The 72089-nt window shown below is 46.6% G+C and overlaps 2 non-coding genes across 2 annotated transcripts; both read right to left on the minus strand.

Moving 5' to 3' along the window:
• Nucleotides 1-11675: 11675 nt before the first annotated feature.
• Nucleotides 11676-11748, minus strand: trnak-uuu (transfer RNA lysine (anticodon UUU)). Its single transcript has one exon. It is a non-coding gene; the product is annotated as a tRNA-Lys (tRNA).
• Nucleotides 11749-23284: 11536 nt separating this feature from the next.
• Nucleotides 23285-23356, minus strand: trnaw-cca (transfer RNA tryptophan (anticodon CCA)). The gene has a single exon. It is a non-coding gene; the product is annotated as a tRNA-Trp (tRNA).
• Between the last annotated feature and the right edge of the window lie 48733 nt (nucleotides 23357-72089).

Genomic DNA, 72089 nt, shown 5'->3' on the forward strand with positions numbered 1-72089 from the left:
ATCAGGAATCGACACCTGCCCGTTCCTATAATGACCAAGGAATCACTCAGGCACAATCTTCGGTTCAACCGGTTTATTCAATCACATGCAAGGGAAGAGTTCAAACGTGAACCTTCCCAGAACAAGGGTTCTCACCCACAATTATACAACAAACCCAAGTGTGTGCCTCTCCAACAAAAGCACCGGTTGGTTTACTGCTTATCAGCGAAGTTACATTGATTTGTCATCTCTTATCTGACTGGTTCTGAATGGTGTTTCCCAACTGTCCATCTCCCGTCATATGTCAATAGTGTTGTTCAGTGATGTGAACATTGCCTTAGTCCCCATGAGGTGTGAAGTAACTCTGTTCCAAAACACCGGTTTTCTTATCTCTTCCCCGAGAGAACTCGACACAAAATGTTATGCATTTTAACAGCTGACCTCAACCGACTTTGTAATGTGTTACTGATGGGGAGAATCACCCTTCTCCTCTTTTAACAAGCCCGGATTCAACAGATGGACACCTTGGATAAGGTTCAATGACTTTAATTCCAACACGTGAAGGGGGAGCATCTCAATTCTGAGCCCCTGAGAAAGGATCTCCAAAAAGCTGCTCAAATTGCACAGCAATCATATAGGGTTTAGCACATGGACAGACCTTAACAGTGACGTGATTGGTTGTTCCAACGCATGATCAAATACCAATTTATTCCCTCCTTCCAAGTGTCACTCGCCTTATATTATATTCCTTCCTTGAGCCCGAGGTCAACGAGTGGTCATCTTGTGGCTCTATGCGTATGTGTAGTTTTAATCATACCTTCTGTTCAGCCAGCTCAGGGCCTAAATAAAAGCTTGGATAATTAATCTTGATCTTGCAAGCATCAACGACAAAGGCAACAAAACTGCTCTCCAGCACCAGGTGTCTTTCACTTGTTTGTCCAAATTTTCAGCAACTGGGACAACAAGAATTCAGTTTCCACCAAGATTTGAACTCAGATCACTGAACGCAGAGCTCAAAGTGCTGACCATTACACCATGGAACCAACAATGCTAAAATCTTCAAAACATTTCACAAAAACAACAAAATCATCTCCAACATTACACTTTGGCTCGGTTTTTTCTCATCTATCGTGTCAGGTTCCCCTCTTTACGCTCTGCTAATTTTTGATACAGAGCAATTCACACAGATGCCAAAGTCAAGGCTATGTTTTCTCAAGTCGCTGTTTCTGTTTCACACTGTTCACCACAGCTTGTACTTCAGTCTTGCCAGGTAAAAAGTGTGTTGGCATTGCAATGCATTAATGCAAAATGCTTGGCATGAAAATAAAATGCAAAGTTTTATCGGGTTTGTGAGTAGGTGACGAGATTTGGGGTTGATTTCCGTTGCTTTCAATCTTTGAAATTTCGCCAAGCAAAGAAATGATTAATTGAACTGTCCCTGTCAGCATTTTGTTCACGTTTAATCACAGGACTATCCGCAGTCAGGAGCTGAAAAGAAATTAAAACCGAATACCGGCTTCGGGACAATCAGAATACTTCGTCACAGACAAGGCACTGGAAGGCTGGAAGTTAGATCACACCGGTTGTGGGAGACATGGAAGTGTCTGCAATGTGCGGGACCAGACTGCTTCCACACATCCACAATGGATGTCCCACCCTTTATTTGGGAAAAGTGCAACTGAGAGTGGACAAGTTCCATCCCGGTTGGAGCAATCTGAAGCTTTAACTGACTGAGAGCCTGGTTTGGGATGTCTTGAAGTACGTGTTTTTGTTAGTGTCTGTGGCACAATGGGTTAGTGCGTTCTGCTGTTAACCCAAAGGTTGGTGGTTCAAGCCCATCCAGAAACGAAGCCTTTAACTATTTTCCCCCGAGGATTCCGTGCCGCACGGTTCCAGGTTGTTATTGTGCGTTTTGGCTGCACAAATATATTCCGCAAACATTGCCAGCTGTGCTGTTATGCAGTGAGTTCACACTCAATACTTTTATGAGCATTCAGTTCATGTAAAGCGATAACAATTTTTTACATGGATCATGGTTCCTCCATTCAGCCCACTCAAAATAAATTATGTTACTGGGTTTAAAGAAACTGGTGGAAATTGCCTGGCTATGGCTTTGATCAGATTCTGAGTTTCAACAGTCAACAGTTTGCAAAGGATTACCTCATGGCCAATGCCAAGCACAAAAAAAGTCTCTCAGCATTTGTTCTAGGAATCCCTCACATTCGCAATGTCCTGCGCGGCTCCATAGTTCGGCAACATAGCTCCCCACTTCCTGGCCTTCCGACCGTTGGCACGTGTAGAACCGATACCTCCCCATTAGAACGTTTTCTTTAGGATTTAGGTGCTCCCGGACCAGCCTACACAATTCTTCATAGAATTTAGTTGTTGGTTTTACCGGAGCTCGAAGATTCTTCATGAAGCCATATGTTGTTGCCCCACAGAAGGTAAGGAGGATTGCCCTTCATTTGGCAGCATTCTCGTCCCCTTCCAGCTCATTGGTCACGAAGTATTGGCCGGGTCTCTCCACGAAGGCCTCCCAATCATCCCCTTCTGAGAACTTCTCCACAATACCAACTGTTCCTTGCATTTTTGCGTGGTTATTCGTTGCCTCGTCGCCAATTGAAAGGCTCATGATAAAGGATGAAACTGAGTCCTGTGAACAATGAGTAAGTGTGACTTTAGCTCCTTGAATAAGATGCTGGGATTCCTTGGGACTCCAACAGGTATGCCCTCTGGTGGTGGTGTGATACCGGTGGCCAAGGGTTAAATACATAACACAAGGTGTGTACAGAAATCAACCATCAAAAGCCCTGTCATTAACCACAGGGGTTTCTGGCAATTTTCTGATCGCAAAGCCCTTTCAGTCGTTGTCCTTAAAATTGCAGATGTGGAAATTGGGGAGTTTAATGATTTGAAAGGAGAACATTGTTGTTTGGTGCAGTTCCGGTCAGAGAAATGTTTGTGAAAGGAATTTTTTGCCGAGAGAGGGAATGAGCATTTCAGCTTGTTGCTGAACACTTCTCTCTGGGCACTGAGCTAAGCCACAGTTCCTGTATTGTAGCGGTTATCACATTCGCCTCACGTGTGAAAGGATCCTGGGTGGAAACATTATTTTTGAAGCAAAAACTTGTTTGCAATAAAATTGAACAAAAGCAGTCCGGGGGACATTGTTGCATAAGCAATGAACATTGAAAACCAGTCTCCTCAAATACAGAGTGTGTAAAATCAGATAGGCAATAAAACTTCATCAAGAATTAAAGTTTCACAAATTATAATGTTCAGTTATTGAAGTTTCGACTGTCCCTGTTAGCATTTTTTTTATTCTGCTAAACAACGCTATCAGTTTGTATTGTGTCCCTAACATAGATGAGACTGCACACGGGGAGGTTAACGTAACAGTGACCTCAGTCTTTATTAAGACACTCCAGAGTGAGGAACAGGCCTAAGGGTCCGGCTTATATACACTGCTCCCAAGGGATGCTGGGATCCCTTGGGACTTCAGGGGATGAGTTCCCTGGTGGCGGAACATGGGAGTCCATGCTTTACAGATACACAATATCACTCCCCCTCAAAGTCAAAGTGAAAACTATTTACAAGGTGAGGCGGTCGGGAGCCTTTCTTTCCCTGGTGGACCGCCTCGGTACAAATGTCTGTTCTGGTGTGTTGGCTGTGCACTCGCTGGGCTGGCGTGTTGTTGTCCCTGCAAGGCTGCTAGGTGAGCCTGGCCTTGCTGGGCTGTTGGGTGTGATGAGTTTGATTTCCTGGTCCGGCGTCGTGTCGTTGATCCTTAGGGTGGGTGTTGTGGACTCAAAAAAGGTGCTGTGGGTTGTTCAGGGCAGTCTGTGAACCGCAGCCGCGTTTGGCCCAGGTGCTTTCTGCAAATTTGTCCATTGTCTAGTTTGACTACAAACACCCTATTCCCTTCTTTAGCTATCACCATGCCTGCGATCCACTTCGGACTATGTCCATAGTTTAACACATACACAGGGTCATTCAGATCAATTTCCCGTGACACAGTGGCGTGACCATCGTTTACATTTTGTTGCTGCCGCCTGCTCTCTACCTGATCATGCAGGTTGGGGTGAACCAGCGAGAGTCTGGTTTTAAGTGTCCTTTTCATGAGTAGCTCAGCCGGGGGCACCCCTGTGAGCGAGTAGGGTCTCGTGCGGTAGCTGAGCAGTACTCGGGACAGGCGGGTTTGGAGTGAGCCTTCTGTGACTCGTTTAAGGCTCTGTTTGATGGTTTGTACTGCCCGCTCTGCCTGCCCATTGGAGGCTGGTTTAAACGGGGCCGAGGTGACATGTTTGATCCCGTTGCGGGTCATGAATTCTTTAAATTGGGCACTGGTGAAACATGGCCCGTTGTCAATGACCAGTAAGTCAGGCAGGCCGTGGGTGGCAAACATGGCCCTCAGGCTTTCAATGGTGGCGGTGGCGGTGCTTCCCGACATTATTTCACATTCAATCCATTTTGAAAAAGCATCCACCACCAGCAGGAACATTTTACGGAGAAACGGGCCCGCATAGTCGACATGGATCCTCGACCATGGTCTGGTGGGCCAGGACCACAAACTTAGTGGTGCCTCTCTGGGCGCGTTGTTCAACTGAGCACACACGCTGCATTGCCATACACAGGACCACCTGTCTCCCGGGCCACCACACGTGGGATCTGGCTATCACTTTCATCATTAATATACCCGGGTGTATGCTATGGAGATCTGACTTCAATGTCTCCCTGCCCTTTTTGGTTAGCACTACGGCAGTTACCTCACAACAGGCAGTCTGCCTGAATGAACAGCTTGTCCTTTCGCCGCTGGAACGGCTTGATTGGCTCTTGCATTTCAACAGGGATAATTACCCAGCTCGCATGCAGAACACAGTTATTTACTCGGGACAGCAGAGGATCTTGGCTGGTCGTGACAGGTGATTTATCATTTTCAATCTCTTCCATGACCATCAACAAGTCCGCGGGTTGTGCCACCATCAACAAGTTTGCAGGCTGCGCCATTTCCACCCCCGTGGTGGCCAATAGCAGCCGACTGAGAGCATCCGCACAGTTCTCGGTGCTTGGTCTGTGGCGGATGGTATAGTTATACGCTAATAGCGTGAGTGCCCACCTTTGTATGCGGGCTGAGGCATTAGTATGTATCCCCTTGTTTTCAGCGAACAGGGATATGAGGGGCTTGTGATCGGTTTCCAGCTCAGATTTGAGGCCAAACAGGTACTGATGCATTTTCTTTACCCCGAACACACACGCTAATGCTTCTTTCTCAATCATGCTGGAGGCCCTCTATGCCTTTGACAAGTTCCTAGAGGCATAGGCGACAGTTTGCAACTTCCCCGCAATGTTAGCTTGTTATAATACATACCCAACTCCCTACGATGACGCATCACATGCTAGCACAAGTCTTTTACACGGGTTATACAATACAAGCAGCTTGTTGGAGCATAAAATGTTTCTGGCTTTCTCAAAAGCAATTACTTGTTTTTTTCCCCATACCCAGTTCTCACATTTACGCAATTAACACATGTAGGGGCTCTAAGAGGGTGCAAAACCACGGTTGGAAGTTACCAAAATAGTTGAGGAGTCCCAGGAACGACCGCAGCTCTGTGATGTTCTGTGGCCTGGGCACTTTCCTGATAGCTTCTGTCTTGGCGTCTGTCGGCCGAATGCCGTCCGCTGCCACCTTTCTCCCCAAAAACTCCACTTCTGTTGCCATGAAGACGTAATTCGACCTCTTCAGCCGCAGCCCTACGCGATTCAGTTGCTGGAGGACCTCCTCCAGGTTTTGTAGGTGCTTGCCAGTGTCCCGATCCGTGACCAATATGTCGTCCTGAAAAACCACCGTGCGTGGTACCGACTTGAGTCGGCTCTCCATGTTTTTCTGGAAGATCGCTGCAGCCGACCGAATTCCAAACGGGCATCTGTTATAATGAACAGTCCCTTGTGTGTGTTGATGCAGGTGAGGCCCTTCGAAGACTCCTCCAGCTCCTGCATCATGTAGGCTGAAGTTAGGTCGAGCTTGGTGAATGTCTTGCCTCCTGCCAGCGTCGCAAATAGGTCATCTGCCTTAGGTAGTGGGTATTGGTCCTGTAGCGAAAAATGATCAATAGTTACTTTATAATCGCTGCAAATCCTGACCATGCCATCACTTTTGAGTACTGGAACAATCGGCCCACTCGCTGAATTCCTTTGGGGAGATGATGCCGTTGCGTTGCAGCCTGTCCAGCTCAATTTCCACTCTCTCCCTCATCATGTGAGGTACCACTCGCGCCTTGTGGTGAATGGGTCGTGCCTCTGGGACTAAGTGGATTCGCACCTTCACCCCGGAAAAGTTTCTAATGCCTGGCTCAAAAAGGGAAGGGAATTTGTGAAGAATCTGGGTCCATGAGACCTCATCGACATGTGATAGTGCTCGGATGTCATCCCAGTTCCAACAGATTTTGCCCAACCAGCTCCTTCCAAGCAGGCTGGGGACATCGCCCGGGACAATCCAAAGTGGCAGTTCGGGCACCGTGCCCTCATAGGTGACCTTGATCATGGCGCTGCCCAGGACAGTGATAAGCTCTTTGGTGTACGTTCTCAGTTTCGGGTGGATGGGGCTCAGGGCTGGTCTGAATGCCTTGTTGCACCACAATCTCTCAAACATCTTTTTACTCATGATGGATTGGCTAGCGCTAGTGTCCAGTTTCATGGCTACGGGTAAGCCATTCAATTTTACATTTAGCATTGTAGGTGGACATTTCGTCGAAAACGTGTGCACCCCATGTACCTCAGAATCTGCCTCCTCTCTCTGAGGCTTGAGATTGCTTTAATCCACCCTGGACTGATCTTCCTCTGCCACGTAGTGGTTAGCAGGTTTTGCAGAGCTTGCAGCACGTTTGCAAGCTCGTTGGAGGTGCCCCATGCTGGGATACCTTGGGACTTCAGGGAATGCACTCCCTGGTGGCGGAACATGGGAGTGCATGCTTTACAGATACACAACATCTTCCAAATCCTCACAGTGGGCCACAGAGACTCCTGCCGTCTCCCCGCGATCAGCGAACTCACCCAGTTTGTAAAGTTACACCCGGAACAAGTGTCCCGCAAAGGGCAGGAGAAGCCAGAGAGTCTGTAAACTCAGTGTGTAATAGAAAGTAACGGGGATATTAACGGTGATTACAGCAATTCTTCATCATCATCGGCAGTCCCTCGAAATCGAGGAAGACTTGCTTCCATTCTAAAAGTTAGTTATCAGGTGACTGAACCGTTCAATATGGGAATTACAGTCTCTGTCACAGGTGGGACAGACAGTGGTTGGAGGAAATGGTGGGTGGGACTGATTTGCTGCACAATCCTTCCGCTGCCTGCGCTTGTTTTCTGCAAGCTCTCGGTGATGAGACTCGAGGTGCTCAGCACCCTCCAGATGCTCTTCCTCCATTTTGGGCGGTCTTTATCCAGGGACTCCCAGGTGTTGGTGGGGATGTTGCATTTTATCAGGGAGGCTTTGAGGGTGTCCTTGAAACCTTTCCTCTGCCCACCTGGGGCTCGCTTGCCGTGTAGGAGTTCAGAGTAGAGCACTTGCATTGGGAGTCTTTTGTCAGGCATGTGAACAATGTGGCCAGCCCAACGGAGCTGGTCGAGTGTGGTTAGTGCTTCGATGCTGGGGATGTTGGCCTGATTGAGGACGCTAACGTTGGTGCGTCTGTCCTCCGAGTGGATTTGCAGGATTTTGTATAAACATCATTGATGGTATTTCTCCAGCGACTTGAGGTGCCCACTGTATAAGGTCCATGTCTCTGAGCCATACAGGAGGACGGGTATCACTACAGCCCTGAAGACCATGAGCTTAGTGGCAGATTTGAGGGCCTGGTCTTCGAACACTCTCTTCCTCAGGCGGCCGAAGGCTGCACTGGCGCACTGGAGGCAGTGTTGAACCTCGTCGTCGATGCCTGCCCTCGCTGATAATAGGCTCCCGAGGTATGCAATTATTCATCCTCTCACAGACCTCAATTATTTTCATGTGATAAACTGATTGAGAATAGAAAGAGGGTTAGTGCTCGGGATCTTAACCACTCGACCACCAAGGAAAAATTACGATAATTGTATATATTATATATATATATCTATATTAATAGAATCATATAATCAGAAAGTTTCAGCACAGAGTGAGGCCATTTCGGCCCATCGTGTCCACACCGGCCGACCAAGAGCTATCCAGCCTAATCCCACTTTCCAGCTCTCGGTCCAGAGCTCTGTAGGTTGTGGCACTTTAAGTGCACATCCATGTATCTTTTAACTGTGGTGGGTCCCTCCCTCTACCACCCTTTCAGGCATTGAGTTCCAGACCCCCACCACCCTCTGGGTGATGAAATGTCCCCTCATATCTCCTCAAACCTCATATCTCCTCAAACCTCCCCCAATTACTTTAATTCTATGCCCCCTGGCTGTTGACCCCTCTGCCAAAGGAAACAGGACCTTCCTATCCACTCTATCCAGGCCCCTCAATTTTATACACCTCAATCAGGTCTCCGCTCAGACTCCTCTGTTCCAAAGAAAACAGACTCAGCATCTCCAAACTATCCTCATAGCCAAAATTCTCCAGACCATGCAAAATTCCAGTAAATCTCCTCTGCACCCTTTCCAGTGAAATCACATCTTTCCTGTAATGTGGTGACCAGAACTGCACGCAGTACTCCAGCTGTGGTGTAGCCAGTGTTTTGTACAGTTCAAGCATAACCTCCTTGCTCTTGTATTCCTTGCCTTGACTAATAAAGGCAAGTATTCCATATGCCTTCTTAACCACATTATCGACCTGGCCTGCTACCTTCAGGGATCTGTGGACCTGCACTCCAAGGTCCCTTTGTTCCTCTACACTTTTCAGTGTCGTACCATTTAATGTGTATTCCCTTGCCTTGTTAAACCTCCCCAAATGCATTACCTCACAATTATCCGAATTGAATTCCATTTGCCACAGTTCTGTCCACCTGACCAGTACATTGATATCTTTCTGTAGTTCGCCACTTTCTTCTTCATTATCAACCACACAGCGTATTTTAGTGTCATCTGCAAACTTCTTACTCATAGCCACAACATTTAAGTCCAAGTCATTGATGTATACCACAAAAAGCAAGGGACCCAGCACTGAGCCCTGCGGAACCCCACTGGATCACAAAATCACCCATGAACCATTACGCTTTGATTCCTACCTCTGAACAAATTTTGGACCCAACTTGTCACTTTGCCCTTGAATGCCATGGGCTTTTACATTCGTAACCAGTCTGCCAAGTGCGACCTTATCAAGAGCTTTGCTAAAGTGCATATATATTACATCATACCACAGCCCTCATCAACCCTCCTGGTTACCTCCTTGAAAAATGCAATGAACTGAGTCAGACAAATTCCCTTGACAAATTCAGGTTGACTATCCTTGATTAATACATGTCTTTTCAAATGAAGATTTATCCTGTCCCTCAGGATTTTTACAAATAATTGTAAAAGGTTCGGCTGGCAAGCCTGTATTTACTCAATACCATTCTCCCTTTTTAAACAAAGGTACAACATCAGCAGTGCTCCAATCCTCTGGCCTCACACCTGTAGCCAGTGAGGATTGGACAATGGTGGTCAGAGCCTCTGCTATTTCCTCTTTTGCTGCTCTTATAAGCCTGGGATACATTTCATCCGGGCCTGGGGATTTATCCACTTTCAAAGCTGCTAAACCACCAATACTTCCTCTCTCACTATGTTTATTTCATCTAATATTTCACATTTCTCCATCCTCATTGCAAAGTCCACATCGCCCCTCTCTTTTGTGAAAACAGATGCAAAGTATCCATAAAGAATCCTACCCAAGTCTTCCACCTCCGCGTACAGATTCCCTTTATGGACTCTGATAGGCCCCACTCTTTATCTTGTTATCATCGTGCTCTTAATGTATTTATAAAACATCTTTGGGTTTTCCCAGATTTTAATTGCCAACATTCTCTCATGCTCTCTCTTTGTTTTCATGATATATTTTTTAATTGCACCTCTGCACCTCGAGAGTTTCTGCAGTATTGAGTTATCGGTATCTGTGATAAGCTTCCCTTTTTTTCCCATAACTTTCCCTGTATGTCCCCTGACATCCTGGGAGCTCTAGATTTGTTCGTCCCACCTTTGTTTTAAGGGAACATACTTGCTATGTCCCCTCAGGATCTCCTCCTTGAATGCCTGCCACTGCTCTGACACTGATTTACCAGCAAGTAGCCGTTCTCAGTCCACTTTGGCGAAATTCCATCTCAGCTCAGCAAAATTGGCTTTACCCCAATTGAGAACTTTTATTCCTGCTCCCCTTTGTCCTTTTCCTTAACAACACTGAACCTTACAGGGTATGATCACTGGCACCAAAATGCTCTCTCACTGATACCCCTTCTACCTGCCCCTCTTCGATCACAAGACCTGGTCCAGAACCGCCCCTCCCTTGATGGGCTTGTTATATACTGGATAAAGAAGTTCTCCTGAATGCATTTTAGGAATTCTCCACCATCTATCCCATTCACACTATCATTTTCCCAGTTAATATTCAGGTTGAAATCCTCCACTTTTACAGCTCTATAGGTTTTGCACTTCTCAGCAATCTGCCCACATATTTGATCTTCTATCTCCCTCTAACTGCCCCGGGGTCGATAGTGCACTCCCAGTAGTATGATCGCCCCTTTTTTGTTCTTTAATTCAACCCACATGGCCTCGTTTGATGACCCCTCTAACACATCATTCCTTTTCACAGCTGCAGGATCCGTCAATAATCTCTCACAACTCAATTGAAAGCAGCCGGAATGTGCAGCTTTGAGAGGGGCTTTCTGCACCGTCAGGGCTGGAAACTGTAGAGTTTGAATGTGTACCGAACTGTCCAGAGTATTCAGCAAATATAGCAGGACTGGGAGACATTGTGCTTTGTTAATACTGAACCAGAAATGCACATTATGCAATGTTTTCATCTTTAATTAAACACATTTTCAGCTGGTTTTGAACCAGGAACTTTTCGTGTGTTAAGCAAATGTGATGACCACGACACTACGGAACCCACGCTTTCAAAGCAGACTGCAACCTGAATGCAGCAACTTAGACCGCTCGGCCATCCTGACTGCTCAATATTATGTGTGGCCACCTGCAGTTTGATTTTGAACTTTTGTGGCCTGTTACATAAAATAAATGAGGACAGCAGGCGTATCTCTGCCTGACACCGGGGAAACAGTGAGACAGACCTTGGAGCAAGGGTCTGGTTATTGTGAAACAGCAAAGAAAATATTAACTCTGGAATTACCCAAAAGGACAGGGACCTCAAATGATTTGAACACACAATCTTCTGATCAGAAAGCAGACTCACTACCACTGCACCACGATACCTACGCAGTGAGCCTCAGATGTTCGTCTATATGAAGGTTCTGCAATACAAGGGGCTTTAAAATCCCCGCCCATTCCCACCGGGTGTCAGAAGCAGCGCTCACCTGCCAGTCACCGTATGTTTATTTCTTAAACTTTTGTGTTGCTTTCACAGAAAAGCATCATTAATTAACCCATCACTTTCTTTTGCACAATGAAAGAAATGCTAACTGAGGGAGAATCGATACTTTAATCAATAAAAACAGCAAATGCTGGAAATCTCAGCAGGTCAGGCAGCATTTGCCAGGAGACTAAACTCAGCTCCGATTGTTCATCCCCAGCAAGTTTAAACATAATGTTCCCACCCGGGATTAAACCGGGGATCTTTCACGTAAAAAGCGAACGTGATAACCGCTACACTACGGAAACCTCTGTCACAGCAGCCCCAACAGAGGGGAGCAGAACAGTGAGCTCCCTCTGTGCTGATCACCACTGATTTTTAATGTGGAAGCAAGTCAGTCTCGACTTCGGGGATTATTTAAGAAGAGAGGAGGATCAGGAATGTGTTGGCTCACCTAAAACAACTTCTGTCCCACACTGAAAGTTCTCAATCCTTCTCCTCCGCTGCCCTTTACAGAAATGTCACGGATCACCCAGCCACCGTGTTCACTTCCACATCCTCACAGTGGGGCCACAGAGGCTCCTACCGTCTCCCAGCGATCAGCGAACTCACCAAGTTTGTAAAATTAAACCCCGAACACGTGTCCGGCAAAGGGCAGGAGAAGCGGGAGAGTGTGTAAGCTCGTTCTGCAACAGATAGTAGTGGGGTTATTAACCGCGATTACAGCAATCATTAATCCTCTCACAGACCTCAATTATGTTTCTGTGATGAACTGATTGAGAATGGAAAGGGTTAATACTCGGGATCTTAACCACTCGACCAGGGAACAGCTTCGATAATTTGTATAAATATAAAAATATATATTTATTTATGGACCTGAATATCAACGGCTAGCTGCCGAGACCTCATGGCGTAACGGTGGTGCATCTAACTTTGAGCGAGAGAAATTGTTCCACAGTGACACCCATTTCATCTTTTGTTCCCTTTTAAACACGAGAAACTGAGTCAGGGGGAATAAATAGAGAAATAAAAGCACAGGGATATCGACAAGAGGAAGAGAGAAGGGGAAATACTGTCCCCACCCAGAACTAATGCAGAAACCCCTCTGCTGCGGTCGGGGTGGCCACCCGCAGCCTGGATACACTAACGTCTCAACAGCTCATTGACTGTCGGAGTGGGACCGTGCGGCGCTTCAGAAGACAGGTCGAAAAAGCAAAGTCACTGATTCGGTCTCATGTGCTTCTCTAATCAAGAGTAGCGACATACAAAAACTTGCTTTTATCATGGTGACACATTATCTTATGATTGTCAAACATTTGGTTTGTTGATCGAACAGCATGATTGTTGCTGATTCGAGATTAAATAAAATTTGCGAGAAATTCTGTGTTCAAATCCCGGCCGGGCCCATTATTCTGCCCCGAATTTTGAAATTGCGTAAAAATTCTCAGACCCAGGGAATACTCCGAATACCACCCGGCTTTATCAATTGCTGTCTCCGCTGGGCAACCGAATACCACCATCTGCTGCAGCTTAGATATTCCTTTCTCTAGATCTTGATTACGCTTCTGTTCATCAGCAAGATGCTGATCCAGTGTCAGAACAGTCCTGGCTGCCCCGAGTGCCTGAAATCACCAATTCTCTACTTCTTTACTCACTGCTGTTAGCTGCTCTCTGAGTTCTGAGACTTCCCTATCTCGAGCCTCAGCCTCTTCTCCTAATGTTTGAATACCCAGCATGAGACACTGCAACACCAACGCTTTTCTCTTTTTATCACTTTTTAACCCAAACCCTTTAATCTTTTTTAACTGGACACCCTCCACTAAGGACTGCCGTGTCTCTCTCCATCCTCCTGTCATTGTTTCCTGTCTTATCCCATAAGTTCCCCCTTTCGACTCAATCCACTCATTAAGAAATGACTGGAGCTCAACTGGAATAGCCCCTGAGCCTCCCATTACTAACTGAAGATCCCTTTAATCACGGCAACCAAGAGAATGCTCACCCCTCGAACTGATGTGTGGGAAACACTTCTTCCAACAACTCAGCCAACTTTCTGCTTCATGTCGGGGGCTTCGAATAAGCCAACAAACTTTCGAAAATCACGTCGGGATCATCAAAATGTGGTAAACGGCTGTCTTGCTCTTTTCGCTTCGTTGCTTTCAATGTCGAATTACCCGCACACACTCCGTTGTAGTAAAGGCAGGATCGGGTCTTTTATTTAAACATTCATACTAAACAAACCAAGTATGAAAGTTACTGAGAACACTTCACAAAGGCAGCTTGCTTCGATTTCCGTGGCTGCTTGAGACACACACCTTCCGAATGTCCAGTGTCTCTGCTGTCTGTGTCTCTGCAGTCCATAAATGTCTCATCTTTATACTGAAAAAGCCTTTGAACTCTTATTCTTTGCATTTAGACAATCCTGACAAACTGCTTTCTGAATCTTTTAACAGACAGACTTAATGTTGCTTGTTTAACTTACAGATGTCATTAAATAGGAACAAGGTTACACTCAAATACTTAACATACAGACATCATCAAATCGTTTATCCTGAGTTTCCATTATTCCCACCGTAACAAGGTACTCACATATTTAACATCCAGACAATGACCAGTTACTCATCTCACTGGCTGAAGGCACCACATTGTCTCATAGTCTCTTTACCATCCAAACTTCAATCTTCCTGTGATTTAATCCAAACTTCAGACTGCATGCTGAAGCAAAGAGTTCAGCAATGCGGGACTGTGCTAACACAGAGCACAGGATTTGACAACTAGACTTGTAGATCAAGCATCAATGACAAAGGCAACAAAACTGCCCACCAGCACCAGGTGTCTCTCACTTGTTTGTCCCAAATTTTTAGCAGCTGCGACAGCAAGCATTCAGTTTCCACCGAGATTTAAACTCAGATCGCTGTATTCATGTCCAGAGTGCTCACCATTACACCATGGAACCAACGATGCCAAATTCTTTGAAACATTTCTCAAAAACAAGATCATCTCCAACATTACACTTTGGCTCGGCCTTTTCTCATCCACACCGCTAGTTTCCCCACTTTATGCTCTGCTAATTATCGGCACAGAGCAATTCACACAGATACCGTCGAGGCTATGGGTTCTCAAGTAGCTGTTTCTGTTTCACACTGTTCATCACAGCTTGTACTTCAGTCTTGCCAGGTAAAAAGTGTGTTGGCATTGCAATGCATTAATGTTAAATATTTGGCATGATAAGAAAATGCAACGTTTTGTTGAGTGCAAAACATGCAGTGGCTGCATTTCAAAAAGTGTTGCTTTTATTCATCCAGCTGAATGCATATTGCACAGATAATCTCAGCACACATTGTGCAGGTAAATGCAGCAACAAACTGATTTCTCCTCCGCTGATTTGTAACAGTTAACTGACGGTTGAGCACACGATTTGACAACTAGACTTGTAGATCAAGCATCAATGATAAAGGCAACAAAACTGCCCACCAGCACCAGGTGTCTTTCACTTGTTTGTCCATAATTATTAAATTATTGACTTTCATTAAGTTAGCATTTCTTTAGTTATGCAAATGAAGATCATCGATTAATTAATGATGTTTTCCAGTGAATGCAGGATAACCTTGAACAAAAAGCCCCAACGCGGGGCACGAACCAGTGACCCTAAGATTAAGAGTTTCATGCTCTCCCAATTGATCGAGCGGGGCTTCTGCCAAATGCTGGTTTTTGTCGCTGATTGCAGCCAGGCGCCTGTTGGCTCCGCCCCAGATGTTTAAACTTGCTGTCGAGGAACTGCCAGGATCTTCTTGAATGGTGGACCAGGCTCGAGGGGACGAATGGCCTAATCTGGCTCCGAATCCTTACATGTTTATCATCTCATGACTTTTCACAGGAGAACAAACTTGCCCCTGAGCATGCATGAGGAGAAAGCTCCAGAAAATATTCCCACCCGGTGAGCTTTCGCGTGTGAGGCGAACGTGTTAACCGCTACACTGCGGAAACATCTCCACTTTCAGCACCAGGTCAGACGGAAATGTTAAGTGAGCAGGTGAACTGCAGAAAGCCACTTTTGAAGAGTTGGTCGAGGTGTCAAACAATGAGTTTCACTTTATGATTGAAAGCAGAAAGTATCAGACATTGGATTTGAACCCACTCCTCCACATGCAATTGCAATCCAAACACAGCACCTTCGACTGCTCAGCCATCCTGACTAGGTGCTGCTGTGTTTGGCCCCTTGCAGGTTGATTTTGAACTTTTGTGTCCTGTCACATGAAATAAATGAGGGTAGCAGGCGTATCTCTGCCTGACACCGGGGAAACAGTGAGACAGATCTTGGAGCAAGGGTCTGGTTATTAAGACACAGTAAAGAAAATATTGATTCCGGAATTATCCCAAAGGTCAGGAACCCTGACATGATTTCGATAGCAATGTCCTCATCTCGAGTGAGATGTGTTACCGTTGCACCATTAGCTGTACACGACGAATATGAGATGTTTATCTATATGAACGCTCCTTAAAATAAGGGCTTTAAAATCCCTGCCCATTCCCACTCGGAGTCAGAAGCAGCGCTCACTTGCCAGTCACCGTCCGTTTTTTTGTTGAACTTTTGTTTTTATTTCACGGGAAAGCATCATTACTTAACCCAATGTCATCTTTTGCACAATGAAAGAAATGCTGACTGAGGGACAGTCGATACTTCAATCATTTCTTCTGTGTTTTGCATGTTAACTGTTAAACCAGATCCCATTTTACACAATTTTTGTCGGGGATTGTTTCAAAATCTTCATTGCTGATGACACCGGGAATCTGGTGCAACTTTTGTCAAATTTAACAGCACCGGTTAATCCGACCATGCACAGAAAATAGAATCATTAGTGAAGATAAAATCCCACGGTACTCATTTTCAGATTCAACATCGTAGGATTTCAAATAAAGTGAAAGAACTTTACAGTGAAAAGATTTGGAAGTTTTACTTGTATTTGTGTCTTTAATGAAACTTTGTGGCGTCTGACTCCCGTTCATGCCACTGCTGAATAAGAAAGGAGGGTCTGACGTTGACCAGACTGCACTGCCCCTGATATTTGTGAGCTCATCCTTTATATTCAGTGGTTTCTCGCCCTTTGATGGGCTGCAGTGTAGCGGATATCACGTTGGCCTCACACGCGAAAGGTCCCCGGTGGATCCGTTTTCTCTCACTGAAAGTTATCTATTTATTGAAGTGATATAAAGAGCAATTCAGGAATAAGGGAGCCCTTTTGCCGGGAGAATAAATAGCAAATAAAAACAGCAATTGCTGGAAATCTCAGCAGGTCAGGCAGCATTTGTCAGGAAACTAAACTCGCTTCGGAGTGTTGCACTATAGCAACTTTAAACATAATGTTTCCACCCGGGAGTGAACCAGGGATCTTTCACGCGTAAAGCAAACATGATAACCACTACACTACGGAAACCTCTGGCACAGCGGCCCCAACAGAGGGGAGCTGACCAGTGAGCTCCCTCTGTGCTGATCGGGAATGTGTTGGCTCACCTGAAACAACTTCTGTCCCACACTGAAAGCTCTCAATCCTTCTCCTCCGCTGCCCTTTACAGAAATGTCACGGATCACCCAGCCACCGTGTTCACTTCCACATCCTCACAGTGGGGCCACAGAGGCTCCTACCGTCTCCCCGCGATCAGCGATCTCAAAATTAAACCCGGAACACGTGTCCAGCAACGGGCAGGAGAAACAAGAGAATCTGTAAGTTCGGTCCGTAACAGAAAGTAATGGGGTTATTCATGGTGATTACAGCAATTACTAATCGTCTCACAGACCTCAATTATATTTATTTGACGAATTGATCGAGTATCGTTCCCAGGTTAGTGCGCCGGATCTTAACCCCTCGACCACCAGGGAACAGCTACGATACATGTAGATATATTTATATATATTTATATATGACCGTGAATATCAACGGCTAGCTGCCTAGACCTCAGGGCGCAACGGTAGCACGTCTAAATTTAAGTGAGAGAAATTCTTTTCGAGAGTGAAACCCATTTCATCGTTTGTTCCCTTTTAAACACTAGAAACTGATACGAGGAATAAACAGAGAAATCAAAGTACAACGTTATAGACAAGAGGAAGAGAGAAGGGGAAAGATACTGTCCCCACCCAGAACTAATGCATAAACCCCTCTGCTGCGCTCGGGGTGGCCACCCACAGCCTGGATACACTAACGTCCCAACAGCTCATTGACTGTCGGAGTGGGACTGTGCGGCACTTCAGAAGACAGGTCGAAAAAGCAAAGTCACTGATTCGGTCTCATGTGCTCCGGCTACAAAGAATAGATACACACAATAACATGCTTTTATAATGGTTACACATTATCGCCATTCTTGTCAAGCAGTCGTATCGTTGGTCCAGGTGTATGATTCTCACTTCAGGGTTGTTAATGGCAATTTGCGAGAGATTCCACGTTTAAATACCGAATGAGCCCTTTCAATTTGCATGGAACTTATGCAAACAAGTGTTATTTATGTAAACCTGAAAATACCTTGTTTAACCACCAGAGGGCTCATCCCCTGGAGTCCCAAGAGATCCCACAATCCCTTGGGAGCACTTGTACTTAAGGAGGTCTCACAGGCTGGAGAAGCACTCTGGAGACCTGCAAGAAAAGACTACGGTCACAAATTACTTTGAGCTCACAGTATCTGCTCAGACTCTTTATTCATGCACTACAACTGGCGATGAGATACAGATGACGAACCCCACCGCAACGATGCAGAGACCAATGGGCACCCTGGAGAAATTTTCGGAGGGAGATGATTGGGAAACCTATGTGGAGCGACTCGACCAATACTTCGTGGCCAGCGAGCTGGAAGGAGAAGCGAATGCTGCCAAAGGAAGGGCGATTCACCTCACTGTTTGCGGGGCACCATCTTATGGCCTCATACAAAAGCTGCTTGCTCCAGCGAAATGCACAGAGAAATCGTATGTTGATTTGTGCACACTGGTCCGGGAGCATCTTAACCTGAAGGAAAGCGTTCTGATGGCGAGGTTCCGGTTCTAAATGTGCAAAAGGTCTGAAGGCCAGGAAGTGGTGAGCTATGTCGTCGAGCAAAGACACCTTGCAGGCATTTGGAAATTGAAGGACATTTGGAGCACATGCTCAGAGACTTCTTTGTACTTGGCATTGGCCATGAAGTAATAATTCGTAAACTAATTTTGACAGTCGAGACCCCAACCTTGAGTAAAGCCATAGCGATAGCCCAAGCGTTCATCGCCATCAGTGACAATACCAAACAAATCTCTCAGCACACGAGTGCTGTACAGGTACTGTGAACAAAGTAATGTTGTTTTCAAATCGTTACGTACAGGGCAGGCCTCACATGCTTGTAGCTGTACGTCTGCAGATGTCTCAGAGCCCACCATCAAGGGTGATGAATGCTATGCCATTAACACTTTGTTGGCGCTTTGTTGGTGATCATCGTTTCCATTCATGCCGCTTCAAAGGATACGTTTGCAAGGACTGTGGAACAATGGGACACCTGCAACGAATGTGCAGGCAAGCTGCAAACCCTGCTAATCCTGCAAACCACTATGTTGCAGAGGAGGGCAGATCCACGGCCGATCACAACGAACCAGAGCATCAGACCGAGGAGGTAGAGATATATGGGGTGCATACATTTACCACAAAGTGCCCCCGATAATGTTGAAGGTTGAATTAAATGGACTCCCGGTGTCAATGGAGCGAAACATGGGCGCGAGCCAGTCCATTATGAGCAGAAAGACTTGATAAATTGTGGTGCAGCAAGGCCTCAAGGCCAGTCCTGACTCCCATTCGCACTAAACTGAGAACTTACACAAATGAACTGATTCCCGTAATCGGCAGTGCTACTGTAAAGGTCTCCTACGATGGAGCGATACACAAGTTACCACTCTGGGTGGTACCGGGCGATGGCCCCACGCTGCTCGGCAGGAGCTGGCTGGGGAATATACGCTGGAACTGGAACAACATCCGTGTGCTCTCGCCCGTCGACAACATTTCGTCTGCCCAGGTCTTAAACAAATTTTCCTCCTTGTTCGAACCAGGCATCGTGAAGTTCCAAGCAGCAAAAGTGCAGATCCACCTAATTCCCGGGGCGCGACCTATCCATCACAAAGCGAGAGCAGTACGGTACATGATGAGAGAGAGGGTGGAGATCGAGCTGGACAGGCTGCAACGAGAGGGCATCATTTTGCTGATCATATTCAACGAGCGGACCAGTCCGATTGTTCCAGTCCTCAAGGGAGAGGGCACCGTCAGATTCTGTGGCGATTACAAAGTAACTATCAAATGTTTCTCCCTTCAGGATCAATGCCCACGACCAAAGGCAGACAACCTTTTTGCGACGGTGGTGGAGGAAAGATGTTCACGAAGCTGGTCTTGACCTCGGCCTACATGACGCAGGAGCTGGAGGAATCATCGAAGGGCCTCACCTGCATGAACACGCACAAAGGTCTCTTCATTCACAACAGATGCCCATTTGGGATTCGATCAGCTGCGGCAATATTCCAGAGAAACATGGAAAGCTTACTGAATTCGGTCCCGCACACTGTGGTCTTCCAGGACAACATCTTGGTTACAGGTCGGAACACAGATGAGCATCTGCAGAACCTGGAGGAGGTTCTTAGTCGGCTTAATCGCGTGGGGCAAAGGTTAACATGCTCAAAGTGCGTTGTCCTGGCGCCCGAAGTGGAGTTCCTGTGGAGAAGAATTGCGGCGGACGGCATCAGGCCCACCGATTCGTAGATGGAGGCAATCGACAACGCACCAAGGCCACAGAACGTGACGGAGCTGCGGTCGTTTCTAGGACACCTGAACTACTTTCGTATCTTCTTACCGGGCCTCAGAACACTGTTCGAACCACTGCACGCTTTATTGCATAAAGAAAACGAATGGGTATGGGGTAAAAGCCAAGAAAATGCCGTTTTAAAAGCTAGAAAACTGTTATACTCAACCAAATTGCTTGTGCTGTATGATGCATGTAAGTCTTACGTGCTAACATGTGATGCGTCGTCATACGATGTTGAGTGTGTATTGCATCAAGCTCATGAATCTGCGAAATTGCAACTGGTTATTTATACATCCAGGAGTCTGTCTAAGGCTGAGAGGGCCTACAGCATGATCGAAAAAGAAGTGTTAGCATGTGTTTATGGAGTAAAAAAAATGCATCAATATCTGTTTGGGCTCAAATTTGAATTGGAAACTGGCCATAAGCCACTTATATCCCTCTTTTCTGAAAGTAAGGGGATAAATACAGATGCATCGGCGCGCATCCAGAGATGGGCGCCCACATTGTCCGCATACAACTACGCCATCCGCCACAGACCAGGCACAGAAAACTGTGCCGATGCTCTCAGTAGGCTGCCATTGCTTACCACAGGGGTGGAGATGGCACAGCCCCAAGATTTAGTTATGGTAATGGAAGCATTCGAGAGTGAGCAATCACCTGTTACCGCCCAACAGGTTAGAACCGAGATGAGCCAGGATCCCTCATTGTCCTTAGTAAAAAACTGTGTGCTCCACGGGAGTTGGTCTAGTGTTCCGTTAGAGATGCAGGAAGAAATAAAGCCACACCAGCGGCGCAGAGATAAAATGTCCATACAGGCAGACTGTATCAAGTAGTGGTGCCAAAAAAGGGCAGGGACACTTTCATTAGTGATCTCCACAGTACCCACCCAGGCATTGTAATGATGAAAGCGATAGCCAGATCCCACATGTGGTGGCCCGGTATCGATGCGGACTTAGAGTCCTGCGTTCACAGATGTAATACATGCTCGCAGTTAAGCAATGTACCGAGGGAGGCGCTGCTAAGTTTTTGGTCTTGGCCCTCCAAACCGTGGTCTAGGGCACACGTTGACTATGCAGGCCCGTTCTTGGGTAAAATGTTCCTTGTGGTTGTAGATGTGTATTCCAAGTGGATTGAATGTGAGATGATGTCCGCTATCACCACTGAAAGCTTGCGGATCATGTTTGCCACGCACGGCCGTTCTTGTCAGTGACAATGGGTTGTGCTTCACCAGTGCTGAGTTCAAAGAGTTCATGACACGCAATGGGATCAAACATGTCACATCTGCCCCGTTTAAACCAACGTCCAATGGTCAGACAGAGAGAGCAGTGCAGCAATCAAGCAGAGCTTGAAGAGGGTAACTGAGGGCTCACTGCAGAGTCACCTATCCCGAGTCCTGCTTAGTTACCGCACAAGACCCCACTCGCTCACTGGGGTTCCCTCCGCGGAACTGCTCATGAAAAGGGCACTTAAGACAAGGCTCTCATTAGTCCACCCTGATCGATACAAACAGGTAGAGAGTAGGCGGCTTCAAGAGAATACATATCATGATCAAGCAAATGTGTCACACGAAATCGAGATGAATGATCCTGTATTTATGTTGAACTATGGACAAGGTCCCAAGTGGCTTCCCAGCACTGTCGTGGCCAAAGAGGGGAGTAGGGTGTTCCTGGTCAAACTTTCATATGGACTCACCTGCAGGAAACACTTGGACCAAACCAAACTCAGATTCATGGACTATCCAGAACTATCCACAATAGACTCTACCTTTTTCACTCCTCCAACACACACACAAGTGGCAATCAACCCAGCGGTTGACCACGAAGCAGAACCCATCACCCGCATCAGCCCAGCAGGACTCACCACGCCCAGCAGGCCAGCGAGGGCCCAACCAATGACTCACCAAAACCAACATTTGCACCGAGAAGTTCAACCAGGGAAAGGAAGGCCACAGATTGACTCAAATTGTAAATAGTTACACTACTGACTTTGGGGAGGCTGGGGGGAGCGGTGCCGGGGGAGTGTTGTTACATATATAAACCTGTAAATACCTTGTTTAACCATCAGAGGGCTCATCCACTGGAGTCCCAAGGGATCCCACAATCCATCAGGAGGCCTCACAGGTTGGCGAGACACACTGGAGACTTGTAATAAAGGACGACGGTCACACCTTACTTTGAGTTTGCAGAATCTGGTCAGATTCTTTATTCAAGACATAACACTCTGTATTTAGGAGGCTGGTTTAAAATGTTTATTGCTCATGTGACAAGGAATCTGGGGCGACTTTTGTTCAATTTATTTCACGGCAAAAATAGTCTCAAAAATCACCTTCCGCCCGGGATCCTTTCGCGTGTGAAGCGAACGTGATAACAACGACGCTACGGAAACACTGCGGAGAAAATGATGTTGGGAACATAACCAGATGTTTAAACTTGCTGTTGAGGAACTGCCAGGATCTTCTTCAATAGTGGACCAGGCTTGTGGGGCCGAATGGCCAACTCAGGCCCCTAATCCTTCCATGCTTATGATCTTATGAACTTTCACAGGAGAACAAACTCGCCCCTGAGCATGCATGAGGAGAAAGCTACAGAAAATATTCCCGCCCAGTGAGCTTTCACTTGTGAGGCGAACGTGTTAACCGCTGCACTGCGGAAACATCTTCACTTTCAGCACCAGGTCAGACGGAAATGTGAAGTGAGCAGGTGAACTGCTGAATCCCAGTTTTTAGGAGTTAGTCGTGGTGTCAAACAATGAGTTTCACTTAATGATTAAAAATAAGAAATGTCAGATTCAAATCCACATCTCCAGAGGAGACTGCGAATAGAACACAGCACCTGAGACCGCGCGGCCATCCTGACGATTCAGTGCTGCGTGTGGCCACCTCCAGGGTGATTTTGAACTGTTGTGTGCTGTCACATGAAATAAATGAGGGCAGCAGGCATACCTCTGTCTGACACCGGGGAAACAGTGAGACAGACCTTGGAGCAAGGGTCTGGTTATTGCCAAACAGCAAAGAAAATATTAATTCTGGAAGAACAATTTCCAAAAATGCAGTGACCCCGACGTGATTTGAACACGCAACCTTCTGATCTGGAGTCAGACACGCTACCATTGCGCCACGAGGTCTACACAGGAAGTGTGGGATGTTCGTCTATATGAAGGTTTCACAATACAAGTGGCTTTAAAATCCCTGCCCATTCCCACCAGGTGTCAGAAGCAACACTCACCTGCCAGTCACCGTATGTTTTTTTCTGAAACATTTGTGTTGCTTTCACGGGAAAGCATCATTAATTAACCCCTCACCTTTTTTTGCACAATGAAAGAAATGCTCACTGAGGGACAGTCGATACTTCAATCATTTGTCCTGTGCTTTGGGGAGCGGGGAGAGAAGTGGACCTGAGTCCATGATCGCATCGGCCATGATCGTATTCAATGTCGGAGCAGGCTCGAGGGGCGTATGGCCGACTCCTGCTCCTATTTCTTATGTTCTTATGCATGTTGACCCATTTTACACACTGTATTTTAGGAGTCTGGTTCAAAACCTTCATTGCCGATAACACCAGGAATCTGGGGCAACTTTTGTCAAATTTAACAGCACCGGTTAATCCTACCGTGCACAGAAAATAGAATCAGTAGTGAGGATAAAATCCCATGGTGCACATTTTCAGATTCAATGCAGTAGGATTTCAAATAAAGTGAAAGAATTTTACAGTGAAAAGATTTGGAAGTGTTAATTGTATTTATGTCTTTAATTAAACTTTGTGGCGTCTGACTCCCGTTCATGCCACTGCTGAATAAGAAAGGAGGGTTTGACGTTGACCAGACTGCACTGCCCCTGATATTTTTGAGCTCATCCTTTATATTCAGTGGTGTCTCGCCCTTTGATGGGCTGCAGTGTAGCGGATATCACGTTGGCCTCACACGCGAAAGGTCCCCGGTGGATCCGTTTTCTCTCACTGAAAGTTATCTATTTATTGAAGTGAAATAAAGAGCAATTAAGGAATAAGGGAGCCCTTTTGCCAGGAGAATAAATAGAAAATAAAAACAGCAAATGCTGGAAATCTCAGCAGGTCAGGCAGCATTTGCCAGGAGAATAAACTCGCCTCCGATTGTTCATCCACAGCAAGTTTAAACATAATGTTCGTGGCCAGGATTGAACCAGGGACCTGTCACATGTAAAGAAAACATGATAACCTCTGCACTACAGAAACCTCTGGCACAGCAGCCCCAACAAAGGGGAGCTGACCAGTGAGCTCCCTCTGTGCTGATCGGGAATGTGTTGGCTCAGCTTAAACAACTTCTGTCCCACACTGAAAGTTCTCAATCCTTCTCCTCCGCTGCCCTTTACAGAAATGTCACGGATCACCCAGCCACCGTGTTCACTTCCACATCCTCACAGTGGGGCCACAGAGGCTCCTACCATCTCCCCGCGATCAGTGAACTCACCCAGTTGACAAAATTACACCCCGAACACGTGCCCGGCAAAGGGCAGGAGAAGCCAGATAGTCTGTATGCTCGGTCTATCACAGAAAGTATTGGTATTCATGGTGATTACAGCAATTATTAATTGTCTCACAGTCCTCAATTATTTTAATGCAATGAACTGATCGAAGATCGAAACCAGATTAGTTCACCGGATCTTAACCCCGCGACCACCAGGGAACGGTTATGATACATGCAGATATATTTATATATATTTATATATGAACCTGAATATCAATGGCTAGCTACCTAGACCTCATGGTGCAACGGTAGTGCGTCTAACTTTGAGTGAGAGAAGTTGTTCCACAGAAACACCAATTTCATCTTTTGTTCCCTTTTAAACACTAGAAACTGAGACAGGGGGAATAAATAGGGAAATAAAAGCACAGGGATGCAGACAAGAGGTAGAGAGAAGGGGAAAGATACTGTCCCCACCCAGAACTAATGCAGAAACCCCTCTGCTGCGCTCGGGGTGGCCACCCACAGCCTGGATACACTAACGGGAGAACACCAGCGGCAGGTCAGGGCTATAAAAGGAACGGCGAGCGGCCCTGGGAGCAGCTTGGAGGTCCCGGGAGACTACTCCAGGGAGCAGCGCGAGCTGGTGCAGGAGGGCAGCGGCAGCGTAGAGTGATGTCATCAAGGTCCAGGTCGGTGATTGAAGTGTGGGCAGATACAGCAGGAGCGGCGAGATCGGGGCGAAGGAGTGGTGAGAGACTGTAGAGGGATGTGATCGGGGCCGAGGGGAGGCATGAGTTCAGGGTCAGGGGCCCAGGGGCAGCACGGGCCAGCCCACACTGCGATATGTGTGTGCACTAGGTCCATGCAGCAGAGCTGGTCTCCAGTTGTCTTGGTTAACCCTTGCCACTGGACCAAGACCTCGCTCTGTCAAGCCCGTGTGATGGCTGGGATGCAACGGCCACCACACGTTAAAAAAATCCATGCACAGTCATCTTCCACACTTCGGAATGTAGTTTGGGTCTTTCATTTAAACGCCTGTGAACTCATCCTTTTTCGGCGTGGAAGCAAGTCATCCTCGTTTCGTGGGACCGCCTATGATGATGATGATGACGGATACATTAACGTCCCAACAGCTCATTGACTGCAGGAGTGGGATCGTGTGGCACTTCAGAAGACATGTCGAAAAGGCAAAGTCACTGATTCCGTCTCATGTGCTCCTCCAATCAAGAATAGCAACACACTAAAAATGCTTCAATAATGGTTACACCTTATCTCCACATTTGCTAAACAGTTGCCTTGTTGGTTTATCAGTATGCTTGTAGCTTTGGGGTTCTTAATTGAAATTTGCGAGTGTTTCTGGGTTCAAATCCCGCATGAACACTCAATTTGCCGCAAATTTTGAATTTGCGTCAACATTTTGCAAAGAAGGACTTGCATTTCTGCAGTGCCTGTCAGGAATTCATGACGCCCAAAAGCGCTTTACAGCTATGGAGTTACCTTTGAAGTGTTGCCATGTGAGGAAAGATGTACCCAAATCACCCCACACGAACCTCAACTCTTTGCGAAGGAGTTCATAGAATCATTGAAGTTTACAGCACAGAAGGAGGCCATTTCGGCCCATCATGTCCGCGCCGGCCAACAAGAGACGATCCAGCCTAATCCCAATTTCCAGCTCTAGGTCCATAACCCTGCAGGTTACGGCACTTCAGGTGCACATCCAAGCACTTTTTAAATGTTGTGAGGGTTCTGCCTCTACCACCCTTTCAGGCAGTGAGTTCCAGACCCCCACCACCCTCTGCGTGAAGAAATTTCTTCTCTAAATTTTCTACCAATTACTTTAAATTTATGCCTCCTTATTGTTGACCCCCTCTGCTAAGTGAAATAGGCCCTTTCTATCCACTATATCTAGGCCCCTCATAATTTTATACACCTCAGTGAGGCCTCCTCTCAGCCTCCTCTGTTCCAGGGAAAACAAACCCAGCCGATCGAATCTGTCCTCATCGATAGGATTCTCCACTCCCGGCAACATCCTCGTAAATCTCCTCTGTGCCCTCTTCAGTGCAATCACGTACTTCCTGTAATACAGCGAAGAGAACTGCACGCAGTACTCCAGCTGTGGCCTTACCAGTGTTTTATACAGTACAAGTATAAATCCCCACCCCATCTCTTGTAATCTATGCCTCGGCTAATAAAGGCAAGCATTCCATATTCCTTCTTAACCACCTTATCTACCTGGCCTACTACTTTCAGGGATCTGTGGACATGCACTCCCTGGATTCTGTGAGGACCCAGATGATTGGAAAACTGCAAATATAACGGCCCTATTTAAAAAAGGAGGCAGACAAAAAGCAGGAAGCTATAGACCAGTTAGTCTAACACCTGTGGTTGGGAAAATGTTGGAGTCCATTATTAAAGAAGCAGTAGAAGGACAGTTGGAAAAAATAATTCAATCAAACAGAGTCAGCAGGGATTTATGAAGGGAAGTCATGTTTGACAAATTTGCTGGAATTGTTTGAGGATGTAATGCACAGGTTGGATAAAGATAAACCCGTGGATGTGATGTATTTTGACTTCTAGAAGGCATTTTCCTAATAGCTTTGGACCATCCCCAGCAACGATCCACAAATGTAACCTGTGCATCGCGCTGCCATGGGACACCTGGACATCCACGCTGCCAACGACTGGGATGTATCGTTTGTGTAGGTCAGCAGTTTCACTTCGATCAGGATCATTTTAGGTCGTTCGATTGGATTGTCCCAGAGTTTCTCAAAGGCTGCCTGATTCATCAGTGACTGGCTCGCCCCTGTGTCCATCTCCATCGTGACTGGAACATAGTTGACTTCAACTTCCATTTTCACCGGGGAACTCTCGGTGGTGCAGGTTAACACTACGTACACCTCATCGTCGCTGGACTCCGGATGATCAGCCAACTCTTCATCGACTCGGTGAGTACAATTTCTCTTGCATATTTGCTGGAGGTGGCCCTTCATGTTACAGCCTTTGCAAGTATAGTCTTTATTGCGGCACTGGTGGGCCCTGTGATTTCCTCCACAGCGCCAGCATGGGGTTGGCCGGTTGGCCCCATGTGGCGGACTCAGGATTGTGGGACTCGGGGTTCTGTTCTCTCTTCCCTGAGAGAGACTGCTAGCAGCAGCCCTGCCTCTAAAAGGCACCTTTCGGTTCACAGTACTTGCCGGGTTAGAGTCCTGGGGGTGAGACATCCACTTGGAATCGCAGGCCGAGATCATGAACGCCTGGCTCACGTTAATTGTCTTCTGCAGGGTGACCGTGGTGTCCGCAGAGAGCAGTTTGTGGAGAAGGCCCTTGTGACCGATTCCAATAACAAAGATGTCCCTTAGTGCTACGGTGAGGTGATTGCTAAAATACGTGGTACAGCCAATCGTCTCAGGTCTGCAGCATATTTTGCAATTTCTTGGCCTTCGGATCCACCGGTGGGGAGAGAACCGGTGTCTGGCTGTGAGGATGCTCTCTATCGGTTTGAGCTGTTCCTGTATCAGCGTTACGAGCTCCAGATATGTTATTGTCTTCTCTGGGACTAGCAGGTCCCTGACAAGGCCATAGATGGTGGGCCCAAAACTGCTGAGCAGGATAGCTCTGCACTTATCAGCCAGCGAGGTCGGGTCGTCTCCCCCCACGTCATTGGCAATAAAGAAGTGTTCGAGCCTTTCCACAAAGGCCTCCCAATCTTCCCCATCGGCGAACTGTTCGAACGTGCCAAGGTTAGCCATTGTCACATGGAAATTCGTATTCTCGTCACCAGTTATTGTGTCTGTAAGCACTCTCGTAATGACTCCACGAGGTAAGGTATTGTACTTGAACTGTGGTGACCTTGGTCCACTTATTGCAGCTCCTGAGTGAGGGTACAGTACTGTGAGCTCTCTTTTATACCTGGTTACCTGTCGTGTAAAGGTGACCCCGAGGTCTCCACCAGTTGCACCCTCTGGTGGTACAAGCATAGTGTGTGTACAGTGTGAAGATACATCCAGTGGTCTTATGTAACTGTACATTGAGTGTACAGGGTGTATACTTATTTTATACATACACAACAAAGATCATCGGTTAATTAATGGTGTTTTCCCGTGAAAGCAGGATAAAATTTATCGATGATTTAATTTTGCATTTAGAAAGACATGGGTTAATCACGGATAGTCAGCATGGATTTGTTCAGGGAAGGTTTAGTCTGACTCACTTGATTGAATTTTTTGAGGAGGTAACCAAGTGGATTGATGATGTAGTGTTTCAGGATTTTAGCAAAGCTTTCGCCAAGTTCCCACCTGGAAGACTGGTCACGAAAGTAAAAGCCCATGGGATCCAGGGCAATGTGGCAAGTTGGATCCAAAATTGGCTCAGAGGCAGGAAGCAAAGGGTAATGTTTGATGGGATTGTTTGGGACTGGAAGGATGGTTCTAGTGGGGTTCCACAGGGCTCAGTGCTCGTTCCCTGGCTTTTAGTGGCAACATCAATGATCTAAACTTAAATATAGGAGGTCTGATTAAAACGTTTACAGGTGATTCTAATTTAATCCAGATAAGTGTGAGGCTGTGCATTTGGGGAAGGCAAACAAGGAAAGAAACACACATTAAATGGTCCGACATTGAGAAGTGTGGAAGAACAAAGGGACCTTGGAGTGTATGTCCACAGATCCCTGAAGGTAGCAGGCCAGTTGGATAAGGTGGGTAAGAAGACACACGGAATGCTTACCTTTATTGGCTGAGGCATGGGATAGAAGAGCAGGTTGGTTATGCTTGAAATGTATAAAACACTGGTTCGGCCACAGCTGGAGTATTGCATGTAGTTCTGGTCACCGTATTACAGGAATTACGTGATTGTATGAGAGGGTACAGAGGAGATTTACGAGGATGTTGCCAGGCGTGTAGAATCTTAGCTATGAGGACAGATTGGATCGGCTGGGTTTGTTTTCATTGGAACAGAGGAGGCTGAGGGGAGACAACATTGAGATGTATAAAATTATGAGGGGCCAAGATAGAGTGAATAGCAGAGGGGTCAACAACCAGGGGGCATATATTTAAAGTAATTGGTAGAAGGTTTAAAGAGGATTTGAAGGTAAAATTCTTCATGCAGAGGTTTGTGGGGGTCAGGAACTCGCTGCCTGAAAGAATGGCGGAGGCAGATACCACATTTAAAAAGTATTTGGATGTGCACCTGAAGTGCCGTAACCTGCAGGGTTATGGACCCAGAGCTGGAAAGTGGGATGAAGCTGGATCGCCTCTTGTTGGCCGGGGTGGAAGTGATGGGCCAAAATGGCCTCCTTCTGTGCTGCAAACTTCTATCATTCTATAATTCTATGAAAAAATTAAATGTCCAAAGTGGGTGTCGAAACCACGACCCTGAGATTAAAAGTCCTATATTTCACCGACTGAGGTCGCCAGGCTTCTGCCAAACATACCGTTCTCTCACTGATTGCAGACAGTCGCCTGTTGGCTCTGCCCCAGATGTTTAAACTTGCTGTCGAGGAACTGCCAGGATCTTCTTGAATGGTGGACCAGGCTCGAGGGGCCGAATGGCGTACTCCGGCCCATAATTCGTACATCTTATGAACTTTTCATAGGAGAACCAACTTGCCCCTGAGCATGCATGAGGAGAAAGCTATAGAAAATATTCCCGCCTGGTGAGCTTTCGCGTGTGAGGCGAATGTGTTAACCGCGACACTGCGGAAACATCTCCACTTTCAGCACCAGGTCAGACGGAAATGTTAAGCGAGCAGGTGAACTGCTGAATCCCAGTTTTAAGGAGTTGGTCGTGGTGTCAAACAATGAGTTTCACTTAATGATTAAAAATAATAAATGTCAGAAGTTGGATTCAAACCCACACCTCCAGCGGTGTGTGTGGCCACCTGCAAGTTGATTTTGAACTGCTGTGTCCTGTCACATGAATTAAATGAGGGCAGCAGGCGTATCTCTGCCTGACACCAGGGAAACAATGAGACAGACATTGGAACAAGGATCTGGTTATTGCCAAACAGCAAAGAAAATATTAATGCTGAAAGAACAGTGACCCCGACGAGATTTGAACACGCAACCTTCTGATCTGGAGTCAGACACGCTACCGTTGCGCCAAGAGGCCTACACAATGTGTTTGAGATGTTCCTCTATATGAAGCTTTCACAATTCAAGGGGCTTTAAATTCCCCGCCCATTCCCACCAGGTGTCAGAAGCAACGCTCACCTGCCAGTCACATTATGTTTTTTTCTTAAACGTTTGTGTTGCGTTCATGGAAAAGCATCATTAATTAACCCGTCACCTTCTTTTGCACAATGAAAGAAATGCTAACTGAGGGACAGTCGATACTTCAATCATTTGTCCTGTGCTTTGGGGAGCGGGCAGGGAAGTGGACCTGAGTCCATGATCGCATCGACCATGATCGTATTAAATGGTGGAGCAGACTCGAGGGGCGTATGACCGACTCCTGCTCCTATTTCTTTTGTTCTTATGTTCTTCAGCATGTTAACCCATTTTACACACTGTATTGCCGATGTCACCAGCAATCCGGGGCAACTTTTGTCAAATTTAACAGCTTCGGTTATTCCTTCCGTGCACAGAAAATAGAATCAGTGGTGAAGATAAAATCCCACGGTGCTCATTTTCAGATTCAACGCAGTAGGATTTCAAATAAAGTGAAAGAATGTTACAGTGAAAAGATTTGGAAGTGTTACTTGTATTTGTTTCTTTAATTAAATTTGTGGCGTCTGACTCCCGTTCATGCCATTGCTGAATAAGAAAGGAGGGTTTGACGTTGACCAGACTGCACTGCCCCTGATATTTCAGAGCTCATCCTTTATATTCAGTGGTTTCTCGCCCTTTGATGGGCTGCAGTGTGGCGGATATCACGTTGGCCTCACATGCGAAAGGTCCCCGGTGGATCCGTTTTCTCTCACTGAAAGTTATCTATTTATTGGTTAAATAAAGAGCAATTCAGGAATAAGGGAGCCCTTTTACCAGGAGAATAAATAGCAAATAACGACAGCAAATGCTGGAAATCTCAGCAGGTCAGGCAGCATTTGCCAGGAGAATAAACTCGCCTCCGATTGTTCCCTTATAGCAAGTTTAAACATCATGTTTTTACCCAGAATCAAACCGGGTACTTTTCACGTGTAAAACAAATGTGATAACCACTACACTACAGAAACCTCTGGCATAGCAGCCGCAACAGAGCGGAGCTAACCAGTGAGCTCCCTCTGTGCTGATCGGGAATGTGTTGGCTCACCTCAAACAACTTCTGTCCCACACTGAAAGTTCTCAATCCTTCTCCTCTGCTGCCCTTTACAGAAATGTCACGGATCACCCAGCCACCGTGTTCACTTCCACATCCTCACAGTGGGGCCACAGAGGCTCCTACCGTCTCCCCGCGATCAGTGAACTCGCCCAGTTTACTAAATTAAACCCCGAACACGTGCCCGGCAATGGGCAGGAGAAGTCAGATAGTCTGTAAGCTCGGTCTATCGCAGAAAGTATTGGTATTCATGGTGATTACAGCAATTATTAAACGTCTCACAGACCTCAATTATTTTTATGCGATGAAATGATCGAGAATTGAAACCAGTTTAGTGTGCCGGATCTTGACCCCGCGACCACCAGGGAACAGTTATGATACATGCAGATATATTTATATATATTTATATATGAACCTGAATATCAACGGCTAGCTACCTAGACCTCATGGTGCAACGGTAATGCGTCTATCTTTGAGTGAGAGAAATTGTTCCACAGTGATACCCATTTCATCTTTTGTTCCCTTTTAAACACGAGAAACTGAGACAGGGGGAATAAATAGAGAAATAAAAGCCCAGGGATACAGACAAGAGGAAGAGAGAAGGGGAAAGATACTGTCCCCACCAAGAACTAATGCAGAAACCCCTCTGCTGCGCTCGGGGTGGCCACCCACAGCCTGGATACACTAACGGGAGAACACCAGCGGCAGGTCGGGGCCATAAAAGGAACGGCGAGCGGCCCTGGGAGCAGCTTGGAGGTCCCGGGAGACTGCTCCAGGGAGCAGCGCGAGCTGGTGCAGGAGGGCGGCGGCAGCGAAGAGTGACGTCATCAAGGTCCAGGTCGGTGATAGGAGGGTGCGCAGATACAGCAGGAGCGGCGAGATCGGGGCGAAGGAGCGGCGAGAGACGGCAGAGGGACGTGATCGGGGCCCAGCGGAGGCATGAGTTTGGGACCAGGGGCCCAGGGTTAGCACGGGCCAGCCCACACTGCGACATGTGTGTGCACTAGGTCCGTGCAGCAGAGCTGGTCGCCTGTCGTCTTGCTTAACCCTTGTCACTGGACCAAGACATCGCTCTGTCAAGCCCGTGTGATGGCTGGGGTGCAACGGCCACCACACGTTAAAAAAATCCACGCACAGGCATCTTCCACCCTTCGGGATGTCGTTCGGGTCCTTCATTGAAACACCTGTGAACTCATCCTTTTTCGGCGTGGAAGCAAGTCATCCTCGTTTCGAGGGACCGCCTATGATGATGATGATGATGGATACATTAACGTTCCAACAGCTCATTGACTGCAGGAGTGGGACCGTGTGGCGCTTCAGAAGACATGTCGAAAAGGCAAAGTCACTGATTCCGTCTCATGTGCTCCTCCGATCAAAAACAGCAACGCACGCTAAAAATGCTTCAATAATGGTTACATCTTATCTCCACATCAGCTAAGCAGGTAGTTTGTTGGTCTAGGGGTATGATTCTTGTTTCGTGGTTGTTATTTGAAATTTGCAGAAAGATCCTGGCTTCAAATCCCAGACCAGCCTTGAGTTTGCATTGAACGTTTGCAAAGAAGGACTTGCATTTCTGCAGCTTCTGTCAGGAACTCATTACGACCCAAAGCGCTTTACAGCCGTTGAGTTGCCTTTGAAATGTTGTCATGTGAGGAAAGATGTGCCCAAATCACCTCAACTCTTTGCAAACGAGTTCATAGAATCAAAGAAGTTTGCAGCATGGAAGGAGGCCATTTTGGCCATCGTGTCCACGCCGGCCAACAAGAGGCTATCCAGCCTAATCCCACTTTCCAGCTCGAGGTCCATAAACCTGCAGGTTGCGGCACTTCAGGTGCACATCCAAGCACTTTTTAAATGTGGTGAGGGTTTCTGCCTCTACCACACTTTCAGGCAGTGAGTTCCAGACCCCCACAACCCTCTGCGTGAAGAAATATCCCCTCTAAACTTTCTCCCAATTACTTTAAATTTATGCCTCCTTGTTGTTGATCCCTCTGCTAAGGGAAATAGGTCCTTTCTATCCACTATATCTCGAACCCTCATAATTTTATACACCTCAATGAGATCTCCCCTCAGGCTCTGTTCCATGGAAAACAAACCCAGCCGATCTAATCTGTCCTCATGGCGAAGATTCTCCACTCCCGGCAACATCCTCGTAAATCTCCTCTGCACCATTTTCAGTGCAATCATGTCCTTCCTGTATAATGGCGACCAGAACTGCAAGCAGTACTCCAGCTGTGACCAAACCTGCCCCACCGACCCCATCTCTTGTATTCTATGCCTCGGCTAATAAAGGCAAGCATTCCATATTCCTTCTCAACCACCTTATCTACCTGGCCTGCTACTTTCAGGGATCTGTGGACATGCACTGCCTGGATTCTGGGGAGGACCCAGCAGATTGGAAAACTGCAAATGTAATGCCCCTATTTAAAAAAGGAGGCAGACAAAAAGCAGGAAACTATAGACCAGTTAGCCTATCATCTGTGGTTGGGCAAATGTTGGAATCCATTATTAAAGAAGCAGTAGCAGGACATAGAAACATCGAAACATAGAAAATAGGTGCAGGAGTAGGCCATTCGGCCCTTCGAGCCTGCACCACCATTCAATAAGATCATGGATGATCATTCAGCTCAGTACACCTTTCCTGCTTTCTCTCCATACCCCTTGATCCCTTTAGCTATAAGGGCCACATCTAACTCCCTCTTGAATATATCTAACAACCTGGCATCAACAACTCTGCGGCAGAGAATTCCACAGGTTAACAAATCTCTGAGTGAAGAAGTTTCTCCTCATCTCAGTCCTAAATGGCTTACCCCTTATCCCTTAGACTCCGACCCCTGGTTCTGGGCTTCCCCAACATCGGGACATGTCCAGTCCCGTCAGAATTTTATATGTTTCCATGAGATCCCCTCTCATTCTTCCAAACTCCAGTGATCTCTCGATCCCTTGATTCCCCGAGATTCGAAAAATCTATCTAACGCAGCCTTGAATATATTCAGAGACTCAGCATCCACAGGCCTGTGGGGCAGAAAATTCCAAAGATTCATATCTCTCTGAATGAAAAAATTACTCCTCATCTCTGTCTTAAATGGCCGATCACTTAACCTGAGACTGTACCCCCTGGTTCTAGACACTCCAGCCCGGGGGAAACAACCTCTCAGCATCTACCCTGTTAATCCCCTTCAGAATATTGTGTGTTTCAATGAGATCACCTCGCATTCTTCTAAACTCCGGAGAGTATCGGCCCATTCTACACAATCTCTCAACTTAAGACAGTCCTCTCATCCCAGGAATCAATCTGGTGAACCTCTGTTGTACCTCCTCCCAGGCAAATATTTCCTTCCTCAAATAAGGAGACCAAAACTGTGTGCAGTACTCCAGGTGTGGTCTCACCAGGGCCCTGTACAACTGTAGCAAGACTTCCTTACTCTTGTACTGTGGACTATATATTAGGTACTATGGGGCGAGTGCCGTGTTTTTTTGCTGTTTCGATGGATGTATAAAAAGTTATTAAAATTTGACAGTTGCTAGGCAAACATATTTGTATTTCCTTCAGTGTCCTCCTTGCTCTTCAAGGACTAGATTTTCCCCAAGCAGTTTTGTCGGCTCACTGACCTCAAGCGCACCGACTTTGCGCGCTGGAAACGGCTCGGGGAAAAACTCGCCCCATCCTGGCCGCTGTGTACAGTCCCCAGAGTCCTGGCGTGGTGTCGATGGGGAAGTGGGGGGCGGAGCCAAATGCCTGCGCCGAAAACACTGCCGGCACCTTCGCGCATGCGCAGTAGGGAGATAAAAGTTGGCACTCTGCCATTTTTAAACAGTGTCAAACCCGATGAAAAGCACAGCAGCTTCTCAGCATCTCCGGTCGCTCGGCGGGCTCTCCCCCCGTCCCGCCCCGATAAAACGTACAGCTCCAGCAGCTGCAACTTCTCCGGTCCACAAGCTCACACTTCTCCGGTGTGTAGAGGCAGTATTCCCCCTTCTCTCTTCCACTTGTCTCTATCCCTCGGCTTTGTTTTCTGGATTTATTCCCCCGGCCTCATTTTATGTGTTTAAAAGGGAACAAAATAGGAAGTGTGTGACACTCTGCAACAATTTCTCTCACTCAAATGTATCTATTTAGTGAAGTGAAATAAAGAGCAATTAGAAACATAGAAACATAGAAAATAGGTGCAGGAGCAGGCCATTCAGCCCTTCTAGCCTGCACCACCATTCAATGAGTTCATGGCTGAACATGAAACTTCAGTACCCCCTTCCTGCTTTCTCGCCATAACCCTTGATCCCCCGAGTAGTAAGGACTTCATCTAACTCCCTTTTGAATATATTTAGTGAATTTGCCTCAACTACTTTCTGTGGTAGAGAATTTCACAGGTTCACCACTCTCTGGGTGAAGAAGTTCCTCCGCATCTCGGTCCTAAATGGCTTACCCCTTATCCTCAGACTGTGACCCCTGGTTCTGGACTTCCCCAACATTGGGAACATTCTTCCTGCATCTAACCTGTCTAAACCCGTCAGAATTTTAAACGTTTCTGTGAGGTCCCCTCTCATTCTTCTGAACGCCAGTGAATACAAGCCCAGTTGATCCAGTCTTTCTTGATATGTCAGTCCCGCCATCCCGGGAATCAGTCTGGTGAATCTTCGCTGCACTCCCTCAATAGCAAGAATGTCCTTCCTCAAGTTAGGAGACCAAAACTGTACACAATACTCCAGGTGTGGCCTCACCAAGGCCCTGTACAACTGTAGCAACACCTCCCTGCCCCTGTATTCAAATCCCCTCGCTATGAAGGCCAACATGCCATTTGCTTTCTTAACCGCCTGCTGTACCTGCATGCTAACCTTCAATGAGTGATGTACCATGACACCCAGGTCTCGTTGCACCTTCCCTTTTCCTAATCTGTCACCATTAAGATAATAGTCTTTCTCTCTGTTTTTACCACCAAAGTGGATAACCTCACATTTATCCACATTATACTTCATCTGCCATGCATTTGCCCACTCACCTAACCTATCCAATCACTCTGCAGCCTAATAGCATCCTCCTCGCAGCTCACACTGCCACCCAACTTAGTGTCATTCGAAAATTAGGAGATACTGCATTAAATCCCCTCGTATAAATCATTAATGTACTATGTAAACAGCTGGGGCCCCAGCACAGAACCTTGCGGCACCCCACTAGTCACTGCCTGCCATTCTGAAAAGTACCCGTTTACTCCTACTCTTTGCTTCCTGTCTGCCAACCAGTTCTCAATCCACGTCAGCACACTACCCCCAATCCCATGTGCTTTAACTTTGCATATTAATCTCTTGTGTGGGACCTTGTCGAAAGCCTTCTGAAAGTCCAAATATACCACATCAACTGGTTCTCCTTTGTCCACTTTACTGGAAACATCCTCAAAAAATTCCAGAAGATTTGTCAAGCATGATTTCCCTTTCACAAATCCATGCTGACTTGGACCTATCATGTCACCATTTTCCAGATGCACTGCTATGACATCCTTAATAATTGATTCCATCATTTTACCCACTACTGAGGTCAGGCTGACCGGTCTATAATTCCCTGTTTTCTCTCTCCCTCCTTTTTTAAAAAGTGGGGTTACATTGGCTACCCTCTACTCCATAGGAACTGATCCAGAGTCAATGGAATGTTGGAAAATGACTGTCAATGCATCCGCTATTTCCAAGGCCACCGCCTTAAGTACTCTGGGATGCAGTCCATCAGGCCCTGGGGATTTATCGGCCTTCAATCCCATCAATTTCCCCAACACAATTTCCCGACTAATAAAGTATCCTTCAGTTCCCCCTCCTTACTAGACCCTCTGACCCCTTTTATATCCGGAAGGTTGTTTGTATCCTCCTTAGTGAATACCGAACCGAAGTACTTGTTCAATTGGTCTGCCATTTCTTTGTTCACCGTTATGACTTCCCCTGATTCTGACTGCAGGGGACCTACGTTTGTCTTTACTAACCTTTTTCTCTTTACATACCTATAGCTACTTTTGCAATCCACCTTAATGTTCCCTGCAAGCTTCTTCTCGTACTCCATTTTCCCTGCCCTAATCAAACCCTTTGTCCTCCTCTGCTGAGTTGTAAATTTCTCCCAGTCCCCAGGTTCGCTGCTATTTCTGGCCAATTTGTATGCCACTTCCTTGGCTTTAATACTATCCCTGATTTCCCTCGATAGCCACGGTTGAGCCACCTTCCCTTTTTTATTTTTACACCAGACAGGAATGTACAATTGTTGTAATTCATCCATGCGGTCTCTAAATGTCTGCCATTGCCCATCCACAGTCAACCCCCTAAGTATCATTCGCCAATCTATCCTAGCCAATTCACGCCTCATACCTTCAAAGTTACCCTTCTTTGAGTTCTGGACCATGGTCTCTGAATTTACTGTTTCATTCTCCATCCTAATGCAGAATTCCACCATATTATGGTCACTCTTCCCCAAGGGGCCTCGCACAATGAGATTGCTAATTAATCCTCTCTCATTACACAACACCCAGTCTAAGATGGCCTCCCCCCTAGTTGGTTCCTCAACATATTGGTCTCGAAAACCATCCCTTATGCACTCCAGGAAATCCTCCTCCACCGTATTGCTTCCAGTTTGGCTACCCCAATCTATGTGCATATTAAAGTCACCCATTATAACTGCTGCACCTTTATTGCATGCACCCCTAATTTCCTTTTTGATGCCCTCCCCAACATCCCTATTACTGTTTGGTGGTCTGTACACAACTCCTACTAACGTTTTTTGCCCTTTGGTGTTCTGCAGCTCTACCCATATAGATTCCACATCATCCAAGCTAATGTCTTTCCTAACTATTGCATTAATCTCCTCTTTAACCAACAATGCTACCCCACCTCCTTTTCCTTTTATTCTATTCTTCCTGAATGTTGAATACCCCTGAATGTTGAGTTCCCAGCCCTGATCATCCTGGAGCCACGTCTCCGTAATCCCAATCACATCATATTTATTAACATCTATTTGCACAATTAATTAATCCACCTTATTGCGGATACTCCTTGCATTAAGACACAAAGCCTTCAGGCTTGTTTTTTTAACACCCTTTGTCCTTTTAGAATTTTTCTGTACAGTGGCCCTTTTTGTTCTTTGTCTTGGGTTTCTCCGCCCTCCATTTTTCCTCATCTCCTTTCTGTCTTTTGCTTTTGCCTCCTTTTTGTTTCCCTTTGTCTCCCTGCATTGGTTCCCATCCCCCTGCCATATTAGTTTAAATCCTCCCCAACAATACTAGCAAACACTCCCCCTAGGACACTGGTTCCGGTCCTGCCCAGGTGCAGACCGTCCGGTTTGTACTCGTCCCACATCCCCCAGAACCGGTCCCAATGCCCCAGGAATTTGAATCCCTCCCTGCTGCACTACTGCTCAAGCCACGTATTCATCTGCGCTATCCTGCGATTCCTACTCTGACTATCACGTGGCACTGGTAGCAATCCCGAGATTACTACTTTTGAGGTCCTACTTTTTAATTTAGCTCCTAGCTCCTTAAATTCGTTTCGCAGGACCTCATCCCTTTTTTTACCTATGTCGTTGGTACCAATGTGCACCACGACAACTGGCTGTTCTCCCTCCCATTTCAGAATGTCCTGCACCCGCTCCGAGACATCCTTCACCCTTGCACCAGGGAGGCAACATACCATCCTGGAATCTCGGTCCCGGCCGCAGAAACGCCTATCTATTCCCCTCACCATTGAATCCCCTATCATTATTGCTGTCCCACTCTTTTTCTTGCCCTCCTGTGCAGCAGAGCCAGCCACGGTGCCATGAACTTGGCTGCTGCTTGCCTCCCCTGATGAGTCATCCCCCTCAACAGTACTCAAAATAAAAGAATAAGGGAGAAGCCAATGTCGCCCTTTTGACAGGAGAATAAAACTCGCCCATGGCTGTTCATCCACAGCAAGCTTAAACATAATCTTCCTGCACGGGATCCTTTCACGTGGAAAGCAAACGTGATAACGGCTCCACTGCGGAAACCGCTCTGACCAGAAGTACAGCAGAGGGCAGCTGACCAGTGAATGCCTTCTGTGCTGATCGGGAATGTGTTGGCTCACCTTAAACAACTTCTGTCCCTCACTGACAGCTGTCAATCCTTCTCCTCCGCTGCCCTTTACACAAACATGTCACTGATCCCCACCCACCACCCCACATCCCCATCGTGTTATCTTCCATGTTAGCACAGTGGGGCCGCGGAGGCACCTACTCTTTCCCCGCGGTTAGTGAACTCAGTCAGTCTGTAAAATTAAAGGGGAACAAGTGTCCCGCAAAGGGCAGGGGAAGGAAGAGAGTCTGTAACCTGGGTTTAATTGTTTGTCAAAGGCTACCCGTCCTGTTGTGTATTTCCAGCAGTTTCCTACTTTCACAGGTGGAGATACCGGGGCTGGACCATGCTCCTAAAATACAATGTGGTCGGGATAAAAGTTCCTCACATATCAGGGCAAAATAAATGATTGAAGTTCTACATTGATTAATTAATGATGTTTAAATCAATGAATCTTTTTTTCCACATGAGATGCATGTAACTCTTTCTTTCTAAGGTTTTAATTTTGATGGAAGTGCAATTTCCCTGGCCGGAAATCGACCCAGGGCCGCGGTGGTGAGAGCGCCGAATCCTAATCACTGGACCACCAGGGAACGCTGCATTGCTGCATCGCTGCATCGTAATGCTTGGTGTCATTATTGTCCTTTTCAATCCACTTGTTTCACACCGAAACACATCGTAACCTTGATCTGAACTTAACTTCACGTGATTCTTTTGACATCACCATTAAATGATAAGGTAAAACCACTCCTTATACCACCGAAAAACAGCTTCGATTGCAGGTCAGGGCGGGAACTTCTGGAACAGCTTTTTTCAATTCAAAACCTTATAAAATTGACGACATGCAGCTAATATGAAAAAATAAGAATTCATTTAATCACCGTTAAATAATCGATCACCTTTTTCAGGATGAAATAAATAATAATATAGTTACTGAGGGACAGTATTATCTTTAATCATTCATTTTCTCTTTACATGTGCTAAATTTTTATCCCTATCTCATTTGCATGCTGTCTGAGAAATTGTCAGTGTTTATGACTCAGTTGTAAAACCATTGATTGTGTGTGTGTCTATTCTTGATAGGAGGAGCACTTGAGACCGAAGTTCCAGTTCGATATATGCATCAATAGAATCAATTTTCACCAGTTTCTTTAAACCCAATAACATAATTTATTTTGATTGGACTGGATGGAGGAACTTGATCCATGTAAAAAATTGTTATCGTTTTATTTGTGCTGAATGCTCATAAAAGTATTGGAGTGGGAACTCACTGGATAACAGCAAAGCTGGCAATGTTTGCGGAATATTTTCGTGCAGCCAAAATGCACAATGACAACCCGGAACTGTGCGGCACCGAATCCTCGGGGAAAAACATTAAAAGGCTTCGCCCGGAGATGGGTTTTGATTACCCACCTTTCAGTTACCAGCCGAATGCGCTAAACCATTGTGCCACAGATACACACTGAAAGACATGCAAAACCAGGGTGTCAGTCAGTTAAAGCTTCAGATTGCTCCGACCGGGATGGAACTTCTCCACTCTCAGTTGTACTTTTCCCAAGTAAAGGGTGGGACATTCATTGTGGATGTGTGGAAGGAGTCTGGTCCCGCACACTGCAGACACTTCCATGTCACCGCCAACCAGCTCTCCCACAACCGGTGTGATCTACCTTCCAGCCTTCCAGTGCCTTGTCTGTGACGAAGTATGTTTCAAAAGTTTTGGAATAGTTGGTTCCATGGTGTAATGGTGAGCCCTCTTGATTTTAAATCTAGCGATCTGAGTTTAAATCTCGGTGAAACCTAAATTCTTGTTGTCCCAGCTGCTGAAAATTTGGGACAAACAAGTGAAAGATACCTGGTGCTGGTGGGCAGTTTTGTTGCCTTTTTCACTGATGCTTGATCTACAAGTCTAGTTGTCAAATTGTGTGCTCAACCGTCAGTTATATGCGACAAATCAGCGGAGGACAAATCACTTTGTTGTCTAATGCTGTCTTTGCCTGCACAATGTGTGCTGAGATTATCTGTGCAATATGCATTCTGCAGGATGAATAAAAGCAATGATTTTTGAAATGCAGGCACTGCATGTTTTGCACTCGACAAAACGTTGCATTTTCTTTTCATTAATTTTACATTAATGCAAAGCAATGCCAACGCACTTTTTACGTGGCAAGATCGATAATTAGCAGAGCAGAATGAAGAGATCGCAAAGGTTCTGTTTAAAGAATGGACTCAGTCGAGAATATTTTGTGGATTTTATTTTTCTGAGGCTATCTTCCCTGTGCTGGGAAAACCCTGCGCAGATATGTGAAAAAGCTGTTTTTTTTAAAACTCCAGAGACCGCATGGCAGTTAGCTGGGACAAAAGAGCTGTCAGTCATCCATTGACAAAAGAGCTGTCGGCCAGGAAGGGGGGCCACTGACAAAGCCACTCTAATTTGTAAAAGCACTTCTCACCTCCATCTCAGAAGGAGACACAGAACAATGAACCCACCAGCCTGGCCAGCCAAGGAGGAGCTGGGTCTTTCCCAACACAAAGGCTCAGAGAGATGCCCAGACTAAGGGCCATCAGCCCAATGCATGGGTGGGATGGCCTATCACTGACTAAGTACCCGTGCTTAGAAACAAAGGGGTTTTAAAGATTGGTGGGAAAGATAGGGGTAGCAAGACTCCCAGAAAGACAGGGTCCTTTCCACTTTATTTTTAGCTTGGAGCTTGGTGTGAAGCCTGGAGCTTGCAGCTTGTGTCTAGAGAGAGCCCCCTCTCCCTCTCGCTCTCGCTCCACCGATCGATGTACCAGAGGAAGGGGCCGCAGTACTGCAGAAGAAGCCACCGAGACTGAAGACCAGGCAGTGAATTCCCACAGCTGAGCTGAGCAAGGAAACGGGCTGCGTGTGGTGGTGAACATGGTCGCGAGTGTCCCAAGCCAGTAACCAGATATCCCAGGCCAGCTGGGTAAGGGCTCAGGCTTTTCTCAGAAGTGAAGCTTTTCAGGGCTATTCTGGGGAGGGTAATTCATTGGTAGGGGTGGGGTTAGAATCCACCAGGGAATTACTGCGTATTACTAGGTTCATTTCTGTACTGTATGTATGTAGTTTGTAACCGGGATTTTATTCTCCACAGAGGCAGTGATTTCGTTTAGCAGTGCATGTTTTAGACAGAGTATGTTAGACCAAATAAATATACTACAATTTATCACTGAAGCATCCCTTTCCGTGACTCATTTAATTTACGCTCTGAATAATAATTCCCAGATCTAGAACTTTCGTAAGGTGGGGGCGATTCAAACCGTCCGGCTGGCAATTGGGCGAGGATCACAAACACTTACAATATTTACGAAAGGATATACTTGCTTTGGAGGCAGTTCAGAGAAGGTTCACTGGGTTGACTCCGGAGTTGAGGGGTTGACTTATGAGAAAAGGTTGAGTAGGTTGGGCCTCTACTCATTGGAATTCAGAAGAATGAGAGGTGATCTTATCGAAACGTATAAGGTAATGAGGGAGCTTGATAAGGTGGATGCAGAGAGGATGGTTCCACTGATAGGGGAAGATTAGAACTAGGGGGCATAATCTCAGAATAAGGGGCCGCCAATTTAAATCTGTGATGAGGAGGAATTTCTTCTCTCAGAGGGTTGTAAATCTGCCGAACTCACTGCCTCAGAGAGCTGAGAAAGCCACGACATTAAATAAATTTAAGACAGAGGTAGCTTCTTCACTGATAAGGGAATAAGGCTTATGGGGAACGGGCAGGGATGTGGACCTGAGTCCATGATCGGATCAGCCATGTTCATATTAAATGGCGGAGCAGGCTCGAGGGGCCATATGGCCTCCTCCTGCTCCTAGTTCTTAAGTTCTTATGTTCTGAATAGCGACACAAAAAAATGCTTTGATCATGGTTACACCTTATCTTCACGTTTGTCAAACAGTTGGCTCGTTGGTCTCAGGCTGTGATTTCCCTTCGGAGTTGTTCATTGAAATTTATGAGGGGTCCCAGAGGAGCCCTGATATTGCTCGCATATTTTGAAATTGCATCGAACTTTTGCAAAGAATGACTTGCATATCTGCAGCGCCTTTCAGGAACTCATGATGCCCCAAAGCGCTTTACAACTATTGAGTTATGTTTGAAGTGTTGTAGCTTGGGGAAAGATGTGCCCAGATCACCAAACATGAACCTCAACTCTTTGCGAAGGAGTTCGTTGCAAATAATCAGGTCCCTCAGGGACTTGGACTTTCTTTGAATAAGTTCTGCTTGTACCTGCATTCAAACTTGAAACAGCAACTGGGCTTTCATCTCACGGGACGTTTGGGGTTGATGTGTGTCGCTTTCAATCATTGAAATTTCACCAAGCAAAGAAAGGGTGAATCCAACTGTCCCCGTAAGCATTTAGTTCCCGTTTAATCACAGGAATATCCGCAGTCAGGAGCTGAAAAGGAATTCAAACCTAATACCGGTTTCGGGACAATCAGAATACTTTGTCACAGACAAGGCACCGGAAGGCTGGAAGGTAGATCACACCGGTTGTGGGAGAGCTGGTTGGTGGTGACATGGAAGTGTCTGCAGTGTGCGGGACCAGACTGCTTCCACGCATCCACAATGAATGTCCCTCCATTTATTTGGGAAAAGTACAACTGAGAGTGGACAAGTTCCATTCTGGTCAGAGCAATCTGAAGCTTTAGCTGACTGACCCCCTGGTTTGGGTTGTTTTGCACCTTATACATCCGTCAGTCTCTGTGGCGCAATGGGTTAGCGCGGTAGGCTGTTAACCGAAAGGTTGGTGGTTCGCGCCCACCCAGGGAAGAAGCCTTTAACTGTTTTTCCTCGAGTATTCGGTGCAGCACAGTCCCCGGTATTCATTGTGCGTTTTGGCTGCACGAATCTATTCCACTAATGTTGCCAGCTATGTTTTAATCCAGTTCGTTACCACTCCAATATTTTATGAGCATTCAGTTCAAGTAAAACGATAAAAAAAAATTACATGCATCATGTTCCTCCATCCAGCCCATTGGAAATAAATTGTGTTATTGGGTTTAAAGAAACTGGTGGAAATTGATTCTATTGGTACATATATAGAACTGGAACTTCGGTCTCAAGTGCTCCTCCTATCAAGTATAGACACACACACAATCAATGGTTTTGCAACTGAGTCATATACACTTTCAATTTTAAACCATTCTCATACAGCGTGTAAATGAGATAGGGATAAAACTTCATCACATGTAAAGAGAAAATGAATGATTGAGGATACCACTGTTCCTCAGTAATTATATTATTATTTATTTCAATCTGAAGAAGGTTATCGGCTAATTAACGGTGAGTAAAAGAATTCTTACTTTTGCACGTTGGCTGCAAGTCGTCAATTTTATAAGGTTTTGAATTTAAAAATGGGTTACAATGCTGGTTGAATACATGACATCACCTCCTATCCCAAAGTCTTTTTGGGATCACAGGTTGAGTCTCTCTGGTGTTTTACTCTCTCTTGTAGAGCACCTGAGCTGGGGCTCCGGTTGTTGGGCGCTGGCCTGTGTGTCTGCTGTTTGCGGTGCCTCAGGCCTATCCGGACTGCCCACAGTGACTGGGCTCTCCTCCCTTTGGTTCCGGTGTTCGGTCACCTGTGCTGGAGTGAACTCTATATCATGTTCTCCTCTGCTTCTTCTATGGGGTTGCTGAACCTCCTTTTTGTTTGATCCATGTGTTTGCGGCAGATTTGTCCATTGGTAAGTTTAACTACCAGAATCCTATTGCCCTCTATGGCATTACAGTGCCTGCGAGACATTTAGGCCCTGCAGTGTAGTTGTGGACAACAACAGGGTCGTTTACACCAATATATCGTGCTCTCGCATTCCTGTCATGGTAGTTATATTGTGATTGGCGCCTGCTCTCAACAATTTCTTTCATGGTGGGGTGTATAAGGGATAACGGGTTTTGAGCATCCTTATCATTAGCAGCCCTGCGGGTGGATCCCCTGTGAGCGAGTGTGGTCGAGATCTATTGGCCAACAGGAGGCGTGATAAGTGGCTTTGGAGGGAACCCCCTTGGATTCTGAGCATCCCCTGTTTCATTATCTGCACTTTTCGTTCTGCCTGGCCGTTTGAGGCTGGCTTGAACGGTGCCTTTCTGACATGGTTAATTCCATTGCCTGCCATGAAGTCCTGGAATTCAGTGCTTGTGAAGCACGGGCCATTGTCGCTGACCAAGATGTCCGGTAGACCGTGGGCGGCGAACATTGCCCGTCGACTTTCTACCGTGGCAGAGGATGTGCTTGAATTTAAAATGTCACACTCGATCCATTTGGAGTGGGCGTCTACTGCAACCAAAAACATGTTTCCGATGAAAGGACCTGCGTAGTCATCATGGATGCGTGACCAAGGCTTGGCAGGCCATGGCCAGGGGCTAAGGGGGGCTTCCCTGGGCGCATTGCCCAGCTGGGCACACGTGTTGCACCTGCGAACACAAACTTCCAGATCTGCACCTACCCCTGGCCACCAAACGTGTGACCTGGCAATTGTCTTCATCATGACAATGCCCGGATGCTCATTGTGGAGTTCTCTGATGAACACCTCTCTGCCCATCTGGGGCATGACTACGCGGTTTCCCCACAGTAGGCAATCGGCCTGAATCGAGAGTTCATCCCTGCCCCTGTGAAATGGTTTAAATTCCTCAGGGCATGCCCTGTACGTGGCTGCCCAGTCCCCATTCAGGACACATTTCTTGACTAGAGACAATAGCGGGTCTCTATTTGTCCAGACTTTAATCTGACGGGCTGTCACGGGTGAGCCTTCGCTTCCGAAAGCTTCAACAGCCATGACCATCTCAGCGGAATGCTCGGTAGCCCACTCAGTGGTGGCTAGTGGGAGCCTGCTGAGTGCATCGGCGCAGTTTTCAGTGCCCGGTCTATGGCGAATTGTGTAGTCATAGATGGCTGACGTGAGTGCCCACCTCTGTATGCGGACTGATGCGTTTGCATTTATGGCCTTGTTGTCGGCCAAAAGGGACGTTAGGGGTTTGTGAACTGTCTCCAGCTCAAATTTCCTGCCAAATAGGTACTGGTGCATTTTCTTTACCGAATATACACATGCGAGCACCTCCTTTTCTATCATCCCGTAGCCCCTTTCTGCCTGGGACAGACTTCTGGAGGCATAAGCTACCGGCTGTAACTGACCCTTGGCATTGACATGCTGCAACACACACCCGACAGCATAGGACGACGCATCGCACGTTAACACAAGTTTCTTACATGGGTCATATCGCGTGAACAGATTGTTGGAACATAACAAATTGTGTGCTCGATTAAAAGCCCTTTCCTGGCTGTCCCCTCAGACCCATTCGCGACCTTTGCTTAGGAGCACGTGTAGCGGCTCGAGCAGCGTGCTCAATTTGGGAAGAAAGTTACCAAATAGTTGGGGAGCCCCAGGAACAAACGCAGCTCCGTCGTGTTACGGGGACTGGGTGCTCTCTGGATCGCTTCCGTCTTGGACGCAGTAGGGCTCATCCCGTCTACTCCTACCCTCATCCTCAGGAATTCTACCTCTGGAGCTAGGAAGATGCACTTCGCCTTTTTCAGTCGCAGCCCTACCCGGTCCAGTCTGCGTAGCACCTCATCCAGGTTGTGGAGGTGTTCTTCAGTCTCGTAACCCGTGATGAGGATGTCATCCTAAAAAACCACCATCCCTGGAATCGAATTGAGGAGGCTTTCCATATTTCGTTCGAAGATCGCGGCGGCCGAGCGAATCCCGAACGGACATCTGTTGTACTCAAACAACCCCTTGTGTGTCGTGATGGTGGTCAGCTTCTTCAACTCTCTCACCAGCTCCTGGGTCATGTAAGCTGAGGTCACGTCCAATTTTGAAAAAAGTTTGCCACCGGATAGCATCGCAAAGAGGTCCTCCACTCTCGGTAGCGGGTACTGGTCTTGTGGAAAGTATTTTTATCTAAGCTGATACCATACGGTATTTGTGTGCCTTTTGATTAAAAAGGAGTCCTGGCCCTTCCAGAACTTTCTGCATTTTAGCAGTCAGCTTGCATAAACAGCTAAACCTGCTGTGAGATGGCTGATGGCCATCAGACAGCTAGGAGACAAGTCATGCTGAGACAAGTAACCCCCATGGTGCTCTCCTATTGTCTACACTACAGGAGTTCCATGTCACCCCACCCTTATCTTCTTTCCATTATCTCTTTCCTTTACCTCATCCATTTGATGCAAACAGATAAACTGACCAGGAAATTGAAACAATCCTGACACAATACAAGACACGTGATAGCCCATTACCTATGACTCATGGAGTAATGGCCGTTTGGCTTTCTGATAACCCTGACAAAAGGAAATATCTGGACACCATGTCAGGACCAGGATATAGCAATTAACTCTTTATCTGTATTCACTGACGGTGAGACAGAGCAATACACAGGGAGAGGCCAGAACTTTGGTTTTACTGTATAAATATCTTGTTAAACTGAACCATTTCGGAGGTGTTCATTTAGCCCTTGACTGAGTGAAACCTACCCCTTGCGAGCAAGTAAATTAAAAAGGAAACTTCGACCGGAGCTGTAAGTGTCGGAGTCATTCTTTTCGGAGGTCGAGATTTCGACCGTTATTGGAGGTTCCACCGAGATGCATACTCTCTGTCCTGTGAGTGAAACGGATACAGGCATAGTGCCTCTCCAGTGAAAGGCTTCGGTGGCCAAACAAGGTGAGCCTTTGCTCACAAGAGGTTTCTTCACTGTTGAATCGCAGATGTAATCTTTTGTCCACAGCTGAGGTACTGCATCTACAAGACTCGGCATTTAAAAGTTAAAGGTATTTTTTTTATAACCATTTCTTTCTCAGCTCGCCAGAAGAAGAGAACAGGTTCTGAAAAAAAACCTCGAGACAGCTCGGGGAAGGTTTCAGTAGGTAAGGGAGCGCTCGTCGATCGAAAAGGGTTCCAGGTTCTTATGTGATAAGATTGTTATTGTTTTTAATTCGGAAGGGGTTCTTATGTGATAAGACAATTAAACAAAAAGAAAAAAGAAAGCGCTAATCGATCGAAGGTTCTTATGTGATAAGATTTTTATTGTTTTTAATTCGGAAGGGGTTCTTATGTGATAAGACTATAAAAAAAAAAGAGCGCAATCGATCAAAGAGTTTGGGTATGGAACCTTAAGTTTTATCAGCTGTTATTGGGATAAGTTAAGGACTCGGTCTGTAGTGGCGAACAACGCAGACTGAGAATTTGTTTAGAGGTTATGATTTGTGTACTCACGGGAATATTGTTTGTTGTCCTTGTATTACTGTTGGGTGCAATACCTTTGTGAGTCATTGCCATTCGAGAAACGGGAAGAGTCACTAGGGAAAGTTGTGATTCGAAAAAAAAAACACAAGGATTTATTAAGAAAGAAACAGTGACTGATTGATCAACTACGATTGGTTCGTGCCAAGATATCTCACACACCCAGACTGAGCCCGAAATAAGAGCCTTTTCAGGCCACGTAACGGCCAGGAGAAGTGGGCGTAGAGAACTTGGTTGGCCGAAAGGATTGTGAGATCAGAAACTGTGGAAAATCTTAAATCATCCAGAATAGGTGCCGGAGCAAGTTAAAACACCACAAAAGGCAGACCAGCCTATGTCATGCTCCAGAATTGTGGTCAGTCTTCAACTAACCACCTAAGAGAATGGGTAAAATGGACTAAGGGTGAAAAGAGGCCATTTCCACCCGATGGTTCATTCAATTTAGAGAGAATAACCTGTCTAGAAGAATGCCTTATAGACAGAGACCCAGGTAGAAGGGAAAAAAAAAAGTGAATTGGTCCAAAATTATGGAAACTACACAAAGAAAGGAGGAGGATGTTGAGGATTATGTAGAAAGAGTGCGAGAGATCATGAACCAATGTTCAGGCATGAAAATGGAGGAGGTAGAAGCTCCTATGATCAGCGCCGTGGTAAACGGGCTACGGCCCGGACTCAGAGATCCCTTTAAACTAGTTTGTCTCGGATGGCGACAGGAATCGCTATCCAAGGTTGTATCTATGTTAAAGGACATACAAGAGCGAAATAGAGAATCTAGAAGCAAGGTCACCATGTTTGTAGGACAAGCAGCTCCAATGACACCCACCCTGGTGACACCGTCCTACGCCATCCCCCAGGGTAGAGGAAGAGGGCGAGCCAGAGGAGGATATTACAGTGGAAGAGGGAGAGGAGGTGCAGGGCGGGAACAATATGATACCTGTCACAATTGTGGTCAGATTGGACACTGGGCTAGAACTTGCCGGGCAAAACAGCAACAACCAAATCATGATTGGACTCAACAGGCAGGTAATAGAGCACACCCTCCCCCTTGAGAACCCAACCCGTATGCGACCGAAGTCCAGGTACATGCTAGATCTCAGACTAATTTCTCTGTGCAAGATCCATTTGGATCACAGAATCAAAAGCAATTCGGCCAACCACCAAATTGCCCGTATAATGATCAATGACGCCCAATCCCAGACCCGAGTGCTGCGAACAAACAGCTACCCGTCGTTTCGTTAAATGCCATAGGAGAACCTGAAGTAAAAATACGAATACAAGGAAAGGATGTCCCATTCCTAGTGGATACTGGTGCCACCTATTCGGTCCTTTCAAGGGAGGATACGAGGGGAATTCCCACTTCCACTAATCAAACCTCAGTGATTGGACTATCTGGACATGCACAGCAAATGTTTTTCTCCAACCCTATCAATGTACAATTAGAGGATTACGAAGATAGTCATTTATTCCTACTGTCTAAGGAGGTTCCAGTGAATCTGTGTGGACGTGACCTGTTATGTAAACTGAATGCCACGATCCTCTGTTCCCCAGCTGGTCTGGAGGTTCGAGTCCCCATAGATAAATGTGGCGCATATCCACTACTTCAACCCACAAATCCCATATTGTATGCCTGGGAAAATTTGGACCCCACACTAAGCAAAACCCTATCCTATTTGGTTGGTTCATATTGGTGTGTAACAAGGTTAATCACAGACTACCTCAAATCTCAAACCTTGGGCAAGTGGTACGAAACATTACACTGCACAGCATATTGTGACAACACGGGATCAGACGCTACAGCACAAATCTTTTATCAACCATTCCTGCACCAGAAACATCAATTGATGATCGAAAAAAATCTTTATCGGACCCGAAGGGATAGCGGCAGGGGTTGAATGTTCCTCCCACAGTCAGAGCTTGTTTCGGGTTAAAGGGAGCGTTCCACACTGCACCCTTGCGGTTGCAGGCACACATAAACCCCAGGATTTAGGACGAATGGTGAAAAGAATGCAAGGATCCCCAGTACAAGAGGAATGGCACACACGTAATGGAACTTTGGGGCAACATGAAAGGGGGGGAGGCTATTCGGTCAAGTTGAATGGGAAAATATACTTCGATGCTGTCTTAGAAGAAAGGATGCTCTCAGCCACTAGCTTCCCAGTACGACAAAGCACAGCAGAGCTTCTTGCTAAAGTTCCAGAACAACTATGGCCTACACACGCTAATGAAGTAGGAAGGATGCTCACCGCACAACCCTATAAGGTAGCGATCAATTCAACCGCCCCGCTCACCAAGAAGCCTCAATTCCCCTTGAACCCCAGCCGCAGAACAAGGTATTGAGCCAGTCATTAAGTCCCTGCTGGCCCAGGGAGTAATCGTTCCAACTAGAAGTCCATGTAACACACCGATCTTTCCGGTGCAGAAGCCCAATAGTGACAAATGGAGATTTGTCCAAGACCTACGAGCCGTGAATCATTCGGTTTTCCCAACTTATCCAGTGGTACCCAACCCGGCAATTATACTTGCCAGTATTCCGGCATCATCAACGTATTACACAGTAGTTGATCTGTGTTCAGCATTTTTCTCAATACCCATTCACCCAGAGTCCCAATTCCTGTTTGCCTTCACGTATAAAGGACGCCAATATACGTGGACAAGACTCCCGCAGGGATTTACCGAGAGCCCTACCATATTCTCACAATGCCTAAAGAGGGATCTGGAAGATGTAATTTTACCAGCAGGTTCTACACTTGTGCAGTATGTTGACGACTTATTGCTTGCCTCACCCTCCAAATTGGCCTGCGAAACGGACTCCCTTGTGTTATTAAAAGCTCTGGCCTCGAAAGGACACAAGGTGTCAAAGGCAAAGTTACAATTTGTCTCAGAAAAGGTTCGGTATCTAGGGCACGAATTGGTCAGGGATACGAGACAATTGACACAAGACCGAGTAAAAGCAATCTGCTCTGCCCCACTACCAGTAACCAAGAGAGAAATGAAACATCTCCTCGGCATGACAGGATACTGCCGGCAATGGGTTACGAGTTATTCCGAGATTGTTAGACCACTGTTAGACATGTCCATGCCCGCACTACCAGAGAAGTTGATTTGGAATGAGGTATCCCGGAATGCTTTTCAGAACCTTAAACAGTCCCTCACTTCAGCACCCGCCTTGGGATTACCAGATTACACTAAGCTATTCAACTTATTTGTGCATCACAAGTCGGGTTTTGCACAATCTGTTTTGACTCAGTTACATGGGGACAGGCAGCGACCGGTAGCGTATTTCAGTACCCAACTAGATCCAGTGGCACGCGGACTACCAGGATGTCTTCCTTCGTTGGCAGCAGCTTATTATGCTATGCAACAGGCTCAGACAATCAAAAATGCAGAACAAGTGGAAAATCTCCTGCGAGCCATTCAATGCCCTTTGAAACTTGCCATTATCAAATGCCAAGCACATACAGGCCAGTCGAATGAGGTGGCACTTGGGAATGCCAGAGCTGATAATGCAGCTAAGTCAGCAGCTCTGTCGAAAGGGGGGATGCAGGTGTCATTGTTCCCACTAAGGAAAAATAATTGCTCAGACCCGCCACCCACTATTAATGACGTGCTGACCTTTCAGACACAGGCCAGTACGGAGGAGGAGACAGACCCACCACCCACTATTAATGATGTGCTGGCCTTTCAGACACAGGCCAGTACGGAGGAGGTGGTGACCTGGACGAAGGATCAATGTTATAAAGATCCAGAAGGAATATGGGTTCACCATGACGGCCGCGTGGTGGCCCCTAGATCCTTACTTCCATGGATTGCCCGATGTGTTCATACATTCACACATGCAGGCAAAGGGGGATTGCAGATTATATTTTGGCAACTTGGTATGCACCAGGTATTTCGGCAATTGCAAAACAAATCTGTGAAAATTGTGTTACCTGTCAGACAATGAATCCGGGTAAGACGGAAAAAGTAGAATCTGCCTCGCACCCAAATCCAGTCGGACCTTTTGTACATTTACAAATGGATTTTATTGAATTACCTATGTGTATGGGATTCAAGTATGTATTAGTTATTGTAGATGTGTTCTCTAGATGGATTGAAGCCTTTCCATGTAAAAAGGCCGATGCCACTACTGTTGCTAAATGTTTGTTAAAAGAAATTGTACCGCGCTTCGGAATCCTGCTAAGCTTTCCAGTGATAACGGGTCACATTTCACGGGAACTGTTATAAGAGAAATGTGTAAAGCTTTACAGATTAATCAACGTTTTCATTGCAGTTATCATCCACAATCAGCTGCACTTGTTGAAATATATAATGGAATGCTTAAAAATAAGCTGGCAAAACTATGCAATGACACTGGACTGAAATGGACAGAACTGCTGCCCTTAGCTTTGATGGTAATGCGATCTGCAACCAACAGAACAACAGGCCTGTCACCGCATGAGATAGTTATGGGACGTCCCCAACGACTACCTTTTACAGCACCATTTACTGCAAAACAGATGGACATCCACAAAATGGAGGAAAATATGTTGAATTATTGTACACTAACCAAATGTATTTCCAGCTTTCATTCACAGGTAAAGGAAGCCCAAGTCAAGCCAGCGGAAGGGAAGTGTCATAACCTGGAGCCAGGGGAATTCGTTTACATCAAGATTTTTAAAAGAAAAAGCAGTCTACAGCCAAGATTCGAAGGACCATACCAGGTCTTGCTGGCGACCAATACTGCAATCAAGGTAAAGGAAAGACCAACATGGATCCACGCATCCCATTGCAAACGGGCACCCGACCAGGAGGAAGGGACGAAGGAATCAGAGGAACAGAAAAAGGAAGACTGAATAAGGAACTGTATGGACTATGGGGACTGATGGTGCTGGGCTTGACAGGGTTTTACTTCACATTATTGATTACACCAGGGGTACAGACCCGCCACTGAAGGGAATTGCACGTAAACGTATTTATGGCTCTGAGTCATAGGTATGCTCAAGAAAGAAACTTGTCGAGTTGTTGGATATGTTCCCATGTACCTGTCCACTCCAGGGGGGTATTCCCCTGAGATCTGTCCCCTTTAACGAATCAGAAATGGTAGAATGGTTGACAGTGCAAAACAGGACAAAACTAACTAAGGGGCCAGAAACGAAGGAGCAAACAGAATGGAGGTCGGCAGAGTATAAACTTCCAGCCTTCCAGGGATGGTACCAGCCCAATTATGATAATATCCATCAGCCTCCCTTCCTAAGCATTACTGCCAGAATAGGAAATCCTGAAGGTATAATATGCCTCGTGAGTAATGAAACTAAAGGACCAGAAATGGGACGCAGCAAGTGTTCCCAAATTATTAAATGGCAAGTCACAACTAATCCCACTGAGAGAAAGATAGCAACCGTTGGCTGGACAACGGTCCATAACAAAGCCCCAGGTAAAGGGTGGGAAGGTGAGACCACTCGAGTAGGGACAGTGCGAAAGGACCAGGAGCTGACGTCCTATAATTGCACCTACTTTATTTGTGGCCATAAAGCCTACCCATGGTTACCAGCCAACTGGACAGAGTCCTGTTACTTGGGATATGTGGTACCCCTTATCAGATCAGTCAGGACTCTAAAGGAGGCCTATGGAAGCCACAGATTTAAACGGGATTTGACGTGGCTAAACGGAATATTCAAGGTAATGGTGCCACCCTATGGAATAGCATCGACCGAATGGCGGTTACGGGAACTGGCGAACTTAGTACAATCAGTAGACAACGCAACTTCCCAAGCCTTTGAAGGGATAAATGACGAAATGGTAGCTATTCGAACAGTGGCTCTCCAAAATCGTATGGCCTTAGATTATCTCCTAGCCAAGGAGGGAGGAACATGCGCATTAATAGGTGAAGAATGCTGTACGTATATCCCAGATAAATCAGAAGATATCGGCAGTCTAGCTGAAAACATCAGGATGGTTGGGAGCCCAGGGGAAATATGTGGTACAGGGTTTGATCATATTCCTGCTGATAGTCTTCGCCCTGTATCTATTATTTGTCATCGTTAAGTGTTGCTGTGCCAGGGTGGGAGAAACTATGTTACCTACCGAGACCACGGCTAGAGTTATGGTAGCAACAACTGCTGAAGGCTCTTGTGTGGAAATGGAAATGGAGAGACTGTACAAGATCAGAATGGATTGAGTTGTCCTTGTGAAGGACAAAATGGGGGAATGTGGAAAGTATTTTTATCTAAGCTGATACCATACGGTATTTGTGTGCCTTTTGATTAAAATGGAGTCCTGGCCCTTCCAGAACTTTCTGCATTTTAGCAGTCAGCTTGCATAAACAGCTAAACCTGCTGTGAGATGGCTGATGGCCATCAGACAGCTAGGAGACAAGTCATGCTGAGATAAGTAACCCCCCCATGGTGCTCTCCTATTGTCTACACTACAGGAGTTCCATGTCACCCCACCCTTATCTTCTAGCCATTATCTATTTCCGAGACCTCATCCATTTGATGCAAACAGATAAACTGACCAGGAAATTGAAACAATCCTGACACAATACAAGACAGGTGATAGCCCATTACCTGTGACTCATGGAGTAATGGCCGTTTGGCTTCCTGATTACCCTGACAAAAGGAAATATCTGTAAACCATGTCAGGACCAGGATATAGTAATTAACTCTTTATCTGTATTCACTGACTGTGAGTCAGCAATACACAGGGAGAGGCCAGAACTTTGGTTTTACTGTATAAATATCTTGTTAAACTGAACCATTTCGGAGGTGTTCACTTAGCCTTTGACTGAGTGAAACCTACCCCTTGCGAGCAAGTAAATTAAAAAGGAAACTTCTGCCGGAGCTGTAAGTGTCAGAGTCATTCTTTTCGGAGGTCGAGATTTCGACATGGGACAACAAGAATTTAGGTTTCACTGAGATTTGAACTCAAATCAGTAGATTTAAAGTCAAGAGGGCTCACCATTACACCATGGAACCAACTATTCCAAAACATTTGAAACATACTTCGTCACAGACAAGGCACTGGAAGGCTGGAAGGTAGATCACACCGGTTGTGGGACAGCTGGTTGGTGGTGACATGGAAGTGTCTGCAGTGTGCGGGACCAGACTGCTTCCACACATCCACAATGAATGCACCAACCTTTATTTGGGAAAAGTACAACTGAGAGTGGATAAGTTCCATCCCGGTCGGAGCAATCTGAAGCTTTAACTGACTGACACCCTGGTTTTGCATGTCTTGCAGTGTGTATCTGTGGCGCAATGGTTTAGCGCATTCGGCTGGTAACTGAAAGGTGGGTAATCCAAACCCATCTCCGGGCGAAGCCTTTTAATGTTTTTCCCCGAGGATTCGGTGCCGCACAGTTCCGGGTTGTCATTGTGCATTTTGGCTGCACAAACATATTCCGCAAACATTGCAAGCTTTGCTGTTATCCAGTGAGTTCCCACTCCAATACTTTTATGAGCATTCAGCACAAGTAAAACGGTAACAATTTGTTACATTGATCATGTTCCTCCATCCAGTCCAATCAAAATAAATTATGTTATTGGGTTTAAAGGAACTGGTGAAAATTGATTCTATTGATGCATATATCGAACTGGAACTTCGGTCTCAAGTGCTCCTCCTATCAAGAATAGACACACACACAATCAATGGTTTTACAACTGAGTCATAAACACTTACAATTTCTCATACAGCATGTAAATGAGATAGGGATAAAAATTCATCACATGTAAAGAGAAAATGAATGACTAAAGATACTACTGTCCCTCAGTAACTATATTATTATTTATTTCATCCTGAAAAAGGTTATCGGTTATTCAACGGTGATTAAATGAATTCTTATTTTTTCATATTAGCTGCATGTCGTCAATTTTATAAGGTTTTGAATTGAAAAAAGCTGTTACAGAAGTTACCGCCCTGACCTGGAATCGAAGCTGTTTTTCGGTGGTACAAGGAGTGGTTTTACCCAATCATTTAAAGGTGATTTCAAAGAATGACGAGGCGTTAAATTCAGATCACGGTTACAATGTGTTTCGTTGTGAAACAAGTGGATTGAAAAGGACAATAATGACACCAAGCATTACGATGCAGCGATGCAGCAATGCAGCGTTCCCTGGTGGTCCAGTGATTAGGATTCGGCGCTCTCACCACCGCGGCCCTGGGTCGATTTCCGGCCAGAGAAATTGCACTTCCATCAAAATTAAAACCTTAGAAGAAAGAGTTACATGCATCTCATGTGGAAAAAAAGATTCATTGATTTAAGCATCATTAATTAATCCATTGTAGAACTTCAATCATTTAATTTGCCCTGAGTATGTGAGGAACTTTTATCCCGACCTCATTGTATTTTAGGAACATGGTCCCCTTTAATTTTACAGACTGACTGAGTTCACTAACTGTGGGGAGAGAGTCGGTGTCTCCGCGGCCCCACTGTGCTAACATGGAAGATAACACGATGGGGATGTGGGGTGGTGGGTGGGAATCAGTGACATGTTTGTGTAAAGGGCAGCGGAGGAGAAGGATTGACAGCTGTCAGTGAGGGACAGAAGTTGTTTAAGGTGAGCCAACACATTCCCGATCAGCACAGAGGCATTCACTGGTCAGCTGCCCTCTGGTCAGAGCGGTTTCCGCAGTGGAGCCGTTATCACGTTTGCTTTCCGCGCGGAAGGATCCCGTGCAGGAAGATTATGTTTAAACTTTCTGTGGATGAACAGCCATGGGCGAGTTTATTCTCCTGTCAAAAGGGTGACAGTGGCTTCTCCCTTATTCTTTAATTGCTCTTTATTTCACTTCACTAAATAGATATATTTGAGTGAGAGAAATTGTTGCAGAGTGTCACACACTTCATCTTTTGTTCCCTTTTAAACACATAAAATGAGGCCGGGGGAATAAATCCAGAAAACAAAGCCGAGGGATATAGACAAGAGGAAGAGAGAAGGGGAAATACTGCCTCTACACACCGGAGAAGTGTGAGCTTGTGGACCGGAGAAGTTGCAGCTGCTGGAGCTGTGCGTTTTATCGGGGAGGGACGGGGGGAGAGCCCGCCGAGCGACGGAGAAGCTGAGAAGCTGCTGTGCTTTACATCGGGTTTGACACTGTTTAAAAATGGCAGAGTGCCAAGTTTTCTCTCCCTACTGCCCATGTGCGAAGGTGTCAGCAGTGGTTTCGGCGCAGGCATTTGGCTCCGCCCCCCACTTCACCATCGACGCCACGCCAGGACTCCGGGGACTGTACACAGCGGCGAGGATGGGGCGAGTTTTTCCCCGAGCCATTTCCAGCGCGCAAAGTCGATGCGCTTGAGGTCAGTGCGCCGACAAAACTGCTTGGGGAAAATCTAGTCCTTGAAGAGTAAGGAGTACACTGAAGGAAATACAAATATATTTCCCAAGCAACTGTCAATTTTAATAACTTTTTATACAACCATCGAAACAGCCAAAAAACAGGGCACTCGGCCCATAGTACCTAATATATAGCCCACAGTACAAGAGTAAGGAAGTCTTGCGACAATTGTACAGGGCCCTGGTGAGACCACACCTGGAGTACTGCGCACAGTTTTGGTCTCCTTATTTGAGGAAGGAAATAATTGCCTGGGAGGTGGTACAACAGAGGTTCACCAGATTGATTCCTGGGATGAGAGGACTGTCTTAAGTTGAGAGATTGTGTAGAAATACAAGTCCTTCTTTGCAAAATTTCAATGCAATCTCAAGGCTGGTCTGGGATTTGAAACCAGGATCTTTCTACAAATTTCAAGTAACAACCAACGAAGCAAGAATCATACCCCTAGACCAACAAACCACCTGCTTAGCAAATGTGGAGATAAGATGTAACCATTATTGAAGCATTTTTAATGTGTGTTGCTGTTCTTGATCAAAGGAGCACATGAGACGAAATTAGTGACTTGGCCTTTTCGACATATCTTCTGAAGCGCCGCACGGTCCCACTCCTGCAGTCAATGAGCTGTTGGGACGTTAATGTATCCATCATCATCATCATAGGCGGTCCCTCGAAACGAGGATGACTTGCTTCCACGCTGAAAAAGGATGAGTTCACAGGTGTTTCAATGAATGATCCGAACGACATCCCGAAGGGTGGAAGATGCCTGTGCGTGGATTTTTTTTACGTGTGGTGGCCGTTGCACCCCAGCCATCACACGGGCTTGACAGAGCGAGGTCTTGGTCCAGTGGCAAGGGTTAAGCAAGACGACAGGCGACCAGCTCTGCTGCACGGACCCAGTGCACACACATATCGCAGTGTGGGCTGGCCCGTGCTAACCCTGGGCCCCTGGCCTTGATTCATGCCTCTGCTTGGCACCGATCACGTCCCTCTACAATCTCTCGCCGCTCCTTTGCCCCGATCTCGCCGCTCCTGCTGTATCTGCCCACGCTCCAATCACCGACCTGGACTTTGATGACGTCACACTTCGCTGCCGCCGCCCTCCTGCACCAGCTCGCACTGCTCACTGGAGCAGTCTCCCGGGACCTCCAAGCTGCTCCCAGGGCCGCTCGCCGTTCCTTGTATAGCCCCGACCTGCCGCTGGTGTTCTCCCGTTAGTGTATCATGACTGTGGGTGGCCACCCCGAGCGCAGCAGAGGGGTTTCTGCATTAGTTCTGGGTGGGGACAGTATCTTTCCCCTTCTCTCTTCCTCTTGTCTTTATCCCTGTGCTTTTATTTCCCTATTTATTCCCCCTGTCTCAGTTTCTAGTGTTTAAAAGGGAACAAAAGATGAAATGGGTATCACTGTGGAACAATTTCTCTCACTCAAAGTTAGACGCACTACCGTTGCACCATGAGGTCTAGGTAGCGAGCCGTTGATATTCAGGTTCATATATAAATATATATAAATATATCTACATGTATCATAACCGTTCCCTGGTGGTCGAGGGATTAAGATCCGGCGCACTAAACTGGTTTCAATTCTCGATCAATTCATCGCATAAAAATAATTGAGGTTTGTGAGACGATTAATAATTGCTGTAATCACCATGAATACCAATACTTTCTGCGATAGACCGAGCTTACAGACTATCTGGCTTCTCCTGCCCTTTGCCGGGCACGTGTTCGGGGTTTAATTTAGTAAACTGGGTGAGTTCACTGATCGCGGGGAGACAGTAGGAGCCTCTGTGGCCCCACTGTGAGGATGTGGAAGTGAACACGGTGGCTGGGTGATCCGTGACATTTCTGTAAAGGGCAGCGGAGGAGAAGGATTGAGAACTTTCAGTGTGGGACAGAAGTTGTTTAAGGTGAGCCAACACATTCCCGATCAGCACAGAGGGATCTCACTGGTCAGCTCCCCTCTGTTGGGGCTGCTGTGCCAGAGGTTTCTGTAGTGCAGTGGTTATCACATTTGCTTTATACGTGAAAAGTACCCGGTTTTATTCTGGGTAGAAACATTATGTTTAAACTTGCTACAAGGGAACAATCGGAGGAGAGTTTAGTCTCCTGGAAAATGCTGCCTGACCTGCTGAGATTTCCAGCATTTGCTGTTTTTATTTGCTATTTATTCTCCTGGTAGAAAGGCTCCCTTATTCCTGAATTGCTCTTTATTTAACCAATAAATAGATAACTTTCAGTGAGAGGAAACGGATCCACCAAGGACCTTTCGCGTGTGAGGCCAACGTGATATCCGCTACACTGCAGCCCATCAAAGGGCGAGAAACCACTGAATATAAAGGATGAGCTCACAAATATCAGGGGCAGTGCAGTCTGGTCAACGTCAAACCCTCCTTTCTTATTCAGCAGAGGCATGAACGGGAGTCAGATGCCACAAAGTTTAATTAAAGATACAAATACAAGTAAAACTTCCAAATCTTTTCACTGTAAAATTCTTTCACTTTGTTTGAAATCCTACTGCGTTGAATCTGAAAATGATCACCATGGGATTTTATCTTCGCGACTGATTCTAATTTCTCTGCACGGAAGGAATAACCGGTGCTGTTAAATTTGACAAAAGTTGCCCCAGATTCCTGGTGACATCGGCAATACAGTGTGTAAAATGGGTCAACATGCTGAAGAACATAAGAACAAAAGAAATATGAGCAGGAGTCGGTCATACGCCCATCGAGCCTGCTCCACCATTTAATACGATCATGATCGATGCGATCATGGACTCAGGTCCACTTCCCTGCCCGCTCCGCAATGCACAGGACAAATGTTTGAAGTATCGACTATCCCTCAGTTAGCATTTCTTTCATTGTGCAAATGAAGGTGACGGGTTAATTAATGATGCTTTTCCATAAACGCAACACAAAAGTTTAAGAAAAAAACATACGGTGACTGGCAGGTGAGCACTGCTTCTGACACCTGGTGGGAATGGGCGGGGAAAGCCCCTTGTATTGTGAAAGCTTCATATAGAGGAACATCTCAAACACATTGTGTAGGCCTCGTGGCACAATGGTCCGCGTCTGACTCCCGATCAGAAGGTTGCGTGTTCAAATCACGTCGGGGTCACTGTTCTTTCAGAATTAATATTTTCTTTGCTGTTTGGCAATAACCAGACCTTTGTTCCAAGGTCTGTCTCACTGTTTCCCCGGTGTCAGGCAGAGATACGCCTGCTGCCCTCATTTAATTCATGTGACAGGACACACAAGTTCCAAATCAACTTGCAGGTGGCCACACACACCGCCGAGCGGTCGAAGGTGCTGTGATTAGATCGCAGTTTTCTCTGGAGGTGTGGGTTTGAATCCAACTTCTGACATTTATTATTTTTAATCATTAAGCGAAACTCATTGTTTGACACCACGACCAACTCCTTAGAACTGGGATTCAGCAGTTCACCTGCTCGCTTAACATTTCCGTCTGACCTGGTGCTGAAAGTGGAGATGTTTCCGCAGTGTCGCGGTTAACTCGTTCGCCTCACAGGCAAAAGCTCACCAGACGGGAATATTTTCTGGAGCTTTCTCCTCATGCATGCTCAGGAGCGAGTTTGTTCTCCTGTGAAAAGTTCATAAGATGATAAGCATGTAAGAATTAGGGGCCGGAGTACGCCATTCGGCCCCTCGAGCCTGGTCCACCATTCAAGAAGATCCTGGCAGTTCCTCGACAGCAAGTTTAAACATCTGGGGCAGAGCCAGCAGGCGACTGTCTGCTATCAGTGAGAGAACGGTATGTTTGGCAGAAGCCTGGCGAGCTCAGTCAGTGAAACATAAGACTTTTAATCTCAGGGTCGTGGTTTCGACACCCACATTGGACATTTGCATTTTTCATAGAATTATCGATTGAGAGAAGTTTGCAGCACAGAAGGAGGCCATTTTGGCCAATCACTTCCACCCCGGCCAACAAGAGGCGATCCAGCTTCATCCCACTTTCCAGCTCTGGGTCCACAACCCTGCAGGTTACGGCACTTCAGGTGCACATCCAAATAGTTTTTACTTGTGGTATCTACCTCCGCCATTCTTTCAGGCAGCGAGTTCCTGACCCCCACAAACCTCTGCATGAAGAATTTTACCTTCAAATCCTCTTTAAACCTTCTACCAATTACTTTCAATATATGCCCCCTGATTGTTGATCCCTCTGCTATCCACTATATCTACGCCCCTCATAATTTTATACATCTCAATGTTGTCTCCCCCAGCCTCCTCTGTTCCAATGAAAACAAACCCAGCCGATCCAATCTGTCCTCATAGCTAAGATTCTCCACACCTGGCAACATCCTCGTAAATCTCCTCTGTACCCTCTCGTACAGTCACATAATTACTGTAATACGGTGACCAGAACTACATGCAATACTCCAGCTGTGGCTGAACCAGTGTTTTATACATTTCAAGCATAACCAACCTGCTCTTCTATCCCATGCCTCAGCCAATAAAGGTAAGCATTCCGTGTGTCTTCTTACCCACCTTATCCAACTGGCCTGCTACCCTCAGGGATCTGTGGACATGCACTCCAAGGTCCCTTTGTTCTTCCACACTTCTCAATGTCCGACCATTTAATGTGTGTTTCTTTCCTTGTTTGCCCTCCCCAAATGCACAGCCTCACACTTCTCTGGATTAAATTAGTGTCACCTGAAACCGTTTTAATCAGACGTCCTATATTTAAGTTTAGATCATTGATGTTACCACTAAAAGTCATGGACCTAGCAATGAGCCCTGTGGAACCCCACTGGAACCATCTTTCCAGTCCCAAACACTCCCATCAAACATTACCATTTGCTTCCTGCCTCTGAGCCAATTTTGTATCCAACTTGCCACTTTGCCCTGGATCCCATGGGCTTTTACTTTCGTGACCAGTCTTCCATGTGGGAACTTGGCGAAAGCTTTGCAAAAATCCTTATACACTACATCATACGCACTGCCCTCATCGATCCACTTGGTTACCTCCTCAAAAAATTTAATCAAGTGAGTCAGACAAAACCTTCCCTGAACAAATCCATGCTGACTATCCGTGATTAACCCATGTCTTTCTAAATGCAGAAATTAAATCATTGTTAAATTTTATCCTGCTTTCACGGGAAAACACCATTAATTAACCGATGATCTTTGTTGTGCATGTATAAAATAAGTATACACCCTGTACACTCAATGTACAGTTACATAAGACCACTGGATGTATCTTCACACTGTATGCACTATGCTTGTATCACCAAAGGGTGCAACTGGTGGAGACCTCGGGGTCACCTGTACACAACAGGTAACCAGGTATAAAAGGGAGCTCACAGAACACTACCCTCACTCAGGAGCTGCAATAAGTGAACTAAGGTCACCACAGTTCAAGTACAATACCTTACCTCGTGGAGTCATTACTAGAGTGCTTACAGACACAATAACTGGTGACGAGAATACGAATTTCCATGTGACAATGGCTAACCTTGGCACGTTTGAGCAATTCGCCGATGGGGAAGATTGGAAGGCCTTTGTGGAAAGGCTTGAACACTTCTTTATTGCAAATGACATGGGGGGAGACGACCCGACCTCGCTGGCTGATAAGTGCAGAGCTATCCTGCTGATTAGTTGTGGGCCCACCGTCTATGGCCTTGTCAGGGACCTGCTAGTCCCAGAGAAGACAATAACATATCTTGAGCTCGTAACGCTGGTACAGGAACAGCTCAAACCTAAAGAGAGCATCCTCACAGCCAGACACCGGTTCTCTCCCCACCGGTGGATCCGAAGGGCAAGAAATCGCAAAATATGCTGCAGACCTGAGACGATTGGCTGCACCATGTGATTTTAGTGATCACCTCAACTCACCACTAAGGGACATCTTTGTTATTGGAATCGATCACAAGGGCCTTCTCCACAAGCTGCTCTCTGCGGACACCACGGTCACCCTGCAGAAGGCAATTAACGTGAGCCAGGCGTTCATGATCTCGGCCTGCGATTCCAAGTGGATGTCTCACCCCCAGGACTCTAACCCGGCAAGTACTGTGAACCGAAAGGTGCCTTTTAGAGGCAGGGCTGCTGCTAGCAGTCTCTCTCAGGGAAGAGAGAACAGAACCCCGAGTCCCAGGATCCTGAGTCCGCCACATGTGGCCAACCGGCCAACCCCATGCTGGCGCTGTGGAGGAAATCACAGGGCCCACCAGTGCTGCTATAAAGACTATACTTGCAAAGGCTGTAACATGAAGGGCCACCTCCAGCGAATATGCAAGAGAAATCGTACACACCGAGTCGATGAAGAGTTGGCTGATCATCCGGAGTCCAGCGATGATGAGGTGTACGGAGTGTTAACCTGCCCAACCGAGAGTTCCCCGGTGAAAATGGAAGTTGAAGTCAACTATGTTCCAGTCACGATGGAGGTGGACACAGGGGCGAGCCAGTCACTGATGAATCAGGCAGCCTTTGAGAAACTCTGGGACAATCCAATCGAACGACCTAAAATGATCCCGATCGAAGTGAAACTGCTCACCTGCACAAACGATACATCCCAGTCGTTGGCAGCGTGGATGTCCAGGTGTCCCATGGCGGCGAGATGCACAGGTTACATTTGTGGATCGTTAATGGGGATGGTCCAAAGCTATTCGGAAGAAGGTGGATGAAAAAGATCAATTGGAGCTGGGAAAAGCTCCAACCTCCAGCGATCGACATCCCCCATGACCCCGAAGTTGGATCCAGCACAACACCTGAAAAACCAACCGCCCAACTCGACTGTGAGGCGACGACACAGAACGCTCAACCTAACGGCGAGATGATCCAGCCCAAACAACCAGACCTCACCTTCCAGGCTCCAGTGGCAGGACTCCAGAGAAGAAAATTCACGCAGAAGGTAACTTCCTGTCATCCGTGGCAGAGCCTGGGGAGAAAAGGATCACCGCAGCCTACCTCATGGAGAGAAAGAAGATGACGTCTGAACCATGAGGTGAAGGGCCTGAAGTCAAGATGGCGGCAGCCAGACCACAAGGGAGCAACACGTGATGCCGAGCGGCGAACCGGATTGGGGTAAAGATTGAAAGACCCTCTTAAAGGAGACCGGCAACCCATCACAATTAAAGGGACAGTTGCACTCTTTATACAGCGATGATGGTGATACAAATGTAAAAGATGTAACTGACAATTTCAAGTTTGTAAATGTAACTAATCATGATAAGTCAGGCGATTGCGGTCAGAACCAATGTATTGTGAGAGTAAACGAAGTGATGACGTGCGATGCTGGGATTTACAAGCATGCCGACAAAACCAAGGGCAACCTCCCGTCAGCACCCAGGTCCAGCGACCATGTAGCCTGCCCCTCCGGGACCAATGTGATACCCCAGGAAGTGTGGCCACACACAGAGGGAGCATTCCAGCTGCAGGGCCAGTGATCAGCGGAAGTCAAAGGCACCACTACAGGTACCCTGCCCCCGATCGGCTCTAACTCTGTGGCCACCAGGGCCAGTACTGGGAGCGAGCGGATATCACCCTCCTGCCCTCCCAACAGGTCCTGGGATGACCAGGCTCCCACTATCGCTGAAGAGCAGCAGGGAGACACCGCAGCCCTCAAAGGAGGACAAGGAAGCACACACTCCTGTGGCTCTGCCCATCACTAGGCAACGGCAAAGGCTCTGAGACTCAGCCAGGTGAGCGATCTGAGCCCACCCAGCTGGCAGGGGACACAGCTCCGTCATCAGACATTCTGGACACAGTCTGGTTACTCTGGAACTAGTGACCTCACCCATCTGCACCTACACAACCCAGGGGCAAGACTGTGATACCACGTATGTACCTTACCTGTAAAATGTACTTGTTCCACTACTGTAGAACCCAAACAGTGATGTAACTAATCCGATGTTTTTTTGTTCTTTCTATCTGTACAGGTCTGCACATGCAGGTGTTGAGCCACACACAGGGTCTATGTATGGGGGGGGGAGGGTGCAGGGGGGGGAATTGATGTATGTAGCCATGGACACACATGGATCACACCCAGAACCCACTAAACCCCCACTGCAACCTTCAACCATCCACTGCTGAACATTTCCCAATATCGTGGTAATAAGGACTTGGGGGTCCACAGGGAGAGAACCAAGCCAAAGCATAGCCAAGGTGCAAGGGCTTTGGGCACTCAAGTCTCGGGCCAGAGCACACAATGCAAAGGCAAGTGGCACAAGACTTAGGGGAGAGTGATGTTGTGTCTGTATAATATAAGTATACTCCCTGTACACTCAATGTACAGTTACATAAGACTACTGGATGTACCTTCACACTGTATATACGATGCCTGTACCACCAGAGGGTGCAACTGGTGGAGACCTCGGGGTCACCGGTACACGACAGGTAACCAGGTATAAAACTGAGCTCACCATAATGTACCCTCACTCAGGAACTGCAATAAATGGACTAAGGTCACCACAGTTCAAGTACAATACCTTGCCTCATGGAGTCATTACCTGAGTGCTTACAGACACAATAGAAAGAGATTAAACATTAAATGGTACGACATTGAGAATTGTAGAGGAACAAAGCGACCTGGGAGTGCATGTCCACAGATCCCTTAAGGTAGCAGGCCAGGTGGATTAGCTGGTTAAGAAGACAAAAAGAATGCCGGCCTTCTTTAGCCGAGGCCTAGAATAAGAGAGCAGGTGGATTATACTTGAATATAAAACACTGTTTAGGCCACAGCTGGAGTACTGCGTGCAGTTCTCATCACCACTTTACAGGAAGAAGACTGTGATTGCACTGGAGACTTACAGAGGAGATTTCGAGGATGTTATCGGGAGTGGAGAATCTTAGCTATGAGGACAGATTGGATAGGCTGGGTTGTTTTTCTTGGAACAAAGTGGGCTGAGGGGAGGCATCATTGAAGTGTATACAATTATGAGGGGCCTTGATATAGTGGACAGAATGGGCCCATTTCCCTAAGCAGAGGGGTCAACAACCATGGGGCATAAATTTTAAGTCATTGGTAGAAGGTGTAGGGGGGATTTGAGGGGAAATTTCTTCACGCAGAGGGTTGTGGGGGTCTGGAACTCACTGCCTGAAAGGGTGGGAGAGGCAGAAACTCTCACCACATTTAAAAAGTGCTTGGATGTGCACCTGAAGTGCCGTAACCTGCAGGGTTATGGACCGAGAGCTGGAAAGTGGGATTAGACTGGAGAGCCTGTTATTGGCCGGCACGGTCACGATGGGCCGAAATGGCCTCCTTCCGTGCTGTAAACTTCTGATTATATAATTCGATGAAAAATAATCACCAAATGTGGGCTCGCACCTCTGACCCTGAGATTTAGAATCTCATGATCTACTGACTGATTTAGCTGGGCTTCTGCAAAATGCACCTTTTTGTCGTTGATTACAGCTCTGCCCCAGATGTTTAAACTTGCTGTCGAGGAACTGCCAGGATCTTCTTGAATGGTGGACCAGGCTCAAGGGGACGAATGGCCTTGTCTGGCCCCTAATCCTTACATGCTTATGATCTTATGACATTTCACAGGAGAACAAACTCGCCCCTGAGCATGCATGAGGAGAAACCTCCAGAAAATAATCCCGCCTGGTGAGCTTTCACATGTGAGGCGAACATGTTAACCGCTACACTGCGGAAACATCTCCACTTTCAGCACCAGGTCAGACGGAAGTGTTAAGCGAGCAGGTGGACTGCAAAATCCCACTTTTTAGGCGTTGGTCGTGGTGTCAAACAATGAGTTTCACTTAATGATTAAAAACAGGAAGTGTCAGAAGTATGATGTGAACCCACACCTCCAGAGGAGACTGCGACCTAAACACAGAACCTTGGACCGCTCGGCCATCCTGACTATTTAAGGCAATATGTGGCCAACTGCAGGTTTATTTTGAACTTTTGTGTCCTGTCACATGAAATAAATGAGGGCAGCAGGCGTATCTCTGCCTGACACCGGGGAAACAGTGAGACAAACCTTGGAGCAAGGGTCTGGTTATTGCCAAACAGCAAAGAAAATATTAATTCCCGAATTACCCTGAAGAACAGTGACCTCGACGTGATCTGGGGTCAGACGCGCTACCGTTGCGCTACGAGGTCGATACAGCACATCGGAAATGTTTGACTATATGAAGGTTTCACAATACAAGGGGCTTTAAAATCCCCGCCCATTCCCACCGGGTGTCAGAAGCAGCGCTCACCTGCCAGTCACCGTATGTTTTTTTGTTCAACTTCTGTGTTGCTTTCACGGGATTGCATCATTAATTAACCCGTCACCTTATTTTGCACAATGAAAGAAATGCTAACTGAGGCAGAGTCGATACTTCAACCATTTTTTTCTGTGCTTTGCATAGAAACATAGAAACATAAAAACAAAGAAAACAGGTGCAGGATTAGGCCATTCGGCCCTTCGAGCCTGCACCACCATTCAATATGATCATGACTGATCATTCACCTCAGTACCCCTTTCCTGCTTTCTCTCCACACCCTTGATACCTTTAGCCGTAATGGTCACATTTAACTCCCTTTTGAATATATCCAACGAATTGGCCTCAACAACTTTCTGTGGTAGAAAATTCCACAGGTTCAGAATTCTCTGAGTGAAGATGTTTCTCCTCATCTCGGTCCTAAATGGCTTACCCCTTGTCCTTAGACTGTGACCCCTGGTTCTGGACTTCCCTAACATCGGGAACATACTTCCTGCCCCTAACCTGTCCAATCCCATCAGACCTGTATATGTTTATCTGCGATCCCTTCTCATTCTTCTAAATTCCAGTGAAGAAAAGTCTAGTTGATCCAGTCTTTCTTTACATGTCAGTCCTGCCCTCCCGGGAATCAGTCTGGTGAACCTTCGCTGCACTCCCTCAATAGCAAGAATGTCCTTCCTCAGATTAGGAGACCAAAGCTGTACACAATATTCCAGGTGAGGCCTCACCAAGGCCTGCGTCCACGCACATACAGAGGCTGAATTCCAGGACATAGTCGACGTATTTACTGCGACGTATGAAAGCATGGGCCTTACGCTAAACATCCGTAAGAAAAAGGTCCTCCACCAGCCTGTCCTCACCGCACAGCACTACCCCCCAGTCATCAAGATCCACGGCGCGGCCCTGGACACCATGGACCACTTCGCATATCTCGGGAGCCTCCTATCAACAAGAGCAGGCATCGACGACGAGATTCAACACGGCCTCCATGCGCAAGTGCAGCCTTCGGCCGCCTGAGGAAAAGAATGTTTGAAGACCAGGCCATCAAAACTGCCACCAGGCTCATGGTCTACAGTGCTGTAGTAATACCTGCCCTCCTGTAAGGCTCAGAGACATTGACCATGCACAGTCGACACCTCAAGTTGCTGAAGAAATATCACCAACGATGTCTCCGCAAGATCCTACAAATCCTCTCGGAGGACAGAAGCACCAACATCAACAGCCTTATTCAGGCTAACATCCCCAGCTTTGAAGCGCTGACCACACTCGATCAGCTCCGCTGGGCAGGCCACATAGTCCGCATGCCAGACACGAGACTCCCAAAGCAAGTGCTCTACTCGGAACTCCTTCATGGCAAACGAGCCAAAGTGGGCAGCAGAAACTCTACAAGGACACACTCAAAGCCTCGCTGATAAAGTGCAACATCCCCACTGACACTCAGGAGCCCCTGACCCAAGACCACCCTAAGTGGAGGAAGTGCATCCGAGAGGGCGCTGAGCACCTCGAGTCTCATCGCCGAGTGCATGCAGAAATCAAGTGTAGACAGCAGAAAGAGCATTCGGCAAACCTGTCCCACCCATCCCTTCCCTCAACGACTATCTGTCCCACCTGTGATAGGGTCTGTGGCTCTAGTATTGGACTGTTCAGCCACCAAAGAACTCACTTTAGGAGTGGAAGCAAGTCTTCCTCGATTCTGAGGGACTGCCAATGTAGATTCCAAAATTCATGAAAACCCCCCAGTGTTTGGACTCACTGAAAAGGAAATTCAATTTAGGAATATTAAACATAAAGTTTGGGATTCTAAAAAGTATATGGAGGAATTCTACAATTCTTAACCAAGTTTGGGATTTTAAAAGGCATGTTTGGGCCTGTGGAGAAAAGCTGCATTGACAGAGGGGTGGGATTTAGAGTTTGGATATTGTAGCTAATCAGTTTGTCTGGGGGAGCTGTTTAACCGTAGTCAGGCTCCCAGAAAACATTAGCATTTAAACAATCGACCACGGAAGAAACATTATCCACCCCACCCACAGGACCCAAATGTCACATCCATATTCCAACACCTTTTAAACAAGTATAGAAATATCTGGCTCAGTCCAGACTTCCCGAAGCCAAAGCAGTGCTATTACAATGGACAAGAGTTCATCAGTTCATAAATAAGGAGTATCACCATCCCAAAGTCTATCAACACCAGATTAAAACATTTAATCAAGTCTCAGTTAGCTAGTCCGCCAAAACTTATACAAAGAAGACCACTTAAATCAATGGGCAGAAAAACTTAAACAAAAGAAACGTTAGATTTGGCACGAAGATTAAGCAGCCTCTCAGAGTATAACTGGGGGTCTATCGTACCAAGAGCAACCTATTTTTCTGACCATTACTTTGGAACAACAAGATCAAGATCGAGAGCACACGGCGAGATAACACAGGAAGAGACATCACGACATCGGAGAAAACAACTTCAAAAAACCAATCAGTGGAACATCAATACCAACTGACTTGGTAACAGGCATCAACTGGACCACTGCGACCGACGGACCCAACCAGGAAAATCAACCACTGGAAAACCGGGGTCCACGCAAGTGTTCCACTCTACAATTTGTGCCTCGACTGTCCAGCAGGTAAAAATTACCGAAACAACTTAAAACCCGATTGATGACAAAGGATACCGGCTTCGGGACAGTCAGAATACTTCGTCACAGACAAGGCACCGGAAGGCTGGAAGGTAGATCACACCGGTTGTGGGAGAGCTGGGTGGCGGTGACATGGAAGTGTCTGCAGTGTGCGGGACCAGACTGCTTCCACACATCCACAATGAATGTCCCACCCTTTATTTTGGAAAAGTACAACTGAGAGTGGACAAGTTCCATCCCTGTCAGAGCAATCTGAAGCTTTAACTGACTGACACCCTCGTTTGGGATTGTCATGTCTGTAAGCATGTAATGCTTGTAGCTCCACACTGTGGATGTGGACATATTGTGTACTGCAACTGTACAGTTAATCATTAAACAGAACAGGGTCTTTCCGGAGAGTTCCGAGAGAGCAGCCTGCATGTTAGGAAGCTGTGTGTGCTGTGCTATGTGAAGATATCACAGGGATGTCTCGCAATATGTGCATCTATCAGTCTCTGTGGTGCAATGGATTAGTGCGTTCAGCTATTAACTGCAAGGTTGGTGGATCGTAGCCCATTCAGGGACAAAGCCTTTAATTGTTTTTCCCTGAGGATGTGGTGCCGTGCAGTTCCAGGTTGTCATTGTGCGTTTTGGCTGCACGAATATATTCCGCAACCATTGCCAGCTGTGCTGTTATCAAGTTGTACCAACTGTTACTTGCATTTTCACGTGGTTGTTCGTTGTCTCGTCGCCAATTGATACGC

Source organism: Pristiophorus japonicus, unplaced genomic scaffold, assembly GCF_044704955.1.
Source record: "Pristiophorus japonicus isolate sPriJap1 unplaced genomic scaffold, sPriJap1.hap1 HAP1_SCAFFOLD_262, whole genome shotgun sequence".
Taxonomy (NCBI): domain Eukaryota; kingdom Metazoa; phylum Chordata; class Chondrichthyes; family Pristiophoridae; genus Pristiophorus; species Pristiophorus japonicus.